We start from the raw sequence: 72,089 nt of genomic DNA on the forward strand, positions 1-72,089 counted from the left end.
CACCCAACAACAACAACGATGAATAACACAAGTTATCATCAACCAAACGGAAGGTACAAACCACACACACGCTAGCATTAAGACAACAAACTAGCATGCTTATCAACGGGGAAACTCAAGATAGTTCCGAGGAACACACAAGACACCTCTTGGTCCAACGAAACACAATGTTGAACACTTAGCACGATTCAAGACTCCAAAGTCCTACATGGATACCTACCAAATAGTTCTAGACATACGAAACATCAAGAAGACACTCAAATAGTTCCACCAAAGAACAACGGGAAGCCAAAAGACCAAATACCGAGTCAAACAAATCAAGGGGAACAAATCCCGATCCAACTCCACTCGTGTACCCGCGGGTGGACCCACGGGTAGTGCCCCACCTGTGGTTCCGCCCGCGGGAACACATTCCCACAGGGCACTGTACCCGCAGGTAGGCCGGCGGGTGGTGCCCCGCCCGCCGTTCCGCCCGAGGGAACACTCCTGCTCCACAATAAATCCTTTCGGGGATTTTCATCTCCAAACACAAATTCAAGTCCAAAACATGGCAAATCTCACCAAACACAACAAAATGACTTGAACCATAGAAAATGCCAAGGAATGGCACAAAGGAACCCTAAACACAAGCTCTAGATATGCAATATCACAAGACAAATGCATAAACCCTCACATTTCATAGCAAAGCACAAGTAGAATCTAAGAAATCACATATAGGTAAGCAAAATAGGTTTTGTAGAGCATGGGTTACCTCTTGAAGACCAAAAGACTTCACTTTACACCACAACAAGCTCTCCACAAGGCTTACTTTCCAAACCCACTTAAAGATTAAACCAAAAGATCATAAAGATCCTACCTTTAAGAAAAAGACAACTAAGATGGAACCAAAAACACAAGATGAACTTAGATCTTACCCTCCTAGATGCCCAAATAGGTGAAAGGTTGAATCTTGGAAGCAAATCTTGGAATCTTGACAAGGGTCTCAACTTGGCTTGGAGAATAAGCTACACTTCTTTTCTAGAGAGAAGGTAGAACTAATTTCTAAGAATTGTAGGGAATGAAATGAAGAAGTCTTCTAGGTTAGGTTACAATACTAACTCTTGGTGAAAAGACAAGGATACCCTTACTAACCCTTAGAAAGTGTAAGGAACAAGGGAACTCCCCTCAAAGCACAATGTACAACACAACTTAAAGGTTGACTAGTCAAATTCTAGTCCTTGAGTATTAAAAATCAGGATTTTAGGAATTAATTCCTCAAATAGAATAGGATTAATTACTCAATTAATCCATGGATTGAATGTGGATTTTTGGGGTGTCACACATTATCTCATTCGCGCAAAGCGCGTAAAAAAAAAACTAGTCATAAATATAAATGCAGAATAATGTCCACATAAAATTTTACAACACTAAGTATAATATTCTATTTTTTAAAAAAATTATTCAATTTTATTATGCCTTTAAAATGCACGATTTTAGTTGGAATTATATTAGTTCCTTATTAAGTTGGACTTATGCATAAACTTTAGTTGCGGTAGCGTGCCTGAATTTAAGCACGTTTAGTTCGTTAATTTCGTTCACCATTTTAAGCTTTATAGATAGGTCATCCATACAGTTTTTTGGTGTATACCTTACAGTTTTTAGGTTTATACCCCAAACAGGTATACATTGAGTGTATATGGATCAAGTAGGCATAATAGTTTTACGATCATGACTTAAGAGCATCTTGTGCCATTAGTCCCCTTAAATTGATACTCTATCTAAAGAGTTGGTTTTCAGTGAGATCGTCTTTAGCCAACTTTCCTAGGAGTATATTTGAAATTTCCCATCACGATTTTGTATAATCTATTTGTTAAAATTTGAAGTATTCTTAGCAAATGTGATTTGATTTCGGTTCATTAAAGAATAATCATAACATCTTTAATTTACTGAAGTCTCTTAAATTTTCAATCTGGTTAATTTAGAAATTACCATAACATATTCAACTAGCTAAGATTATTAAGTTTCATCACATAAATATTATGCAAGGACTTGATAATTGTCTAGTAATCTTATAATTTTAATTTGGTTGTAGACTAGTCACATCATCCTTAATCAGTTAAAATTATATATTAAGCAATTTATCTTGATCATACATAAAGTTTTAGACATATAAGTTGTGATTAATTGTATGTAATATGATGGAATTTAGTCCATAAGCAATTTCGTTATATTTGTACGATTAATTGTGATGAAATACTGAACTATGATCATAATTTAGCCCACAGACAATTATGTATCGAAATGTACTTTAGTAGTTTTATCAGTGATGATAGAAATAAATCAATTTATTTATTTTATGGTTATTTGTAAATAATAATTTCCAACTCTATCATGAAGCTTAATTTTATGACGTAAACAAAAGGAACATAATTTCTTAAGTTTTTATCATAATGGTTGTAATGAATCTTATTGAATAAAACTTTATCCTACATGCCTACATGCAAGTTTTATGGCACTTGATTCTTCAACTCATTTGATAATTGTTTCACCATAAAATTTCAATTGGATCTAATTGAATTAAAACTTTAGCCCACATGGCAAATTTTATGTAAGTTTTATGTTACTAGGTTCTTCTGACTATTTGATAATTGAGATAAAATATTACGCAAATTATGTTGTAGACAGTCTATGATTTAATTAGTGAGATATATAACAATTTAGTATTCTGTGGACCATGATCCACATTATAATGTAGACTACACATATATGTTCTTTCTTAATATGCTGAATATTCATTTTTAGTGTACTGTATGTTTATTTTTAGTATACTAAATATTTATTTTAGTATACTGAATATTTATTTATAGTATATTAAACATTCATTTTAATTTATTTTTTTGAATATGAAAGAGGGCAAAAACCCGAGGAACTCATTGGTGACGACGAGTCGCCGCCCCCAGCTGATCGAGCTTGAGGCTTTCACAGAGAACTAGAGGCGGCTCCGGGAGATTGCGGTAACCAATCTGATGGCCAAGAGCTGACGTGGCGAGCATATCTGCCACTGTGTTTCCTTCCCTGAAGGTATGCTCAAAGGTAATCTCGTGGAAGAAACTGGCCTCCCGCATGCATCGCCAAAGGAGGTTACTGGTGACGTCGCTTATGGCACTCTTCGGTCGTAAGTCGTTGATCAGCTGCGCCGAGTCACTCTCAGCTATTAACTTTGTAATGCCTCTCCGTCTCGCCATGCACAAACCATGTAACATCCCCCAAAGCTCCGCCTCATGGGCACTGCAGCGTCCAATATTGCAAGTAAAACCAGTCAGCCAAGTTCAGTTTTCGTCGCGGAGCAAACCCCCACAGCCGGCCATGTCGTTGGCTTTGCAGCAACCGTCAACATTAAGCTTCACCCAACCCCTTGCCGGTTTCCGCCAACGCACTTGGTCGGGCGTGTGAGAATTCGTTCCCTTCTCCGGGTGAATGCGCTTCGCATAAGCGGCCTTGACCTCCAGTTCGTAATTCGCAATACACTCAAGCTTTTGCCCCAAGGTTCTAGACTGCTGCTGGAAGATCTCATCATTTCACCATCACCACATCCACCAAAGCCGAATGCAGAAGCTCTCCCGCCAATGGTCACTGAAGCCATTTGTTTCATTTCCCCGTAGATTCGTCTCCAGCCAGACGTTCTAAACAAGTGATTCAAATCCTCCGGGTGGCCTGCACATCGAAAACAAAAAGGATTAGTTGTCAACTTACGGCGTGCTCTTTCCGCATTCGTCAAAATCTTTCGATGGAGAACCAGCCATAAGAACATGCAAATTCTAGCGGGCACGCGTATACGCCAAATTCTCTGCCAACTTCCGTCAGTATTGTCCATCGGACCATTCATAAATGCACTGTAAGTTGATCGCACCGTGAACTTTCCTTTAGGATCAAGGTCCCATCCTAGGGCATCCGACACGTGTTCCTCCGTAAGAACGAAACTGGCGAGACGTGCTTTCATCTCTGTTGGGAGGCGTTCTCAATATATTCCCATTTCCAGCCACGCATGTCATCCCAATAATCCCTAACTGGTGCGTAAAGGTCCGGCAAAGCCAATTGCGTTCGCAGCTGAGCATATAAAGGCTCCGGTGATATCCACTTCCCCATCCAGAATTGCGTATCCATTCCATTCCGGACGATGTGAGTAAGATGTTCATTCATAAAATCCCAGGCCGCAGTAATGCCTCTCCAAGCATTTGAAACCCCTTTCCTTCCCTGCGTAACATGTTGCGTTCCTACAGGAAACCTATACTTCGTGGTCATGACCCGTGCCCAGAGGCTCTCACTTTCGATTCTAATACGCCAAGCTAATTTTACCATGCATGCCCTGTTCATTTCGCATTGCCGCAAGAGTCCCAGCCCGCCCGCTTCTTTCGCGGTGGTAACCAATTCCCAGTTTGCCAGGATCATTTTGTTAACCGTGCCATTTCTGCCCCAAATGAATTTCCTCGTTCGTTTCTCGATTTCCAAGCACAAGCTTTGGGGAGAGCCGTGGTTTGCATCGTGTAGATCGGGATGGCATTCAGCACTGATTTGGCCAAAACAACATGCCCTGCCAAAGATAAATTCTTTGCTTTCCATCCTTCTAGACGGGCATTGATTCTAGTGAGTAGGTCGGAGAAGGTATTGCACGTGACCCGACCGTGGATTGTCGGCACCCCTAGATACTTTCCAATGTCCGTCGTTCTTGCAATATTCAATCGCCTTGTGAGGTCTTCTGCCAGCCCCGGCGCCGTGTTTTTTGAAAAGAGCACCTGGGACTTATTGAGGCTAATGCGCTGCCCTGATGCCGCACAAAATCTATCCAAGACGTCCTTTACCACCTTGACCTGCGCTGTTGACGCCTCCGTGAAAAGCACCATGTCATCTGCGAAACGTAAATGAGTCCATACACAACACAAAGATAGCCGGCGACATTGCGTCCCCCTGCCTGATGCCCCGAGTGGGCCGAATTGGCTCCAAATGTTCCCCGCCCCAAAGGATAGACAACCTGGGCATACAGATACATGTCATCATGAGGTCTTTTATCAGTCCGGTGAAGCCAGCTCGTTCCAACGTATCCTGAATGAAGTCCCAGGATAGGCGGTCATACGCTTTTTCCAGGTCTAATTTAATTGCCATATACCCTTTCGCGCCTTGTTTCCCTCGCATAGTGTGCATAACTTCCTGAAAAATAAGGACGTTGTCTGTGATTTGACGTCCTGGTACAAAAGAGCTTTGGTACGGTCCCACAATCTTAGGAAGGATCAACTTAAGTCTATTCGTGATAGTCTTGGTGATTATCTTGTAACTGACATTGCAGAGACTAATGGGTCTGAATTGCTTGATGGTCTCCAGGCCCTTTACCTTAGGAATCAGGGCTATAAGAGTATCATTTAGTCACTCCGGAAGGACCCCTGTTAAGAAAGCCTGTTGAACCAGTCGGAAAACATCATCCCCCGTTTCTGTCCACATGTGTTGGTAAAAACCAACTTGGAAGCCATCTGGTCCCGGTGCCTTGAACGGCTTCATATCTTTTAAAGCATTATGGACCTCTTTTTTTGACACTGCCCTATTGAAACAAGCCCAATCAATCTCCCTAAGTCGAGGAAAATTCGCATGCAAACCTCCTCCTGGGATCCCATTGGACTCCCCCAAGAACAGCTGGGAGTAGAAATTTCGTACATGGGAGCGCATTTTAGAGACATCCGAGATCCAGACGCCATTGTCATCCAAATGTAACACCCCCAAAACAACAAGACCTAAAAACAAGTCTTAACACATGCAGATTAACAACAAAACACTAGCACAGCGGAAGAAAACGGAAACTGGATAAAAGAAATCCAAAACAGGGGTGTTATGCCACGTATACCACACTAGGTAACGCTAAGGCGACAATCTGCAAGTGTAACACACTATCCCAAAACATCAGTCTAAAAACAATCTAAAACCATTGGCACGCAGGCCACCAAAAACACAGTCTAAAGATACAGGTGCTAAGCTACCGGCTCTAGACATCGCGCTCGACTACTCAACACCTAAAAGATACAAAGATAAACATCGGGGTGACGCCCGGTCAGCGAAAGATGCTGGTAACCCACCAATACCGTTAAGTATCATAAATAGGTAGATATAAGATATAAAAACCATTTTCGAAACGGAATACATATATATAAGTCAAAAGCCAATATCAAAAGACAACACAAGACTCACCACTCACAAAGATAACACCGGGATCACTACCCAAACCACAAAGGTTAACCACACACAAGAATAAAGACTCACCCAACAGCAACACATGCCAAACAACACAAGCCTCCGTGACTACACACGTCACGAGAGAAGATCACACAACAACGGCTACACAAGCCCTCGTGACATCACCCATAACGAGTTGATATGCCTTCCTTATGCCCTGTTCCAACCTTATGGCTACCCCCAACCTTGTACCTTCAAAGCCAACCATTACCTACAGAAATCCCCTGTACAGCCAAGTCCAACCTTATTCCGCCGGGACCGTCGTCCCCCACCTATAACCACCAATGAAAACCCACCAATCACGGCAACACATGCCATGATAACACAATGTTATCCCCCAATCACGTGGACTCAGCCACAGCTCCATAATCACGTCACGACCACCACGAGGACCGCTGCAATACCTTGGTGACTAGTGTCCCATACCACTAATCGTGCAATCCAGGTAGAGCCACACACGCACGACCACTCACACGAATCAATCAACGGATTGCAAAGAAGGTATGAAACACACTCAATCAAGGAACGGGTCACAACCCAACAACAACAACGATGAATAACACAAGTTATCATCCACCAAAGGAAGGTACGAACAACACACACGCTAGCATTAAGACAACAAACTAGCATGCTTATCAACGGGGAAACTCAAGATAGTTCCGAGGAACACACAAGACAACTCTCGGTTCAACGAAACATAATGTTGAACACTTAGCACGATTCAAGACACCAAAGATCCTACATGGATACCTACCATTAAGCTCTAGACCTACGAAACATCAAGAAGACGCTCAAATAGTTCCACAAAAGAACAACGGGAAGCCAAAGGATCAAACACCAAGACAACCGAATCACGGGGAACAAATCCCATCACCACACCACTGTGTTCCCCGCGGGTGGACCCACGGGTAGGCCCCTACCCGTCGTTCTGCCCGCGGCTACAACACCCACATTCCCGTGTACCGGCGGGTAGGCGGCGGGTAGGGCTCTCTCCGCCGTTCCGCCCGTGGGTACACGCTCCTGTGTCAAACAATCCCTTCGGGGATTTTCTCTTCCAAACACAACTTCAAGTCCAAAACATGCCAAATCTCACCAAACACAACAAAATGACTTGAACCATGGAAAATGCCAAGCAATGGCACAAATGAATCCTAAACACAAGCTCTAGATATGCAATATCACAAGATAAATGCATAAACTCTCACATTTCATAGCAAAACATAAATAGAAGCCAAGAAATCATATATAGGTAAGCAAAATAGGTTTTGTAGAGTATGGGTTACCTCTTGAAGACCAAAAGACTTCTCTTACACCACAACAAGCTCTCCACTAAGCTCACTAGCCAAACCCACTTCAAGATCAAACCAAAAGATCATAAAGATCCCACCTTTAAGAAAAAGATTACTAAGATGGAACCAAAAAGACTAGACAAGCTTAGATCTTACCCTTCTAGATGCTCAAATAGATGAAAGATTGAATCTTGGAAGAAAAACTTGGAATCTTGACAAAGGTCTCACTTGGCTTGAAGAACAAGCTACTCTACTTTTCTAGAGAGAAGGTAGAGATATTTTCTTGGAATTGTAAGGGATAAAAATGAAGAAGTCTTCTAGGTTTATGTTACAAAACTACCTCTTGGTGAAAAGACAAGGATACCCTTACTAACTCTTAGAAAGTGTAAGGAACAAGGGAACTCCTCACAAAGCACAAGGTACAACACAACTTAAAGATTGACTAGTCAAATTCTAGTCCTTGAGTATTAAAAATCAGGATTTTTAGGAATCAATTCCTCAAGAGAAATAGAATTAATTACACAATTAATTCATGGATTGGAGAGTGGATTTTTGGGGTGTCACATTGTAACACCCCAGATTTTCAAGACTTTTAAAACTTATATAATAAAGATAGAATCTCATTAAATCCCAAAATACGATACAAGAGTACGGGGTGCTATGCCACACCCGAGCTAGAGAACTCAAGTGCACAGGCTAAATTCTAAAACCTCAATCAGTATCAATACTAAATCATGGCACGCAGGCCGAAAGGGAAAACTATCTAAGCTACGCCCCAAGCTTCTAGCGCGCTCCAATGATCTACTCGTCTGTGCCTGAAAGCCAAATATATCTGTTCAGCGAGAGATGTTGGTAACCTACTCCAACGCGTTGAGATACAATACATATAGACATATATATAGATATACGAAAACCATTTTGAAGCATGAAGATATATCCTACGAGACTCTAGCTTTTAAAATGGGGATAGACTCGACAGATAGAGCTAAGCATAGACAACAGTTATACCGAGCATATACAGTTTACAACAGGCAAGACAGGTAGAGATAAGCACAATTAATAATCATAACCCAATATATACGATTCCCAGTATAAATCCCATAGTCACTTCCCAAGACACTCATAACAACAACTCATCCATATCTCATCACATAGCACACTTTGTTGGCGCCACAGGACCAATCGCATGCCCATACATGAGGGTCAGCGCATATAGCTCTGACACGGCCCCGCAGCACCCTGCCCCGTATTGCAACACGGAGGGGTCGATTGCAACCGACCGATGAACCGCAGCTCATCATAGTTTGATCGCAACCAAACAGTGGACCGCAGCCCAAGAGTATGTCATCTGACCGCAGCCAGGAAATATGAACCGCAGCTCATGTAGAAACGTTTGATCACAACCAAACGGTGGACCGCAGCCCAAGAGTGTAAATCTGACCGCAGCCAGCTTCTGAACCGCAGCTCAGGAATAACCAATCCGATCGCAACCGAATTGGGGTATCATGCACACATAACACATAGCAAGCACATGCAACCCACATTAACACATTGGGAAGGGGGAGAAAACGTATAACAAAACCTATGCGTGATCCTTCACATACTAATAATGATCCTAAGGGGTTCATACTTCTTTCACCTAGGTCAACGGGATACCAATTCAACTAGCATGCAATATATAAGACTCATACAACCTACGAACGGTACCCGAAATGTCAAACTAGACATAGGCATGATAGACGGAGTCCGTTGGGACACCACGGGGGTCGGGGGAACATCAAACGGGGAATCCAAAATCCCAAGGTGGGGTACAAACCAGCGGGTAGCCGGTGGGTGAGGGGTCACCCGCCGGCGGCACTGTTTCGGGCAGCGGGTGCTCGGCGGGCAGCTGCCCGCCCGCCGACTGCCCGCTGCCGGCGAGGCCTCTTTTGGCCGTGGGTAGGTGGCGGGTCCCCTACCCCCACCTACCCCCGACTGACTCGTTTTCACCAAAAACGCCCCGGGAACCTTTGTGGAACCCGGAACCAGGCTTAGACACTTTCAAACGCAATTGATAACACACATAGACAATTAACGGATCAAAATCAAGAAACATACGGCACATAACCTATCATGCTTTTCAAAATATAATCAACACCCAATCATGCGAATTCCCACCCAATATACCAAGAATAATACCATACGAATTCCACGATATAACCTAGGGTTCTAATTATTTTTAAATCAACAAGAACACAATTCATCTTCCAAAATCAAGATTGGTAGGAATATCATATAAATATCAAGAACCTCATATAATCATTAAGAACATCAAGAACACCATATGATCATCAAGAACGTCATATAATCATCAAGAACACCATAATTATCAGGAACCTCTCATCATCAAGATCACCCATGGAATCATCCCACCAATAATAATATCACAAATCATCAATACACAATAATATGGGGAAATCCTAAGAGGGGAATCTTAGCTATGAAAATAGGTTTTGTTAAGACATGGGTTACCTCTTAGCCTTAATTAATTCCTTGGCTGTGAAGGGTCTTTCTTTAAGCTTTCTACTTTCTTGATTTCTCCTAGGGGAATTCTTGGAACTTCTTGTGTGGTGAGTGATTATTGTGGTGGGGGGGTTCTAGGTGCCTCTTAAGTCCCCTATTTATATATCTAGGAGTCCTAATTAGGAACTAATATTATAGGCTTGCTAATTCTATTCCTTTTAGGACTAAGGACTTGTTTTAGGGATAAGGGTCCATGGTCCATAGTGGACCATATTAATTAATTTAAAGAGAATCCTAATCATAATCTGAATAGTAAAAGGCCTACTTCCTTTTTTCCTAATAGATAACTAGGTCTAGGATTCCTAATCAGAATCTGAATAGTAAAAGGTTTACTTTCTTTATTCCTAATAGGTTTAAGACTCTAATTTAGGCAAGGGTCCACGGTTCATGGTGGACCTTACTAATTAATTAAAGGGAAACCTAACCGAATTAAATCATATTTAATTATTATTAACGGGATTAATTAAATAATTAATCCGGGATTGAAGGTCGTAACACGGGGTGTTACACTCTCCCCCCCCTTACGAGATGCTTCGTCCCCGAAGCTTAGAAATCATTGCTGGGTAACGAGTCAAAAGCAGTACGGTGGTCCTATAGAGAAAGTATTCTATGGGGAAACTGTATAATTGTATGTCTATGTGTGCTGGGTTTTTGGGAGCGATTAGGTTTAAAGGGCTAAGGGAGTGGGTTTCAAACCTGAGGACAAAGTGAATTTAGGAATTAGAATCAAAGTTTTCAAGGTTGCAACTTAGGGTGTGAGGTTGCCACCTTGTATGGAATCGTTAAAATAGGAAATCAAGAATGTGGTTTGAAGGATAGAAAGGGTTTTGAAATAAGGAGGGGGCCGATTTTCCGAGGGAGGGAAAGGTATTCGGCTAGGATGGGTTAAGGGTTCTCGATCATAAGTGACTATTCTGGTTTGATGCTTTGATCACGTCGTATTGACGAACTGATGATCCTTCTTCCTTGATGTTGGCACTTGCTTGACTTTAAGATCCTTGTTAGACCTTGCTTCCCAGGCTAAAGTTTCATCCTTCTCTCTTATCTTGAGGGCATCTCCCGTGATGATTTAACACTTACTTCTTTAATGCGTCCAAGGTCTTGACCAGGTTTGGTCAACCAAGCCAATCTCTTAGGGCACACTTCCCAAATTCTTCCCAAAGTCTCTTGGGAGTCGATAAACTTTGGGTTGACTTTCTCTTCTTATTGAATTTCATCTCCTCTTTAGTGAATGAAATTCTTAGTAAGACTTCATGTCTTCCCCGAGGTTCGGCTTGTTGTGCCCTTTTGTGTTACTTTTAATGATGAAGGTGCCCTTGCATGCTCTTTTTCTTCTTGAAGCGCAGTTGGTTTCCTAATCTCGTTGCGGAATGACTCGGTGACTTTACGAGTCATCTCATTTCCTTGTGGGTCCTTAATAACCCTTGAGGCCTTGGCACAAATTTGCTCTTTTACTTTTTGCCCAGCACCACGGACTACGTCATTCTTGATTTCATACAACTTGTAAGGAGCCCTCTGATTTGCTTGAATGATATCCATGGTTTGAAGGGGTCCCGATCCATCCTTAGCATTTTGGCTTTTAAGGCCTTTGTGAGTCCCTAGAACGAGTTCCCAACTCGCCTCCTTGGTTTGCACAATCCTTCACGCCAATCATCCCTAGTCGGTTGCATTGTAGAGTCCAACTTCAACTCCACATGTAATGCAATTGGTTGTGCTTTTCTTACGGTGTTTCGCGTGTCAAGGTCTTTTACCGAGGACACCATGTTTGGGCAACCCATGGTTCTTTACCCAAGACTCGCGTTTATCAACCGAGGCACACAAGCGCGCCACGAATCAATAAAACGAGGAGTTAAGAAATCAGCACATTGTACCAGTGGGCGCGAGGTGGGCGGTCGTCCGCCTACCAAGCTCCTTTCAGGGACCCGTCAAGGTCCCGCCAAGGTCCCGTCAAGGACCCGTTAGGGTCTCATCAAGGTCCCGTTGGGGACCCGCGGGAAGGTGACTAGGAAGAGTGAATTCCTTCGGGAAAAATCCCAAGAATGCACAGATTCAAGTCCCGACAAGCCCCATGCCCATGTGCACAACAAAGGGGTTCGAATACATAGGACGACCCATCGTACAATGCTATTGATCTTTAAGCACGAGTTCTAGATGTGTCAAGACTCTCGTATGTTCTTTCCGCTCAGTAGGTTGGGTCTGGTTTCCAATTTAGCAACCTCGTCATCTTCACTGGGTAGTTGGTTATAAGCCGACTTTGTCTTTTCCTTGCTTGATTAATGATAAGCCTTCTTGGTTTTTTTTCTTGGGGTTCGGCTTGTCGCTCGTTCTTTGTTCAATCCTTTGGGGACTAAGTGCTTGGTCATGCATTTCTCTTCCTTGGAATGCATTTGATTGGCTGCCCTTGACGTCGCATGGTGTTTTGGCGATTTTGTGTGTTACATGTACTTCTTACGGTGCCTTAAAACCGTCAAGGTCCTTGTTCCAAGGTAAGACCCTTATTGCCGGGAGGCTCTAGTTGTATGACACTTTCCATGCGCCTGTTGCCTCTTTTTGTCACATCGAGCCCTTTTTGACAATTCGTGCTAACGATTAAGAAAAGGTGTTGTTTACGTACTACGTTACTTTCTTGCATTTAATTGGCGTTCCCAGTCTCCGGGCTGGGATAGTTGCGCCCATTCTCAACCAGTTCCGAAAGGGTTCGCTCATGCTGGAGGGAGCGGTCTCCCATTTCTGTTACTTCTTCTTTCGGGCCTGTTCCTGAATTCCTCGTTTGTAGAAGTTGGCATCACTGGTGTAGGCTTCGTTGGGTGTTCGGGGTTTGCTTACAATTGGGGCCTTCTGGGTTTCGTAGTTTGTGGTCTGTCACAGACTTCTTTATCTTGGTTATCTCTGTAGGATCTAATTCAGGTGCGAAACGAGCCAGCTGGAGGAATTGTTTGTGGTATTCCCTGATGGTGGCCATCCCTTGTTTTGGGTGGAGAATTCCCTTGTACATGGTTGCCCTTACGGATGCGGGGTGGAATCGTCCTCGTAACCGTGCCCCTAGGCACTCCTAGTTGGACCCCCGGTTGTTGCTCATAAGTGGGTTATTCGCGGATTTATCAAAGATCAGCCTCGTGTCTTGAAGTAGAATGAGGCTATCTCTACGCGGCGTTCCTCTGGGCATTCCACTAACCCGAGGATTTTGTTAAAGGTTCGGATTCATTCTTCGAGGAGTGTGGGGTCCTTGATTGTCTTCTTGTTGGCGCTATGCTGCTAGTTTCCAGGGCCAATATTTATTGTAATGATGAGTCAGTGTGCTACACCCATACCTTGGTGTGGTAAGCGTAGGGCGTTCTTTTAAGTTTAGAGAGGGATAAAGTGAGGGGAGGTTATGTGTAGGTTTCACAATCTCACCGCGCGTCCTAAGATTCCTGAGTCCTATGTTCATAAATACCTAGAGTTCAAGCCTAATGTCCTAAAGTCTGGTCTTAAGAGTCTTATCCTAGGGTCAAACTTAGGCTCTGATACCAACTGTAACACCCCAGATTTTCAAGACTTTTAAAACTTATATAATAAAGATAGAATCTCATTAAATCCCAAAATACGATATAAGAGTACGGGGTGCTATGCCACACCCGAGCTAGAGAACTCAGGTGCAAAGGCTAAATTCTAAAACCTCAATCAGTATCAATACTAAATCATGGCACGCAGGCCGAAAAGGAAAACTATCTAAGCTACGCCCCAAGCTTCTAGCGCGCTCCAGTGATCTACTCGTCTGTGCCTGAAAGCCAAATATATCTGTTCAGCGAGAGATGCTGGTAACCCCCTCTAACGCGTTGAGATACAATACATATAGACATATATATAGATATACGAAAACCATTTTGAAGCATGAAGATATATCTTACGAGACTCTAGCTTTTAAAATGGGGATAGACTCGACAGATAGAGCTAAGCACAGACAACAGTTATACCGAGCATATACAGTTTACAACAGGCAAGACAGGTAGAGATAAGCACAATTAATAATCATAACCCAACATATACAATTCCCAGTATAAATCCCATAGTCGCATCCCCAAGACACTCATAACAACAACTCATCCATATCTCATCACATAGCACACTTTGTTGGCGCCACAGGACCAATCGCATGCCCATACATGAGGGTCATCGCATATAGCTCTGACACGGCCCCGCAGCACCCTGCCCCGTATCGCAACACGGAGGGGTCGATTGCAACCGACCGATGAACCGCAGCTCATCATAGTTTGATCGCAACCGAACAGTGGACCGCAGCGCAAGAGTATATCATCTGACCGCAGCTAGGAAATATGAACCGCAGCTCATGTAGAAACGTTTGATCGCAACCAAACGGTGGACCGCAGCCCAAGAGTGTAAATCTGACCGCAGCCAGCTTCTGAACCGCAGCTCAGGAATAACCAATCCGATCGCAACCGAATTGGGGTATCATGCACACATAACACATAGCAAGCACATGCAACCCACATTAACACATTGGGAAGGGGGAGAAAACGTATAACAAAACATATGCGTGATCCTTCACATACTAAGAATGATCCTAAGGGGTTCATACTTCTTTCACCCAGGTCAACGGGATACCAATTCAGCTAGCATGCAATATATAAGACTCATACAACTTACGAACGGTACCCGAAATGTCAAACTAGACATAGGCACGATAGACGGAGTCCGTTGGGACACCACGGGGGTCGGGGGAACATCAAACGGGGAAGCCAAAATCCCAAGGTGTGGTACAAACCAGCGGGTAGCCGGTGGGTGAGGGGTCACCCGCCGGCTGCCCGGCGGCGGCACTGTTCCGTGCAGCGGGTGCCCGGCGGGCAGCTGCCTGCCCGCCGGCTGCCCGCTGCCGGCGAGGCCTCTTTTGGCCGTGGGTAGGTGGCGGGTCCCCTACCCCCCACTGACTCTTTTTCACCAAAAACGCCCCGGGAACCTTTGTGGAACCCGGAACCATGCTTAGACACTTTCAAACGCAATTAATAACACACGTAGACAATTAACGGATCAAAATCAAGAAACATATGGCACATAACCTATCATGCTTTTCTAAATATAATCAACACCCAATCATGCGAATTCCCACCCAATATACCAAGAATAATACCATACGAATTCCACGATATAACCTAGGGTTCTAATTATTTTTAAATCAACAAGAACACAATTCATCTTCGAAAATCAAGATTGGTAGGAATATCATATAAATATCAAGAACCTCATATAATCATTAAGAACATCAAGAACACCATATGATCATCAAGAACGTCATATAATCATCAAGAACACCATAATTATCAAGAACCTCTCATCATCAAGATCACCCATGGAATCATCCCACCAATAATAATATCACAAATCATCAATACACAATAATATGGGGAAATCCTAAGAGGGGAATCATAGCTATAAAAATAGGTTTTGTTGAGACATGGGTTACCTCTTAGCCTTAATTAATTCCTTGGCTGTGAAGGGTCTTTCTTTAAGCTTTCTTCTTTCTTAATTTCTCCTAGGGGAATTCTTGGAACTTCTTGTGTGGTGAGTGATTATTGTGGTGGGGGGGTTCTAGGTGCCTCTTAAGTCCCCTATTTATATATCTAGGAGTCCTAATTAGGAACTAATATTATAGGCTTGCTAATTCTATTCCTTTTAGGACTAAGGACTTGTTTTAGGGATAAGGGTCCATGGTCCAAAGTGGACCATATTAATTAATTTAAAGAGAATCCTAATCATAATCTGAATAGTAAAAGGCCTACTTCCTTTTTTCCTAATAGATAACTGGGTCTTGGATTCCTAATCAGAATCTGAATAGTAAAAGGTTTACTTTCTTTATTCCTAATAGGCTTAAGACTCTAATTTAGGCAAGGGTCCACGGTTCATGGTGGACCTTACTAATTAATTAAAGGTAAACCTAACCGAATTAAATCATATTTAATTATTATTAACGGGATTAATTAAATAATTAATCCGGGATTGAAGGTCGTAACACGGGGTGTTACACACATCCTCTCCCCCTTCAAAGAAGTTTCGTCCCCGAAACTTGGGTACAACGAGTTAAAACGAAAGTAACAAGGAAACAAGATTGTGACAAGAAATTTCAAGAATATCCCTTTTGGACCACATCGTGAATATCGGGTCTAGTGGCCAGGCCGCCTGAAAAGTATACGGCGCCGCAGGACGGCTTCGCCGTTCTCCTTGGACCTGCAGAAAAATAGGAGCATGATCAGATGCTATCCGGGCTAAATGTGTCACTCGTGCTTCTGGAAATCTAGTACGCCAACTAGAGTTGCAAAGAGCTCGGTCCAAACGCCCGCCCTTGCTGTCCCTATTTTGGTCGTCCTTCATCCAAGTCAGCTGTGGGCCCGAAAAACCCAAGTCTATAATTCCTTCATCTTGGATCCAGTTTACAAAATTCGCACATCTGTGTGCTGAATAGATATTGTAGTTCAAAGTTTCCTCCCTGCATGTCGTGGAATTAAAGTCCCCGGCGATGAGCCAGGGTCCGTCTATTCCACAATTCAGCTGAGTCAGGTCCCTCCAAAGCCGTTTGCGAAGGTAGTCAGCCGGGCTGCCATACACTGGCGCTATGTACCACGGTTCCTGCCCAGCCGCCTCTACCTACAAAAGAATAAAATGAGGATGAGTAGATATAACCGTCAACTGCACCGGGTCCTTCCAGAAGACCCAGATGCCTCCACTGAAGCCAACAGCTTCCACCCTGATCCAATCCGAGAAACCCAATTTCATGCAAACTGAGTTAGCGTGGGTCCCCGAGATATTTGGTTCGAAAAGTCCCAGTACTCTAGGCTTATATGTCTGGAGAAGGTATTTTAGGGCATGCAGGAATGGCCTACCACCTGCGCCTTGACAATTCCAAAACATGCAGTCCATAGAAAACAAAATTCAAATGTAAACACATGGGTCCGAAAAAGACCACAAAAAGAAACACAAAAAATACAGAAAACTCATGGAGCGCTTAACGCCGCCCGATCAACGCCAATCTCCGTCGCCCCATTTATCGACATTACGACATCGCCTTCCGCGTCAAACCGTCGAGGAGGATCAGAGTGGTGCTCTTTAGTGCTTTGCCAGACTGGAGATGGGATGTCCGCTGCCAAAACACCTGCACTTACTCTCGTTGAAACTATGGATAAACCGCCTTGCTTGCCTCTCACAATCACATCTTCGTGTTCCTCTGCTGCTCTTTTGGGGTGATCCCCACCTGCCCTCCGTAATCTACTGGTATTTGCGTTCGTGGCCGATGAGGTTCCCTGTACCATCCTGGCTTCATTTTCAATTTGAGCTTCGCTGACCACCACATTAGGCCGCCGTGGCCTATCACCTCCCCCTACCTGCGTTTGTGTCTGCCTTTCTTGACGTCCAGACGCCTCCTCAGCATTAGTTTATGCTCCCTGGTCCTGATCTTCTGCTGCCTGCATGGGAGCCTCATTCGCGACTTCATCCTCCAGAAGTGGCGCAAAGTCTCCTCCCTGTCTCCAGCTGCTGCTCCTTGGCCGGCTATATGTCGTTACGGACGGGCCTGAGACTTCGCCCACCCACGCCCCATTCGCGTTGGTGCAAGCATCCACGTTCCAAAGGGGATCTTAGGATCCAGCATTTCCGCCGTCGCATTGGGGTTCTGGTCCGCAATTGGATGTCGGCCTCCTGCGTTCACGGTTGCTCCCGCGGCTGCCGTGGCGTCTCCCGACTCAAGCATAGGTTTCCGCAGTGCGGGGCACGCCTCCTTCATATGGCCGTACAAACCACATGAGAAACACACCAAATGCACGCCTTCATACGCCATGTGCCTGATCTTTCCTCCGTAGGTAAATTTCGACACCAAAGGCTTCCGCATGTCCAGCTCAACACAGATTCGGGCGAACATGCCGCGAGATATCAAGCTAGTGGCCTGATCAACCCGGATTATCTTGCCTATGCGGTTCCCTAGCTTCCTGAGAAAAATACAATCAAAATATTCAGCAGGTAAATCCGGAACGCATACCCAAACCAATACCTTCTCCGTGGTGTCGTTGTATGGATCGAAATCCGGCTCCCAAGGCTTCACAATCAGATAATGATCCAAGATCATCCAAGGCCCTTCGTACATTGCGAATTCCAAGTCATCGGTCGAACTGAACCGCACCAAAAATTAATCATTTGCGATAGCGATCAAATCCATGTGTCCATGTGGTTTCCACATCAAAGTCAGTTTACGTTTGAGGTATACGTACCCCACCTTGCGTCCCATCACTTTGATTATCAACGTCTTCTTCCACGGGGCACGGATCGCCGCGATCTCCTTTTTAGGCAACTGGATCGACGTCTTCTTCCACGGGGCACGGATCGCCGCGATCTCCTTTTTAGGCAACTGGATCGTGGGGCACAGAGGATCATCGTCCTCCTCCGGTTCCGATTCATCACTGCTAGAGTCTGAGATCACCTGGTCGTTGCATGGCTCTTGGTCCGCCAGATTGCGACCAATCACGCTCTCCGCATACGTCCGCCTTGGCGCCTACGACTGGACGGGCGCAACTGGATTCCTCGATAGCGGCACAGGTTCCTCTCCTCTGCATGGCTCCGGTGTGGGCGCATGGTCCGACGTCACCATCATATCTGCAGGCGTTTCATGCACAACATATACGTCAACCATCCCGTGATCTACCGTATCTCCTTCTTCCACCTGCACCTGTCGCAATGGCTCGCTCCGTTTTGCCTTCTTCGTGCTCCTCACCAAAAGATCTAGATCCTCAGACGATCGCTGAGAGAAAGAAGTTTCCGAGATCTCCATCTCACTCAATTTTCACTCTTTAATGCGTGTAACATTCATTTTAATTTAATGTAATGCAGTTTATTTTTAGTATACTAACTAATATTATTGTAATTTTGGAATACCCTTGTATCAATTTTGTGTAATCGTACAATCATATACTCAAAACAATACAGAGTAAAGGATAGAGGAAGAGAAGGAGAAGAAGAAGAAATGTTGGAACCACGTTTTCTTAATAACTGAATGAGTATATATACATGCAACTCAGTAATTGCATCTACGCTAGAAAATAAGTGGATAATAGCCGTAACATTAAGGGAAAATTGTAATTTATGCCCCTCACAAATATGCCAATTATCAATGTCACTACTGAATTATTAGTGGTGTAAATGTTGCCCCTCAATTTTTAAAACGTGACATATATTGTCCCTTCCCTGAATTATTAGTGGTGTAAATATGGTTACCTTTCGTTTTTCCTGTTCGAAGACCACGTTTTTTTCCTCCATTTTTCTTTCTTTGTTTGTTCTCATTCCACCGACAACAATGTTTCTCCTTTTTCCTATTAGGGGAGGGGCAATATATGTCACATTTTGAAAATTGAAAGACAACATTTACAACACTAATAATTTAGGGGTGACATTAATAATTGACATATTTGTGAGGGCATAAATTATAATTTTCCCTAACATTAAATATAGTTTACAACAAAAATAAACATATAGTTGATTAAAAATGAAGTTGGCTGTTGGCTAATAACCGGATCACGTTGGTGGGCTTCAAGCTATCCACCAATTATTATTGCATGTACCATGGTCCACACAATTGTGTGAACCATAAATAAAAAGTACATTTTTAATATACTAAGGATATATTATTTATGTATACAAGGTACATTTTTTGAAAGTTCATTTTTAATATATTAAAGGTACATTATTTTATATAATGTACCTTCAGTACAAAAATAATGTACTTTTAATATATTAAAAATGTACCTAATATTTATGGTTTACACAATTGTAGGGACCATAGTCCACACAATAATTTACCCGATAGAGAGTCATCTTTTTGAAAATTTTTAAATTTACGTTCATTTTTCTAATTAATTTTTAAATATTGTTTTATCTTTTAAAATTATAATAATTTTTTTTTTAAACGGCATTCATCAAACTTTTGCTCGTGGTTGTCTCCCCCTTAGCATATGACATTGACCATCTTCCATACAAATATGTGGACCATAAATAAAAAGTACATTTTTAATATACTAAAAATATATTATTTGTATATATAAAGTACATTATTGAAAGTACATTATTTGAATACTAAAAATATATTATTTTATATACTATTAAATAATGTACATATAGTACAAAAATAATGTACTTTTAGTATATTAAAAATGTACTTTGTATTCATGATCCTTACAACTATGTGGATCATGGTCCACACAATAATTTGCTCCTTCTCCGCTAGAGATGGAAATAGCCTAAGTCGGGCCAAACTTTGAAAAAGGCTTGGGCATGTTATGAGAGCTTAAGGTATGAGTCTATAAGTATGTTTGTTTTTATGCCCAAGCCTAAGCCTATAATATGTTTGGTCTGGCTTAAAATCTTTTTAAATGCCTATTTAATAGGTAGGTGATTAAAAGACTATATTGTAGGGTTTAAATAGGCTTTGAATCTATTTAAGATCTATACGTTATACATTTTATAAAGCCTATAAATTTGTTAAAAAAATTTTAAATCTAATATAATAATAATAATAATAATAATAATAATAATAATAATAATAATAATAATAGATGAACAGTTGCAATAGCAAGCCATAACAAGTGTGCCGGTTAAAAACTAAGATAAGAACTCAAGATTAATTGTTGATCAATCAAACGTCTCATTCAACCGCCTCCACTATTGTTACTATATAGTATGCAAAGATGGGTCTGCTACCCCGCTAGGAAGGAAACAGGAGGAGACGATAATGTGTGAAAATTAAAAATTTGGAATGATTTAGATTTTAGGATTTGATATATATAGTTACTTATGTCAACATATATATAAGTCAAGCGGTAGACCATAGTCTAGGCAAAGATAGGTCCAAACTAGACCAAGTCATAGGCCCCTTGATTAGGGTCTAACCTATTTTCATCCCTACTTTTAAGTTTTAGCTACAAACAACGTGGTTGTTTGTGATAAGGTACAAAAGAATATGAAGGCAACCTTGGGCACCTTCTTTGCTAAGATTCCATATCTAGATCTTATATCTAACAGAAGTTTGCGGTGGCCTTTTTAAAAAATAAAAATATAAAGATAAAATAAATTTCAAAATTCTAGAAAATAAAATTAGATTAAAAATTTCAAAAAGAGTAGAACTTTATTCTCTTAGAAGACTCACTTACAGTATATGTTTGTCTTAGAAGGCTTATTTGAGATTGCTAATAATTTTTTTAGTAAAAAGAAAAAAGTAGTAGAGGCCGGGAGTATAAAGTGATTATTGTAACATTGTTTAATTCATTTACCAAAAAAAAAAATGATGAGAGAGAGAGAGAGAGAGAGAGAGAGAGAGAGTAGTAGTAGTAAGTATTCTATAATCTCACTACCTTAAGGAGAAAAAAGAAAGAGATAGTGAGAGAGTAGTATGATAATAGATAGAAACTTACAATTAGAAGGAATTATAGTCTCTTAAAAATAGTTTATTTATTGTCACAATGAATACTTTAACGAAGGTTTAAAATGACTATTTTTTCTATAGAAGAAATAAAAGATTTTACGTAATTCAAAAAACATTAAGCAACGAAATTAACTAATTTCATAGAATTATATATTTCATTCACAGCTTATTCTATGTATTGAGCATCTTGTTAATGCCCAATCTATACACATCTTGTGTTTTAGCCCTTAATTTATTGCATAATCATTAAATTAGCACCCCAAATGCTATAGTTTGCATTTTGCAAATGTAGTATGCACTTTTCTGATCAATTGTTTCCAAATCGGCATCTCGATCGAGTGATAAAATCTTATAATAGTAATGTTATTCACTCTCCAAAAAATGTTCCCCTTGATTTACCCTCATGACATGACATTCTTTGATTGAATATTTTAGTCTTTCATTATAATTTGGTAGGATCAATCAATTCATGAGTATATCCAATGATTGTCACATCATGGAATAATTTAGGATGAGAAACTTTAATAGGGCGTTTGATGGGAAGGAATGAATTATAAAAGAAAGAATTGTAATTCGGTGGGAAAAGAATAAGGTGAGAATAAAGTAGGAATCCAAATTATTACATTGTTTGGTAGGGAGAAACAGAATTATTGGAATTGAGAAGGAAAGTAGTATAAAGATTAAAATACCATTGTGTAATAATAATAGTAATAATAACCAAGAGTAATAGTGTAATTTCATCTATTTTTCCTTTCTCACATCCATTGACACCCCCCATGAATTGCAATTTGCCGGAATTGCAATTTCCTCCAACCAAACAATGTAATTCACCATGTTCATTGAATTTCAATTCCTTTACAACCAAATTACAGTGTATCAAATGGGCTAACGAGTGTTAAAAAGTATTTTTCATTTCATTGTTCAATTCCCAAAATGTTGAATCTCCAACCCCAAGGGCCTCCACACCTTAGCTCGACAGAGCATCTGGGAGGATGTAAGTCATGGTAACTTAGCCGAACACAGAGGCTAGACCTTTACTTACTCGCACAAGGAGCTCCTTTTCTTTGAGAGGTTGCTCCCACAATGCCATTGTTGATACTTGATCTCGTGTCATTGTTCACAAACTTCACCCTTATGACCAATTGAGCGACCCATGTGGCCGTATTTTCCATTTCCTATTCACATTTTTGGACTTTTAATATTAGTGGTTTTTGAAATTCTTCCAATTATGCGATTTATAAAAGCTAAGATAAAAATTTACCTTTCAAGACAAATTAAAATACCAATAGAGAAAATACTATAAGCATCATAATCAGATAATTTGAGCAAGATATCATAGCAAAATATTTATGGCCATACTAGGAGTTTGTAAGCCATATTAAAACATTTGTTCACCAATTATAAATTACTTGATTATCTTGTTCCTCTTTTCTTCTAATACATGATTGATATGTTTCTTAACTTCAACGAAATTTTCACTAATAGCATAATCTTTGCATACCTGCCCAATCACATAGTAATTGAAGGCTTCAATGATTTTCTCTTCGGGCAGTGCATTTTCTTCATACTAGATTATGCATTCTTCTAGACTCTTATCTAATTGCAATTTGCATCATTCACCTTGATGTAGTCTAGAAGCACCATCATCATAATGGACCTTGCATAGCTTTTGATGCGTATGAAATTCTCACTTGAGATCCACATATTTTGATCACATGGACCACTCTTTTTCATTCCTTTTGGTAGATCATTTAGATTTACCATTCTTGGTATTTCAACTCTGCCATCTCTTGGTGTGGATTCCAAATAGAGAGCTACTTTGTTGTACCAATTGATTTGTTCTTGATTTCCTCCTGCACAAACAATGTCACGAAAAGATCTATTAACAGTATTTGCACTACTTGATCCTCCTGGACTGTTTGTATGACCACCACCAAAACAATATTCAGGTCATCCTTTCCTTGCAATATTAGTTCTGCCAGATCTGCCTCCTCTACTGCTGCTTCCACCAGCATTTTTGGTAGCAATGGCAGTCATGATGGCTTCCATCATTCCTTCCAAATGACTGAACCTTTCTTCCCCCTTTTTGGCGTAATCAATAAGTTCATGAACAGATGCACGAAGGGAAGAAACTAATTCTGCAATGGTGTTATAGGAACCACGAAGACACCCAACTTTGGTGTTGATGGAATCAATATCTGTATGAACATCTCTGATTTGATTTTCTTGTAGGTGAACTACTTTGAGAATTCCTTTGCTTTGGTTCACGGAGACCACCTCACTGGCTTGTCTATCATTCTTGAGGGCTTGAGAAAGTTGAAGAAAGAATTCATTGAGCACACCTTTGACACTTGAATTCAGACAATTCAGACCACCAATCTGTCTCTCCAAGGATTAGTGTGTGTCAATGAGACTTTGTTGACTTCTTTGATTTTCAACAAATAATTCTTCAATCTTTCCAGTTTGAGCATTGACAATATGATCCACATGAGTGTATATACCTTGGATCGAACTTTCCATCCTGTCCACTAGCCTAAACACAATATGTTCCAGTTTCTTTATGTGATCATTCGAGGTAGTAGCATCAAGGTTTTGCTCTTCTTGGTTTGTGGATTGAGGTCTTGCTCCTTCTTGAGCAGAATTATCTCCAAGCATGTGAGGTTGTGCTTGATTTTCTTGCACATTTCTTGCTCTTTCTGGTGTGTGATCCTCCAACACAAACGTGTCATTTTGACCACTTTCTAGATGTTGTGAATGTGCTTCCTTAGCATGGTGACTGGCTTGCATGGTTTGGTTTTCATTGCTAATTTCAGTTTGATTCAATATACTCACATCATAAAGACCAATGTCCATAAAAGTTGGACTCACCATATTATGACAAAAAAACTGAGAATGTGAACCACTAATAGCTTCCGGATTTGTGACTTGTCTAGATAGTTCAAGAGTTCTATCAAAGTCATCATCATCTAAGAATTCATCTCCGGTTGGCAGGTTTTCTTGGACTGTATTGACTTGAACATTCTCGGCCATTTTTTATTTCAGTTTGGCTAGAAATGCAGCATTAATAATTGACAACTTTGTAGCTTGGGCAACTACTTGACATCCAATCCAGTTCAAAGAAAAGATTTCTTCATTTTCCATACAAGGCCCCCGTGTCATAAACTCTTGATATGTATCAAGTCTCCAATTTCTCCAGTTCAATACTCTTTGGTATTCACTCAACAAAACCGAATCTAATCCATCAAATTGGCATATTATCTCACTTTGAACTTCTTCCAAAGATTCTACCCGAGAGGTTGGATTTGTGAGATTGAGGACAGTGTTTTGGTTGGCATTTTGATTGAGGGTTAAAGTGTGAGTTTCGCTTAGGTTGTGGTCGTGGCTAGATGTATGAGTGTGGCTTGGATTGTGGTTGTGGCTTAAAGTAGGATTGTGGCTTGAAGTGGGATTTTGGCTTGAATTTGGATTGTGGCTTGAAGTAGGATTGTGGCTTGAATTTTCAGTGTTGTGAGGTTGGGGTGGAGTTTGAAGATTTCCACTAATGATGTCTTTTACCAATCTTTTTCTGGCTGGTATCATTCTGGTTTTTCTTTTTCTTTTGGGGTTGGACTCAGTTAAAATTTCTTGATCTTTATAGAGAATCCGATTGTTCCCAAAAGGCTTCCTCACTCTCATAGTCAATCCTTTTTGCTTCACTATTTCTCCTATTAGCAAACCAAAGCCCAGAACTCGACTGAATCTCCCATTCTTAATTTTTGCACCTGTTACAAAGTGAGCAATTCTGCTTAATATCAACTTGTTCCAGTCTGCCCTAACCCCAGATATTAAAGCATGCAAATAACCTATCCTTGTAGGAGATATGTCCTCCATACTATTTAACTTGCACAAAACACATTTGTAGATAATGCTGATCAACATTTGATATTCTGTCTTTAAATCAGATTTATGACCAGAAAGGTCAGGCTCAATAGATGCAATTTCATTTCGAATCTCTGCCCAGACCTCAGCATGGTCATAAGCATTCATGTCTAAATCCAACAATGGTTGTTCTGGACTAGACATGGGCAATTCAAAAGTTGAATGTAACTCATTTTCATCAATGGAGATGAGGCGTTGACATAAAAATCTGCTACATCTTCATCATAGTATCCAGAATAAGAGTAGGAACATAACCTCATTAGACCACTGTTTTGAATTGCACGAATGATTTTCTGAGATAACTCCGAGTTCTTGGCCGTCTTGAGAAATCCATTGGGGTCAAAACTGCCTCCAACCTTGATATCTGTTGCAAGTTTGGTAAGATTGATCGGTATGAGTTGTTCTCCATTCAGTTGTGAGCTTGAATCTCTAATGTTTGCCATAATGTGGTTAAGATTTGATGAAGATTGAGAAAGGTAAGGTTTTAGGATGTCTCGGCTATGGAAGATGAAAAGTTTCGAAAAGGTGTTGAGTATGATTTTGGATTGAAAAAGGTGACGTTTGACCGATTAGGTGGAGAAGGTTTTTACAAAAAATGTCCTCAAGCTTTTCGAGATTTTCAAGAAATTCCAACCTTTGACTTAACTGATAGTCAGTTTAGGTTTTATATTCTCCATCCAATTTGTCGGCTGTGTGGCGCCAAAATTTGAGGTACTAGAACAAATTTTACCTGAAATAAAATTTATAGAGCACTAAATCTGTTCCAAAAATAATAATAATGTTAATAATAATATTAGCCGAAAAAATAACATTTAAATAAGTAAATGAATAAATAAATTTGGAGGAGTAACTAGAGTAAATGCTTACAACTACCATAACTAGTTGCTCTTATTTACTAATAGGCAATCATCACAACTATCTTGTCAAACATAAATGAGATAGATATTGCATGTAAGAGAAATAGACAAATACAAAAAAAAAATATAAATATGTGACCGGAAAAAAAAACTTTAGTATATAAGATAATTTAATTCGTATGAAAAATTGAGCTTATAACTAAATGAGGTTTAGGAACTTAGCTCAATTCGATCATGCCCATTTCGTGTCTCAATTTTGCAAATCTTGATTCGCACAAGGGCTTTGTGAGAATATCAGCTGTTTGATTTTCGGTTGGGATGTATTCTAGTTTTAGATCCTTCTTTTCGATGTGATCCTGAATAAAATGATGTCTCACGTCAATGTGCTTAGTTCTTGAATGTAACACGGGATTTTGAGTAATTGCGATGGCACTTGTATTGTCACAAAATATGCTAACATTATCGCAATTCACGCTGTAGTCTCTCAGTTGTTGTTTCATCCAAAGAATTTGTGCACAACAACTCCCAACAGGTATATATTCAGCTTCAGCTGTGCTTGTAGCTATGGAGTTTTGCTTTTTGCTAAACCATGATACCAATCTTCCCCCCTAAGAACTGGCATGTCCCTGAGGTATTTTTTCGATTGATTTTACACCTTGCAAAATCTGCATCTGAGAAACTAGTTAGTGTAAAATTACCTTCTTTGGGATACCATAATCCCACATTGATTGTTCCTTTTAGGTATCAAATGATTTTCTTGGTGGCAAGAAAATGACTTTCTTTTGGCTTTGATTGGAACCTAGCACATACTCCCACAGAGTAGGATATATCCAAACTTCTTTATGAGATCTTTTGTGTATTTGGCATGATTGATGAATATTCCATCGTTGAGTTGCTTTACTTGTAATATAAGAAAGTAATTCAATTCTCCAATCATGCTCTTCTCAAACCTATTCTGCATGAGCTTGGAAAATTTCTCACATAAAGTTTTATTAGTACTTCCAAAAATAATATCATCAACGTAAATTTGTACCAATAAAATATGATCATTTTCTTGAATTCTAAATAAGGTTTTATCAACAAGGCCTTTTTTTTTTTTTTTTAAATCCACAACTAATTAGAAACGTTGATAGAGTATCATACCAAGCTCTAGGTGCTTGTTTTCACCCATATAATGCTTTCTTTAGCTTGTATACCTTGTTAATATCACCTTTTACCTCGAAACCGGGTGGTTATTCGACGTAGACTTCTTCTTCAAGTAAGCCATTTAAGAATGCATTTTTCACGTCCATTTGGTAGACTGTGAAATTTTTGTATGCGGCATATGCTAGAAATATTCTGATAGCTTCGAGTCTTGCGACTGGTGCAAATGTTTCGTCGAAGTCTATTCCTTCTTCTTGTGAATATCCTTTTGCCACTAATCTTGCTTTATTTTGAACAACAATTCCTTCTTCATTGGCTTTGTTCCGAAAAACCCATTTTGTTCCAATCACATTGTGATTTTCGGGTCTTGGAACTAATTCACATACATTATTTCTTTTGAATTGATCCAGCTCTTCTTCAATTGCATTAATCCAGTCCAGATCATATAAGGCTTCTTTGATACTTGTGGGTTCCACCTGAGAAAGAAAACATGAAAATAAAGCATCTAAAGTTGATGATCTTGTTTTTACTCCTTCTCGTGGATCTCCAATTACTAGCTCAGGAGGGTGATTTTTGAGTCATCTCAAGTCAGGTTGTGGATTGCATGGATTTTCCAAGTTTCCTTGCTCAGTAGTTAAGTTGGAGGTAGACTCAATTTGCTTCTCAGATTGTTCTCCAACTCGTGTTTCTGCTTGAGAATTTAGAGTTCCCATGTGTGGTTCTTCATTTGTTTCCACTTGTCCTTCACTATTGTAATCAATGTCCACTTGCTCTATTCCCTGTACAACATTATCTTTAAAAGATATGTCAGCATCATTAAATGATTTTTCAACTTAACAACTTTCCTGATCATTTTTGTTGCTTTGGGTTCCCTTCTTATGGACTTCATCAAATGTAACATAAATTGATTCTTCTATCACCATTGATCTTTAATTCAATACTCTGAAAGCTTTACTGGTAGATGAATATCCCAAAAATATTTCTTCATCTGCACGCTCATCAAAAGTCTTTAGATATGTTTTACCATTATTCAGAATAAAGCATTTGATACCAAAAGTATGAAAATAGTTGAGTTTAGGTTTTCTCCCTTTCCATAAATCGTACGGAGTTTTGTTGTAAGACTTGTGTATCAAGCTTCGATTTTGCGTATAGCATGCGGTGTTGATTGCTTCAGCCCAATATCTTTTAGGTAGATCGGCTGATGTAATCATCGCACATGCGGCTTCTTTTAACGTTCTATTTCTTCTTTCGGCTACACCATTTTGTTGCAGTGTACGTGCGACAGATAATTGATGTAGAATTCCTTGAGAATTGCAGAAGCCTTGAATTACTTAATTCATGAACTCGGTTCCACGATCAGTTCGAATTTTTGCAATTTTCAAGTCTTTCTCGTTTTGTAGTAGCTTTAGAAGTTCCGGTAGCTTTTGTTCCACTTCATTTTTATTCTTGAGAAATATCGTCCATGTGTACCTGGAAAAATCATCAACAACAACTAGTGTATATTTCTTACCACTTATACTTACTGGGTCTACTGGACAAAATAGATCCATATGCAGTAGACTTAGCGGTCTTGTTGTAGATTCTTGTGTCTTGGATTTGAATGATGACTTGATTTGTTTTCCTCTTTGGCAAGCATCACATATTTGATCTTTCTTGTAGAAAATGTCGGGTAGACCGTCAACGAGTTTATTTCTTGCGAACTTGTTGATGGTCTTGAAATTTAGACGATTTAATCTATTGTTCTATTCCCAACTTGTTGCAGTTGAATTTGTTGCCATCAAGTATATTGATCCCTTGGTTGTACTCCAGTTAACTATGTACATATTCTTCTTCCTTGTTTGTTGGTCCCAAAAGAGGTTAGGTGAAAGTCTAGAGGGGGGGGGGGGGGGGTGAATAGACTTTCACACTTTTTCGCACAGCACAACAATTGCTAAGACAGAGATAAACCAAAACTCTTAACTAGATTGTTAGAGTATGGTGCACAGCGGAAATAAATAAACATAAAGTGTGTGTGAGATTGTGTGAGTAGTATATCTTCGTGAGAGCAAATATGTAAAGAGTGGTATGTAAAGAAAGCAGTAAAGAACACAAGACAATTATAGTGGTTCGCGAGGTGGTGTAATCCTCCTACTCCACTTGCTCTTTTCTCCAAGAGCCAATTCACTATATCTACCACTCCTTGGTTCCAAGATACAATGAATTTCCGTGATCTAGTGCTTTGATCACAAAGCCCGCACTAATCACGCCCAGTGACACCACACTGCTGCTTCGGGTTTCACGTCGCCGCACTACTATCCCAGGATTTCACGACTCCGCGTTACTTTCCCCCCCGTCTTCCACACTCCGGTAGAAACGTATCCCGTGATCTGGTGCTTTGATCACCAAGCCCACACCAATCACGCCCAGTGCCTCCGACACTGCTGCTTCGGATCTCACAGCTCCGTGTGACAATCCAGGATTTCACAGCTCCGTGCTACTTTCCTCCCTTCTCTTGTTTTGCTCCAAAACAAGTGTTGTCTTGCTTTCAACTTCTGAGACTCTGTAGATGATCTTCAATGATGCGCAGGTCTCTTTGATGAAGATAAACACTCTGGAAAGATTTCTCTTGACAGCTCTGAGTGTTTTCTCTCTTTGAATATATCAAGTAAAGCACTTGATATTTTTGCTCTGCTTTGCTCTGTTTAAGAACTCTCAGAATATTTTTCTCTTGAAGCTCTCTGAGTTCTTTTTCTCACACTTGAAGATTTTAGCTCTTAGAATTTTAGCTCTCTGCTTTTTTAAGCTTAATTGCTCTATTCGATCCCTTGATGGATTCGAATTTTCTGCTCTCTTGTTCGTAAGTTCCCCTTTTTCCCTAATCTTCAAGTCTTCACATCTTCATCATTTTATAGCTGGTAATGAGAATCTGTCCGTTGGAAAGAGACGCTCTCATTTTTGAAATCTTGTATCTTTTGTCAGAGATCTTATCTTATCCTCTGCAAAAATGTCAGAAGGAGATAAGCTAGCCGTTTGAAAGATCTTCATCTCCATGTAAATGAGCTCCCAAACTTCATCTGATATTCCTCTGGTTTAACGTTGGATGGAAATATCTGGGTCTCAGTGTTGGTGTAGAATGGCTTCTCTGATAAGCTCTGAAGTGGTCCTTGTATCTTTGGGATTCAAAAATAATCTTTATTTTAATCCCATACTAGTTAGACTAGTATTTTCCTTGTGAGAATATTTTTCACTGTAAGTTTTGCTTCATCTTCTTCATTCTCACGTCTAGGTGTTCTCTGACTTCAAACTGGCTTTGAACTTCCACCCAATTTGAATTTCTCCTTTGTAATTGACACCCAATTTCAATTGGCTTGTAATTGGCAATTGGCTCCCAATTGACTTTGACTTGCAATTGGCTCCCAACATCTCCTGGTGCTCCAATTACTTCTCAATGTTGACCTCGAAATTAGACTTCTCTTTGAATTTCATCTCAATTCAATTGCTCCTTAATGTCTTCTTTTAATTGGTCCCCAATCTGAATTGCATCCCATACTACAACTTGAATTGGCTCCCAATTTCAATTCTACATTGGCTCCCAACTTGAATTGATTTCATTTGAAACTTGCTCCCAATTTCAATTTCTCTGAACTAGCTCCCAATTTCAATTTATCTCAATTTCTCTGAAACTGGCTCCCAATTTCAATTGCTTCGAAACTAGCTCCCAATTTGATTTGCTTTCCGCATTGGCATGCATCACACACTTGGTCCTTCTTGAAGATAATATCTGGCAAGCCTTCTACTAGATTCTTCTTTGCAAGCTGATTGATGGTCTTGAAGTTTAAGTGGTTGAGCTTTCTGTGCCATTCCCAATTAGCTTCATTTGAATTTCTGGCCATTAAGCACACTGAATCTTTGCTAGTGCTCCAATCCACAATATACATATTCTTTCGTCGTTTTCCAGATAAAATAATCTCATTTGTGAGCTCATTTTTTATTAGGCAATTATCTTTAGAAAATTCTACAAGATAGCCTTTATCACAAAATTGACTAGTGCTCAACAAATTAAATTTTAATCCTTCAACGAAAGAAACATCTTCAATCTTCAAACCATTTTTCTTGATCATGCCAACTCCTTTTGTAATTCCATAATTTTGATTTCCTCCGAATATAACTTTTGGTCCATCGATTTCTTTGAAATTCACTAGATATGATTTATTTCTAGTCATGTGGCGTGAGCAACCACTATCGATGTACCAAACATCCTGCAAAAAAGATTAATTAATTTTAGGTACCCATACTTGCTTGGGTCCTTTACTGTTAGTGATTTTTGGTAACCAAACCCACCTTGATCTTATTGAATTAAGATGAGGCGATTTGTAACCATTAGAGACACGATAATCATAACTCACATTAGAAAATATTTTTGGCGCCGGGTTTTGAAAATTATTTTTATATTTTGGCACCTGGGAAGAGAATGGTTGTTTTGATCTATAAAAAGTATTACATCTATTGCACAACCAATCTTTTTGAGTGGGATAAAATCTCCCAACTTTATTTCTAGAAAAGCTTCCCTCTTTTCTATGAAATCTTTTTGCACTTGACTCTTTGGCATATCTTTGCTTGTAGAATTTTTGTGGCTTTGCCGTAGTATAGACTTGTTTCGGCCTTTCAACATTCAACTTTGCGTTTGATTGATAGCCAAGTCCTTGTCTCATCGTGCTATTCTGACTTTTAACAAATTTTACCACTTGAACTTTATTATTTAAAGTAGTAGTAGAATTAGTCAGATTTTGTGGGGTTTGAGAACATGTGGAGTCATAACCAATTCCGGTTCTATCTCCTGATGGCTTTTGCATGCTCACCATTTTATCTATAATTTTAGACGAATTAGTGAACGTAGCAATAGTAGCTCTAAGATTATGTTCTCTAACCTCTCTTGCTTTACACTCTTCTTGAAGATGAATATTTTCATTCTTCAATTTACTCACTTCAAGTAAAGCATCTTGCAATTTTTTATTCATTTCTTCTTTTTCAAGAATTAGAATATTATTGCGCTCCTTGAGTTGAGGATGAGTGAGCATAATCTCTTGACATTCTCGCATTAGATTATCAATAGATTCACGAGAAAAATAGGAATTAACAGAATTGAAAGAATTAGAACTTACCTCTTCTTCCTCTGCGTCAAGAGCCATAAGACAATCTTCACTTGTACTCAACTCAGTTGACTTGCATATTAGCGCCGTATCATCATCCGAATATGAGCTTTCATCGCTTGATGATGAATCCTCCGAATCATCATTTTCGTTTGGTTCGTTGCCAACGAGAGCTTTTCTTTTGTCGCGCTTGAACCTTTTGCTTTCGGATTTGTTCGGCGTAGATTCAACATTTTTGCCTTGATACTTGCTAACGATCGGATACGGACAATTTATTTTAAAATGTCCGGGTTTGCGGCAATTGTAGCACAAATCCTTATTTTCTTCGACTTTTTCTTCTTGTGTTATGCGAGAGAAGAATTTTCCACGAGCAGAATTTTTGTTGTCTCCTTTTCGCATAAACCTTCTAAACTTTTTGACAAAAAGAGCAAATTGTTCGTCAGTTATAAAATCAACATTATTTTCTACTGACCTAGAGGTTGACGGTTGTTCGGCCATTAGAGCAGCATTTCGAGCTTCATGAACATCATCATCTTTGGCCTTCATTTCGAACTCATATGCTTTTAGATCACTAAATAATTTGTCTGTTGACAACATTCTTAGATCTCGGTGATCGCGCATAGCCGTAACCTTCATATCCCATGCAGATGGTAAGCCTCGTAGGATTTTGAGATTAATTTCTTTTTGGCTAATATTTTTGCCAAGATCACTAATCTCTCCAAGAACTTTGATCATTCGAGCTTCCATGTCTGCAACACTTTCATTTGAGAGCATTTTGAAATCTTCGAACTTCTTCATGGCGATTGTGAGCTTATTGTCTTTTTCTTGTTCATCTCCTTCGCCAATCTTGATGAGAGTTTCCCATATTTCTTTGGCAGTGGCACACTTTCGGATCTTCGGAAATATTGTATCATCAACGGCTTTGAATAGAATATCCTTGGCAATATTGTCAAGATTATTCCGCGTTCTATCGTCCGATGTCCATTCCGGTTTTGGCTTTTGTACGTACTGTGGAGCATCCGGGGATATAACAAACGCCGTATTGACTTTTAATATTTCTATAGGGCCAGTGGAAATAACTTCCCACATTTCATCGTGTAAGGCCTATAAGTGTACCTGCATACGAACTTTCCAATCATCAAATTTATCAAGAGAGAATAATAGATTTTGAGCTAAATATTTCTTCATCATCATCACGAGAGATATGAAATATTAATCCAATTCACACACTTTGTAGAATGGATCAACCTAGCAGTCAAAAACAGTTAACCCAGTTGGGCAACGTGTTTAAATACCAAAGGTTGGTATAAACTGACTCAAATAGGCTACAGGCTCTGATACCAATTGTTGGTCCCAAAAGAGGTTAGGTGAAAGTCTAGAGGGGGGGGGGGGTGAATAGACTTTCACACTTTTTCGCACAGCACAACAATTGCTAAGACAGAGATAAACCAAAACTCTTAACTAGATTGTTAGAGTATGGTGCACAGCGGAAATAAATAAACATAACGTGTGTGTGAGATTGTGTGAGCAGTATATCTTCGTGAGAGCAAATATGTAAAGAGCGGTATGTAAAGAAAGCAGTAAAGAACACAAGACAATTATAGTGGTTCGCGAGGTGGTGTAATCCTCCTACTCCACTTGCTCTTTTCTCCAAGAGCCAATTCACTATATCTACCACTCCTTGGTTCCAAGATACAATGAATTTCCGTGATCTAGTGCTTTGATCACAAAGCCCGCACTAATCACGCCCAGTGACACCACACTGCTGCTTCGGGTTTCACGTCGCCGCGCTACTATCCCAGGATTTCACGACTCCGCGTTACTTTCCCCCCGTCTTCCACACTCCGGTAGAAACGTATCCCGTGATCTGGTGTTTTGATCACCAAGCCCACACCAATCACGCCCAGTGCCTCCGACACTGCTGCTTCGGATCTCACAGCTCCGTGTGACAATCCAGGATTTCACAGCTCCGTGCTACTTTCCTCCCTTCTCTTGTTTTGCTCCAAAACAAGTGTTGTCTTGCTTTCAACTTCTGAGACTCTGTAGATGATCTTCAATGATGCGCAGGTCTCTTTCATGAAGATAAACACTCTGGAAAGATTTCTCTTGATAGCTCTGAGTGTTTTCTCTCTTTGAATATATCAAGTAAAGCACTTGATATTTTTGCTCTGCTTTGCTCTGTTTAAGAACTCTCAGAATATTTTTCTCTTGAAGCTCTCTGAGTTCTTTTTCTCACACTTGAAGATTTTAGCTCTTAAAATTTTAGCTCTCTGCTTTTTTAAGCTTAATTGCTCTATTCGATCCCTTGATGGATTCGAATTTTCTGCTCTCTTGTTCGTAAGTTCCCCTTTTTCCCTAATCTTCAAGTCTTCACATCTTCATCATTTTATAGCTGGCAATGAGAATCTGTCCGTTGGAAAGAGACGCTCTCATTTTTGAAATCTTGTATCTTTTGTCAGAGATCTTATCTTATCCTCTGCAAAAATGTCAGAAGGAGATAAGCTAGCCGTTTGAAAGATCTTCATCTCCATGTAAATGAGCTCCCAAACTTCATCTGATATTCCTCTGGTTTAACGTTGGATGGAAATATCTGGTTCTCAGTTTTGGTGTAGAATGGCTTCTCTGATAAGCTCTGAAGTGGTCCTTGTATCTTTGGGATTCAAAAATAATCTTTATTTTAATCCCATACTAGTTAGACTAGTATTTTCCTTGTGAGAATATTTTTCACTGTAAGTTCTGCTTCATCTTCTTCATTCTCACGTCTGGGTGTTCTCTGACTTCAAACTGGCTTTGAACTTCCATCCAATTTGAATTTCTCCTTTGTAATTGACACCCAATTTCAATTGGCTTGTAATTGGCACCCAATTTGAATTTCTCCTTTGTAATTGGCTCCCAATTGACTTTGACTTGCAATTGGCTCCCAACATCTCCTGGTGCTCTAATTACTTCTCAATGTTGACCTCGAAATTGGACTTCTCTTTGAATTTCATCTCAATTCAATTGCTCCTCAATGTCTTCTTTTAATTGGTCCCTAATCTGAATTGCATCCCATACTACAACTTGAATTGACTCCCAATTTCAATTCTACATTGGCTCCCAACTTGAATTGATTTCATTTGAAACTTGCTCCCAATTTCAATTTCTCTGAACTAGCTCCCAATTTCAATTAATCTCAATTTCTCTGAAACTGGCTCCCAATTTCAATTGCTTCGAAACTAGCTCCCAATTTCAATTTCTATGAAATCGGCTCCCAATTCCTTTGAATTGGCTCCCAAGTGCAATTGCATCTCAATTGCCACCCAAGTGAAATTGCTTCCCAATGAAATCGGCTCCCAATTCCAATTGCATCTCAATTGCCACCCAAGTGAAATTGCTTCCCAATTTCCACTTGTAATCGGCGCCCAAAGCTTAAACTAGCGCCCAACTCCATCAGATTAATTTAATTTGACTTCTCAAATTTTGCCTTGTAAAATTGTTGATGGTGAGTTTTAAACTTGAGCCATTTCGGATAATATATCAAGCATCATCCACTTCTTCCGTATAGCTTTTGATTAAATCTCCAATCATATTTGATGTACTTCTTTCTTTCCATAGATGCTTGATCTCCAAGTCAACTTCATGCATTCTTCCAATATTAATTTTCTTCACGAAAATTCTTCTGGGATATCTTCTTTGAGTAGTAGCGACGTGAATTCATATCATTCATCTTCTTCTTCAATTTGTCATTTTCTCCAGACAAATTCTTGATTTTCGGCTTTATATCTTCTTCTTCTATTTTCATCCATTTTCCTTTGTTTCTCTCTTTTCATAATTAAATAATTTCCCGATCACGGTCTAAGACTCTACTAGACCTATAAATAAAATTTGGGGGATCTACAAATACAAATTTGGCATATCAAAACCATTACACTTTATTCCTAACATTGTTCCTTCGAGTACAATTTCTCCCGTGGAATCATTCTTCACTTGACATTTTTCTTTGAAGAACTCTACTAGATATCCTTTGTCACAAAATTGGCTTGTACTTAACAAGTTGAATTTTAGACCTTCAACAAAGGATACATCTTCGATTTTTAGACCGTTGCGAGATATTGTACCAATTCCTTTGGTTATGCCGTATCGTTCATTTTCACCGAATATGACTTTTGGTCCTTCGATATTTTTGAAATTCACAAGACTAGATTTATTTTCAGTCATGTGTCTAGAACATCCACTATCGAAGTACCGAATTTCCTGCAAATAAGTTACACGTTTTTAGGTACCCAACATGATTTGGGTCCTTGGGTGTCAGTCATTTTTGGTACCCAAATCCTCCTAGTACTCACTGATCTAAGCTTAGGTGATTGGTAACCATTAAACACATTATAATCATAGCTAATTTTTGAAAATATTTTTGGTGCCGGTTTTTGAAAATTGACTGAATTTTTTGGCACTTGGGAAGAAGATTGTTTGAGCCTATGAAAAACATTAAATATGGACTTAGTCCATGGTTTAATATCATCAAACCAATCTTGTTTAGAGGGATAAAATCTCCCTGCCCCAATTCTTGGATTTCTTCCCATTTTCCTATGAAGACTTCGTGCACTTGACTCATTGGTATGTTTCCATTTAGGAACAAACTTTTGCCTTTGTACTAACTGCTTTGACGAAATATTATTTCTTTGAGGCTTCGGCCTGGCAGCAACATTTTTGGCATTAGTTTGGTAACCAATTCCTTGTCTCATTGTGCTATCTTGACCTTTTACAAATTTTACTACTTGGACTTTATTATTATTTAAGTAGTAGTAGAATTGGTCAATTTCTCAGAGGCTTGAGAACACGAAGGATCATAGCCAATTCCGGCTTTATCACTTGACGGTTTTTGCATGTTTACCATTTTGTCCATTATTTTGGATGAATGTGTAAACGTTGCTATAACCTCTCTAAGGTTGTGTTCTCTCACTTCTCTTGATTTAGACTCTTCTTGAAGATAAATAATTTTAGCCTTCAAGTCTTCCACTTCAAATAGAGAATTTTTTAATTTTTCATTTAATTCATCTTTTTCAAGAATTAAGAAATCAATGCGCTCTTTGAGTTGAGAGTGAGTGTCCATTACAGTTTGACAATCTTTCATTAAGTGAAAGATGGACTCTATAGAGAATGAAGAATTTACAGAGTCATAAGATTTAGATGTTATCTCATCTTCTTCATTTTCATTTTCCATAAGACACATGTCTTCATAGGATGACTTGTTGGAGATACTCATGCACAACATTGCATTGTCATCTTTTGAGGTGTCACTTTCATCACTTGAGGATTCCTCTGACTCACTTGTTTCTAGTGGGTCACTAATAAGTGCTTTTCTTCTTTCCTTGTTGAATCTTTTGTCTTTGGTCTTGAATTCTTCCTGTTGAAGGTTAGAAATATTTGTGTATTGACTTTTACTTATCTTAGGGTGTGGACAATTTGCTGCAAAATGTCCAGGCTTTATACAATTGTAACACAAATTTGAATCTTCTTTAACTATTTCTTTCCTCGGACTTTTCGTTGCATTCCATTGTTTTCCTTGTGGATTTTTCTTGTAGTTACTCCTCTTCATGAATTTCCTAAATTTCTTGACAAAGAGAGCAAATTGATCATTAGTTAATAATTCATTATTTTATACTGACCTTGAAGTTGACGGTTGCTCGACTATGAGTGCATTGTTCTTTTCTTCATGATCTTCCTCTATCATTGACTTCATCTCGAACTCATAAGCTTTTAGATCACTAAAATGCTTATCGATTGATAGGGTTTTTAGATCTCTATGATCACGCATGGTGGTGACCTTCATATCCCAAGTAGATGGTAGTCCACGTAGGATTTTGAGTGAAATTTCCTTTTGATTAATTTCTTTTCCAGGATCATTAATTTCTGAGTTAATTCCAGCAATGGTCCCCTGACTATGATGATTTTCCACAATTGATCCTTGACTTTTAATTTGGACAATTTAACCATCCGACTATCAAAATATTTCCAATTGTGGTCCTTCCGTTAGATCCTAGTTAAGTTGACATCAATTTTAAGGGTAAAAGTGTCATTTCGGTCTTCCCTCCCTCTTCTGTCTTCTCTTCGTTGATGGTGTCGCAAATCACGTGAACTGTGTGGTTGGGCGCTTGGGCGGTAATGATGGCAGATGGTGGTGGTCGTCGGTTCATTCTTTCTCCGCAGCTAAGCAGACAGCTTCCAAGCTTGACAATGGCCGTAGCTTCCAAGCTCGACAATGGCCGTAACTTCCAAGTTAACATCAAATGTGGTTGGACCAAAGTTCTAATCCATATTAGTGAGGATCATAACATCTTTCAAGGGAGTATTGTAGACAAAATTTCATTTTTTTTCCCATATGCATGTGTTGTTACCATCCTTGTGAAGGCATTGTTAGTGATTGTCAAAAGATTCAAATAAATATTTCATGCCAAGAAAGATATTGCAGAGACAAAATGGTAAGACACAACACTGATGTTCATAACAACATTCAAGACTACATAAGAAGCTTAACCAGTACGACAATACACAAACTGTTTCATTGTCCAACTAATTGGACGGCACACAACAACACTATTCAGCAGAAACACAAGAACATTAATGCAATAGAGATGAACAAACAGGTTAAGACTTTTTAACGAAACTTTAAAAAAAAAAAAAAAAAAAAAAAAAAAAACCCTCAAAACTATTGCTTGTCTTCTTTATCTTCCTGTTTCCAACTTTGGTAGGCAAAAGCATCCCTAACAAACTACTGGTAGATAACAGAACCACAGGCAAAAGCATCCCTAACAAACTTCTGGTAGATAACAAATTAAACCATAGCCAATTCCAAACTCCTCATTGCTTTAACGTCGAGAGAGCTAGCAATTCTGGTCGAGTAGCTTACCAGCAACATCAGCATGAACAACAACATAAATGAACTCAATTTCCCTGCCAATGGACTCCGGCAGTAGAGCAGATGGCGAGGCAGTGTGGTGCATGGTGTCCGACGGATAGTGGTGGCTGGATCCAGGAATGAACTCAATTATATTTCCCTGCCAATGGACTCAGGAATGAACTTCAGAACCAAATCCTTGAGATCACATGATTGTGCTTGGTTCACCATAATCTCTCGCATCTTGTGGCGAATCTGGCTTGACTGTGCATAGCATGTTCTCTTTTGCTGATTAACACGCTAGCTTCTTAGTAAATCCAATGCAAAACAACCTCAGTGTATAGTTGTCAGTGGTTTTAATATCCATGTGAGCCTCAATCAATGATTGCCACTTCTTCACCGTACCAATGACCTCGTTCAACTTATCAGTTGTGAAGTCAGAAGTTTGTTAGGACATTCCTTCCTTGAACATCTTCAGCTCTAAGACGAATCTTCCTAAAGGCATTATCCTCATCATTCTGGAGATCTGCCAATGATACCTCAAACACACGATGCTTCAGACCTTCAGAAGCAACGAGTTCTGAGTACGGGTAACGAGCGTCTTGCCGATGTTCTTGGTGCTGAACACTGACGGACGAATGGATCAGCTGCCTTCTTCTTTCCTCCCTTCTTCCCGTTGGAGATCCTCTTGTTCTTACATACCACCATTGTCGAGCTTGGAAGCTGTCTGCTTAGCTGCGGAGAAAGAATGAACCAACGACCACCACCAACTGCCTTCATTACGGCCCAGCCACGCACTCCACGTCGTCTGCTCTGCTCTGCTGCACCATCGACGAAGAGAAGGCGGAAGAGGGAGGGAAGACCGAAATGACACTTTTACCCTTCAGGCTAACGTCCATTTAACTAGGATCTGACAGAAGGACCACAATTGGAAAGATTTTGATAGTCGGGTGGTTAAATTGTCCAAATTAAAAGTCAAGGACTAATTGTGGAAAATCACCATACTCGAGGGACCATTGTTGGAATTAACTCTTAATTTCTCCTAAGATTTTGGCAAATCTTGTCTCCATGTCGGTAATATTCTCGCCGCTTAGCATTTTGAAATCCTCGAATTTATTTAATGCTATGGTGAGCTTATTATCCTTTTTCTTGTTCGTCTCCTTCACCGATTTGAATGAGCATTTTCCAAACTTCTTTTTGTGGATTGGCATTTTTGAACTTTTGGAAATATCGTATCGTCGATAGATTTGAACAAAATATCCTTAGCAATATTGTCGAAGTTATTTCGTATTCTATCTTCACGAGACCATTCCAGCTTCGGTTTTGGAATGTATTGTGGAGTGTCGCTTATTTGAACGGATGCGGTGTTTAATTGCAAGATTTCAATAGGACCATTTGTAATTACTTCCCACATTTCATCAAGTAATGCGGATAGATGTACCTGCATACGAATTTTCCAATTATAAAATTTTTCTAGAGAAAATAATAGATTTTGGGCAAGAGCCATATCACTTTTCATCATTTTGATTTTTGAGATCTGTCTAGCAGTCAAAATTGACTCAAATAGGCAACCGCTCTGATAGCAATTGTTGGTCCCGATAGGGTGGTAAAAAGTCTAGAGGGGGGGGGGGTGAATAGACTTTTTAAACTTTTTCACAATAAATAACTCTTTGGTAATTTCAACTCTAAATAAAAAGTAAATAGAGAAGTATTTAATTTGGAGTGCACAGCGGAATAAATATGTGTAAAGAGTTATGCCCAAGTTAGAAATTGAATCACATGCACAACGTTAGATATGCTCAGATGATGTGTAAGAATGACAAGAATATCTTGAATATTTAAAGGAGATGATTCACTCAATATTTAACAATATTATTCAAGATTGTATATAAGACTTCGTGCGAAATCAACCGTGTGATAAATGTCACATGCAACACATCAAACTTGCTTAGAATAATTTAAAGGTTAAGCATGGAAAGTTTGAGTTACATGTACACGTGAAAACACACTAAACCCGAATGATTATGATCAAGCAGTGAATAATAAACGGGTTAGTCAAATACTAGATAAGTAAATAATGCGAATTAAGTAAGTGCAGTATGTAAATGAGAGAGACAATTTATAGTGGTTCGGAAGTGGCGTAATCTTCCTAGTCCACTTTACTCCTTTTGTGTCGAGGAGTATTCACTATTTTCCACACACAGTTACAATAGTGAATGAGTGCTACACATGCACTTCTTCGGATGTCTTGCACATAGCTACACCCAACTCTGAGTACTTCGCACACAGCTATACTCAACTCCGAGTGTCTCGCACACAGCTACACTCAACTCCGAGTACTTCGCACACAGCTATACTCAAACGCCGACTAAGTGTTTTGCACACAGCTACACTTAGCAACTACGAGTGTTTTGCACACAACTACACTCACTAGAGTATTTTATACATAGCTATACTCTTTTTACAATTACAAATACAAAAGTAATTGTATCTCTCTCCAACTATTTTTGAGACTATTCAGACTAAGTCTCTCTTCTAGATATTTCAATGAATATTTAGCACTTGAATATTTTGAATTCGCACTTGTTCATCCGTCTCTTGTTGTGTTTTTTTTTCTTCGAGTCTTCATGGTCTTTTTATAGATAATCAAATACATCCGTTGGAGGGGGATAATTTGATATTTGAAATTTGAATTTTGTAGCCTGATATTGTTGGTAACAGTAGGTCTTCAATTTGATTTGATTGTCAATTTGCCTGACAAGATAATATTTTTATTTCAAAAATATATTCAAGTTGTTTTTAAAATATTTGTTAATGTTTTAATTACTCAAAAATCCCAAGATATGGACCGAATCTCTAAGATTACATTCTTCAAATATTGTCCTACCATCTACAATCAAAGATATCTATGGAGAGTGTTCTTCTATGGAACTATAAGTACTCTTATTCGACAAGAATTAGGGTTACGCTTTCAAGAAGGCAGAAACACTCCAAAACAGTTTTATGAGATCAGATCTTTGATTATCATGCCTCGTCTTAATACAACATGTTCATGGTGATTATGATGAAGAACTTGAGAAGAATTATTGTTGCTTAAACGAAAGGACGCTACGATCACACTGTTGTGGGAACAACCGAGAAGAGCGTTATTGAAGTGGACTGCATCAGAGTTGGCTCTCTAAGTGAAGGGATTTCATTGGACTTCTATATGCATGGCTCTCCATCTTCAACCATCCACTAAACCTGTGTAGCCTGGGTACGTACCTTGTGTGGGACACATGGGTGAGATTATTGTTTCTCTACCTTTGTACATTGGATTATGATTTAGTGGATTGGACGCTTATGTGATCATCTCCCGGACGTAGATACACACTGTATCGAACTGGGTAAACATCTTGTGTGTTGCTTTTTGTCGTTATCTCTTTCTATAAACATCTCAATAATCTGCCTTACTGACTGACTTCATCGTTGAATCAGTCAGTCCATTTCATCAGTTGGATAATCAAGTTAATTTGATTAAAAATGAGAAAATGCAAAATTACATGTGGTATCAGAGCTTTTAAGTCTACATAGTGACTTGATCCGTACGAGAATTTTTTTTGGATTGCTCTCTTTCTATTGGAAGTGCCTCTGTGTGTTCGTTGGCTGGTTGTTTTTGTTCAGGATGGATGCAAGTATGAAACCACCAGAACTAGATGGTCACAACTACTCTTTCTGGAAGGCTTGTATGGAGATCTATCTCCAAGCAAAGGTACCAGGGTTTATCGTACTGTCCTATCCGGGTGGAGTCGCCTGACTATTCAGAATGCTGATGGAACCACTGGGGAAAAGCCCATGGAGACTTGGACAGACGATGAAATGAATGCCTCTGATCTGAACAACAAAGCGTTGAACTCTATTGTAGGATCCCTGCATGAATCTGTCTTTACCCTAGTTACGGGGGTAAAAGAAGCAAAAAGGGTATGGAAAATTCTTGAAACCAGATTTGAGGGCACCAGTGATGTCAAGCAGTCAAAGCTACAAATGGTGCTGTCAGAATTTGAAGCTCTTAGAATGAACGAAGAGGAAACTATCTCAGTCTTTCACAGCCGGGTTCAGAATCTGATGAATAGAGCCTCAATTCTTGGTGAACCATTCACTGATGAGAGAGTAGTCAAAAAGATCCTTCGATCTTTGCCTAAACACTTCCGGATGAAAGTAACTGCTATCCAGGAACGCACAGGCTGGGAAAAGAAGACTGTAGGAGAACTTATGGGAAGTTTACACACATATGAACTTGAAGTGCTGGCTGATGATGACCCTGCTGTCAACAGAAAAGGCAAGTCAGTGGCTTTTGTGGCTGAAGCAGATCGAGAATCTGACACAGACGACATAGATGATGAAACCTTGGCCCTTCTAACCAGAATTTTAAGAAAATATTGAAAAGATTTAACAAAAAGAGTCAAGGACAGTCTACCAAGACTCAATACAAAGGCAGCAACTCCTCATATCAGAAAGCAGAAACCTCACCTTTCCCACAGAACAATCAATCCCAAACTAGTCGAACAAGACAAAACAGAAACAGTTCCACAGATATAGGGAGATCCCTCAACCGGTTAGTGCAGTGCAGAGAGTGTGAAGGTTTTGGACACATACAGGCTGAATGTGCAACTTATCTCAAGAGGAAGAAGGTTATGTCTGTGGCTATGCTAAGTGATGATGAGGAGGAAGCATCTAATGATCAGTTAGATGACAATGTGGGAAACTTTGTAGCCTTCTTTACAGCTACAGAGAATCAGTCGGACGAAAACGACTCCGATGGAGAATCCTATATATCAACAGATGATTTTGAAGAGAGGCATACTCAACTTGAAATGGAATTTGCCAAACTTGTTGCAAGCTGGGAACAACTAGTGAAAGTCAATAAAAATCTAAATGACGAACTGAAGCAAAGGGATGATCTTCTGAAGAAACTAAATACAGATCTTGTCACAAAAGAAGATCTTATCACACATATAAGATCTCGAGAAGGAAAACTGATAAAGGAATTGGAAGATCTAAAGAAGAATATCAAGATGATGGATACCACATCAACGTTAGACAAAATTCTGGACTCTGGTAGAAATCCAAATAATAAAAAGGGGCTTGGATTCGAACGAGGAGAATCTTCAAATAGTGTCCCTATGTTCATCAAAGAGGGTATGTCAACTGCTACATCAATTCACAATTTTGAACGAGGACAGTCATCCCGGTCAGTTCAGAAAAATGAAAAAATGAAGGGTATATGATCGAACTGCAGATACTGACTTCGGCAGAGTAACACCTCAATCTCAGTACTCAAAGTTCAAAAATAAGTTTGTCAGAGTCAGACAATACACTCCCATTTTCCACTACTGCCAAACAAAAAGTCACACTCGACCTGAATGTTACTCCTTCTATAGAGATCAAAGAAAGGAAATATCAGAACAAGACTATTACACCGTTCACGAGACAGGTTTGGTTCAGAAAGTCAGAAGTTATATGCTATCCCACTATAGTTCTGAGTGTTTCTACGACTGAAGCTAGATGGTATTTCGACAGTGGCTGTTCCAGGCATATGACTGGAAATATAAAGTGCCTTATGGCTGTTCAATCTAGCAGTGGATCTGTTACATATGGCGACGGGCAAAAAGGCAAAATAGTTGGAAAATGTACCCTGAATGTACCAGGTTTACCTCACTTAGAAGAAGTTTTGTTAGTAAGTGGTCTGAAAGCAAATCTGATTAGCATCAGTCAGCTGTGTGATCCAAACTGGAATGTGTGCTTCGATCGTAACTGTTGCAGAGTCAGTGACAAAGCAGATCAATTAGTCATGGAAGGAACACGATCCTCAGATAACTGTTATGTTTTGAAAAACGAAAATGCTTGTCACCTATCAAAATCTGATGAATCAAAACTCTGGCATAGACGACTAGGTCACATAAACTTCAGAGATATGGATAAACTGATCAAATAAGAAGCTATGAAAAGAGTACCTAAGATCAGAATTGAACAGGAGAGAGTTTGTGGTGCATGTGTCATTGGGAAACAGATAAGGACTCCTCACAAAGCCGTAAGAGTTATTACTACTGAGAAATGTCTAGAGCTTGTTCACATAGACCTCATGGGGCCAACTCAGACTGAAAGCATTAGCGGAAATAAATACATATTTGTGTGTGTAGATGATTTCTCTCGGTACAGCTGGGTATACTTCCTAAGAGAAAAATCTGAAGCCTTCAATGCCTTTAGAACCTTGTGCATAAGGGTTCAAAAGGAAAAGAACGAGCCTATAATAAAAATTCAGAGACTGAGAAGTGATCATGGAAAAGAATTTGAAAACTCCCTATATTCAGATTTCTGCTCCGAGAATGGAATATCACATGAATTCTCAGCTCCTAGAACAGCCTAACAGAATGGTGTGTTGGAAAGAAAGAATCGGACCTTGCAGGAAATGGCTAGAGTTATGTTACATGCTTCTCACCTGCCATAGCGCTTCTGGGCTGAAGCAGTTCACACAGCTTGTCTTACAGTGAATAGAGTCTATCTTAGACCAGGAACGACCACAACACCATATGAGATCTGGAAGGGAAAGAAGCCAAATTTGAAGAACTTTCATGTGTTTGGGACAAAGTGCTATGTGCTGATTGATAGGGAACAAAGAGGGAAGTTTGAACCTAAAAGCGATGAGAGCATCTTTCTTGGATATTCTCCAAACAGTCGAGCCTATAGAGTTTATAACAAGAGAACTCAATCTGTAATGGAATCAGTAAATGTTGTTATAGACGACAATCCAGACGAATTAGCTGAAACAACGGTGACTGATCCAGAGACAGATCTTCCTGTCAGTGAACTGAATACTGCCGATGACAACAGTCAGCCCAAAACACAAGAATCCTCAGATGAAGATCAAGAAAGTTCTGAACAGGAGACTATTCTTATTGATGATACGGGCAAAGACAAATCCACCAGAACTCAGAAAAATCACCCATCAGATAACATCATTGGTGATCCAACAGATGGGATGAAGACCAGGAGCAGAGTAAGAAATAATCTGATAGAAATATCCGGATTTGCGTAATATACCTCAAAGATAGAACCAAGAAATGTAAAAGAAGCTTTACGGGATAATCTGTGGATCAAGGCAATGCAAGAGGAGCTACACCAATTTGACCGAAATCATGTTTGGAATCTAGTACCAAGACTTGATCGTGTCAACATAATTGGGACAAAGTGGATCTTCAAAAATAAAATTGATGAAGCTGGGAATATTGCAAGGAACAAAGCTCGGTTAGTGGCACAGGGATACACTCAGATAGAAGGAATTGACTATGATGAAACGTTTGCACCTGTGGCGAGATTAGAGTCAATCAGAATTCTGTTGGCAGTCGCATGCATTCTGGGATTCACACTGTTTCAGATGGATGTTAAGACAGCGTTTTTGAATGGATATCTGCATGAAGATATCTATGTGGCACAACCTAAAGGCTTTGAAGGTCCAGATTATCCATCCCATGTCTACAAGCTCAGAAAAGCTCTCTATGGCCTTAAACAAGCCCCACGAGCATGGTACAAACGTATGACACAGTATCTGCTGCAGCACGGTTATAAACGAAGAAGTGTCGCCAAAACATTGTTCGTAAAAGCCACTGGAGGTCATGTCACCATTGCTCAGATCTATGTGGATGACATTGTGTTTGGATCTACTTTACAAAAATACACTGATGAGTTAGTAAAGGTCATGAAGGAAGAATTTGAGATGTCCATGGTTGGTCAACTGACATATTTCTTAGGGCTGCAAGTTAAGCAAAGTCCTGAAGGGTACTTTATCTCACAAGAAAAGTATGCTAAGAATTTAGTTAAGAAGTTTGACCTGGAATCGTGCAAACCATCCAGGACACCGATCTCTACCTCCACAAAAGTATCTAAAGATGACACAGGTGTATCAGTGGATAACACAGTCTGCCGAAGTCTGATCGGTAGTCGACCAGACAGCTAGTCGACCAGACATAATGTTCAGTGTTGGAATATGTGCAAGGTATCAATCTGATCCAAAAGAATCACACCTGATAACTGCTAAGCGTATTCTGAAATATATAAAAGGAACAATTCAATATGGGCTGTGGTACTCCAAGGACAGTGAACTGACTGGACAGATGCTTTTAGATTATGGTCTTACTCAAGGAATTATGACACTCTACTGTGATAATGTCAGTGCTATCAATATCTCAAAGAATCCAGTTCAACACTCCAGAACGAAGCATATTGATATAAGACATCACTACATCAGAGACTTGGTAGAATCAAAGGAGATTGAGTTGGAGTATATTCAAACAGATAAGCAATATATTGGCTGATATTCTGACTAAGCCACTAGATGCAAATCAGTTTGAGATTCTCAGATCTGCTCTGGGAATCTGCAGGATTGATTAATAAGGCAGTAAGCTATACAGAAGGAGAGTATATGGTATTAAGTTTCCCGGTCAATAACCAGCTTTGACTTCCTTTTAAAACTCTCTTCTGTTTTGTTAAGAGAATATCTTACCCTATATTACCATAAAGTAATTCTCCTTTTTCAAATTTCAAATCCTCTCCACATCCGTTTCCTGCCTAAAAAGAAGGCATACCGTTACGTCAATCACATCGGCCATGTAATCTGACGATCTGCATTTATTAGGGTACTTCGCCCTTGGGTCTATATTTGAGTATCGGGTCAGGCTTGGAAGAACGAAGAAGTTCAAAATATCTCTGCCCACCATTTCTCTCTGCTCTTCTACCTAGGGTTTCTTTCTCCGCTTTCCAAAATTTCATACCAATAGCGGATGCAGTTCGTAACATTATCATCAAGCTTGGGAGAAAAGTCCATTCACAAGAGACAGCCACCAAGCATGTCAAAACACTGCTCCAGTTAGCTATGAAGAAGAAGTTGAAGCTTGATCCCCTTCTTCGTGATGAAATCATGGTCACAGTGATGTCGGATTATCCAGAGTTTTACGCCGACTGGTCCGGAGATGATACAGTGAGCTCCTGTTGTTGGCCTCCAAAGCTAGTGATGAGATTTCCCCAGAATCTATCCCAGAGCCTTCAGATCGAAATCGGGTCGGGGCGTTTCTCCAATATTTTGCACAAAGGGCTCTTGAGTCAGAAGAGATCTCCCGTCGTAGAGCAATTGCACAACCCTTATACCTACAGGCTGCCGAGAATGAAGCCAGACACCGAATGGAGATTCTCCGTAACAGGTCAAATTCTTCCGATTCTCCTATTGAAATTTCTCCTGATAAGCCTGATGATTTTGTATCTGCTGATATTCCGTCTGTTGTGCCTACTGTGTCTGATAATGTGAATGCGTTATTATCTGTGAAATCCTCTATGTCTGATGATCCCACATGCATCCCCTCTACGAAGCCTGAGCCTTTGAAGGAAGTTTTTGATGTTGTGTCTGATGAGAAAGATAAACCCTCTGAGGAGACCAACAATCTAAGATTGGTTGTTTACTCGGTTGATAATGTTGCTCTGCCTCCTTCTGCGATTACTGATGTCCCACATGAAATCTGTCCCTCTGATAATCTCTCTGGTTTGCCTGCTAAAGTTGAGACTGTTAAACACTCAAGCACCCAGGCTGTAACACCCCCCAAACAAGACCTATATAAAAGCATTAACACATGCAGATTAAACAACAAAACTAGCACAGCGGAAGATAAAGAGAAAACTGGATAAAAGAAATCCGAACGGGGTGTCACGCCACGTCTACCAAACACGGTAAACACTGCGGCAAACAATCTGCAAGTGTACATCTATCCCAAAACATCAGTCTAAAACTACATTAGCGCACAGGCCACAAAACAAGGATGTGGGGACTAAGCTACAAGGCACTAGACATCGCGCTCGTCTAAACATCACCTGAAAGATACAAAGATAAACATTGGGACGACGCCCGGTCAGCGATAAATGCTGGTAACCCACCAATACATGTGAAATATCATACATAGATAGATATAAGCTGTAAAACCATTTTCGAAACAGAATACATATATATAAGTTAAAAGCCAAGATTAACAGTCAACACAGGACTCATCACTCTCAAAGATAACACGGGAACACATCCCAAACCACAAAGGTTAACCACACGCAAAGGATAGAGACTCAACCAACGGCAACACATGCCAAAGCAACACATGCCTCCGTGACTACACATGTCACGAGAGAAGAACACACAACGCCGGCTTTACAAGCCCTCGCAACATCACCCATCACGAGTTGGTATGCCTTCCTTATGCCCTGTTCCAACCTTATGGCTACCCCCAACCTTATATCTTCTTCCAACCATTACCTCCAGGACCCCTGTACTTCTTAGTCCAACCTTATTCCCCCGGGACCATCGTCCCCCACCAACGACCACCAACGAGACCACCAATTCATAGTACACAAGGTACCGTACACGGGGAAACACATGCCCGGATAACACATGTTATCCCCCAATCACGTGAACCTTACACAAAGGCCACAACTCCATAATCACGTCACGGCCACCACGAGGACCGCTGCAATACCTTGGTGACTAGTGTCCCATACCGCTAATCGTGCAATCCAGGTAAAGCCACACACGCACCACAACTCAACAAGAGTCAAACAACGGATCACAACGATGGTATGAAACATACTCAATCAAGGAACGGGTCACAGCCCAACAACATCAACGATGAATAACACAAGTTATCATCAACCAAACGGAAGGTACAAACAACACACACGCTAGCATTTAGACAACAAACTAGCATGCTTATCAACGGGGAAACTCAAGATAGTTCCGAGAAACACACAAGACACCTCTTGGTCCAACGAAACACAATGTTGAACACTTAGCACGATTAAGACACCAAAGTCCTACATGGATACCTACCATATAGTTCTAGACATACGAAACATCAAGAAGACACTCAAATAGTTCCACAAAAGAACAACGGGAAGTCAAAAGACCAAATACCGAGTCAAACAAATCACGGGGAACAAATCCCGATCCAACTCCACTCGTGTCAACGTGGGTGGACCCACGGGTAGTGCCCCACCCGTGGTTCCGCCCGCGGGAACACATTCCCACAGGGCCTTGTACCCGCGGGTAGGCCGGCGGGTGGTGCCCCGCCCGCTGTTCCGCCCGCGGGAACATTCCTGTTCCACAACAAATCCCTTCGGGGATTTTCTTCTCCAAACACAAATTCAAGTCCAAAACATGCCAAATCTCACCAAATACAACAAAATGACTTGAATCATGGAAAATGCCAAGCAATGGCACAAAGGAACCCTAAACACAAGCTCTAGATATGCAATATCACAAGACAAATGCATAAACCCTCACATTTCATAGCAAAACACATGTAGAATCCAAGAAATCACATATAGGTAAGCAAAATAGGTTTTGTAGAGCATGAGTTATCTCTTGTAGACCAAAAGACTTCACTTTACCCCACAACAAGCTCTCCAAAAGGCTTGCTTTCCAAACCCACTTCAAGGTCAAACCAAAAGATCATAAAGATCCTACATTAATCCAACTTCTTTGCTTTACAACACAACTTTAAGGTTGACTAGTCAAATACGAGTCCTTGAGTATTAAAAATCAGGATTTTAGTAATTAACTCTTCAAATAAAATATGATTAATTACTCAATTAATCCATGGATTGAATGTGGATTTTTGGGGTGTCACATCCACTCCCCCTTCAAAGAAGCTTCGTCCCCGAAGCTTGGGTACGACGAATTAAAAGCAAACGGTGAAAGGAAACGACATTGTGACAAGAAGTTCAAGAACAACTCTTTTGGTCAAAGACTCCAAAAGAACTCACAAGGATTCCAAAGCAAAGAAGTATTACAAAGCAAGAAAGAAGGTATTTCAAATTAAAGGATTGGCAAGAAGTTAACAAACGGATAGATTGAGCATCAAGAACTCTAACCTCAACACAACCACCAACTTCTAGACAATAGCCAAGAACTAAACTACTAACTCCAAACACCAACTATCAAGCTAGCTAAACAACAAAGCAACAAACAAAAGCAAGCAAGGACACAAAGCAAACAACAACCTATCACCAAGCTAACAACGGCTAAGAAGGAAACAACAAGGAAAAAGGCGAACGGGATTACCGCAACACAAGCTAAAACTCCTCACTCTCCGACTCCTCGGCCTCTTCAGACTCCTCTTCGTCTTCGTCTCTGCGGCTAGAACTGGCTTCAATCTGGTCCAGCCTCTGATGCACTGCGACGAACTGCGCCTTCATAAACGCAAAGCCTTCGGCGATCATGCTGTTCTGCTGACGAAGCAAGGTGGCAACGCGCTCCTCATTCGCCATGACGTCATGCTCCCTCTTCGTGCGAGCTTCCTTCCTTCTCCGGCTTTCCTCACTGTCCGAATCACTTTCTTCAGCTTCGGTGGCCTCCGGTGCTCCTACTTCTTCCTCTTGGTCTGCTTCCTCCTCAGCTTCTTCGTCTCCGCCCAAACTCTGGACTGCGAGGCTCAACTTCCCGGCAGAGATTCCAAGCTCAGCAGCTAACTCCGCCCTCTCACCAGGTGCTTTCCTTGCAACCTCTTCAAGCGTGATGTACTCACCATCATCCAACCGAAACAGATTACAACTCCGGAGATTAGTGGTATCCAACACAATCTTTCCCACGGCCTTCGGGAGGCAACCGTCCACACTAACACCTTTCTTAACCAAGATCAAACTCAGCACCATCCCATATGGCAAGCTCTTCTGATTGTGATCCCGGCAAAACACCATGTGTTGCATCATCAAAGCAGGCAGGTTGAACTTAACCATGTTCTTGAGGCAAAAGGCAAAGGTGCACTCCAACTTACCCAACAAACTGCTCTTGTTGTTATTAGGCAACAAACAATCCGACACCAACATCACCAAAATCCTTTGCTCCGCAGACAACCACTTCTTTTCTGGCCCAGAGGCTTGAGTGAAACCACTCGTACGGCCCAACAGATAGCTCAAATAGTCACGGTACCCCATGGTATCCGTACTAATCCAAGAATGACCACTGTACTGAGCCACTCCGGTAGCAGACAAACTCAACAACTGAGCCAACCTCTTTTCAGATAACACAACCTTCACACCTCTCACCTTAGAGGTGATCTCCAACTTATCACCCTCCTTTGTCACAACCATGCGACGATAAAACTCTTTCACCAAACTCGGGTAAGTCTCGGCCCTTATGGCGAGAAACCCATCCAACAAACCTTGATACCTAAGCATATCCAACAAAGAACTAGGAAAAGATTCCGGATCAAAAGCTTTACCTTCAAGAACGAGGTAATGGGTATCCACCCATTCCGCTTTCCTTGCCAAACTTGACCTTCTAGGCATGATTGAAGATGACCCAAAGCTCAACAAAAGAAGCCCACAACTCCTCCTCTTTCTCTTCTCTCTCACATTGATCTTTCTCGCTGCTTCTCTCGGCGATAGCAGATCGGCGGCGACGGCGGCGAGGCGGTGGCTCGGCGACGGCCAGGTGGTGGTGGTGGTGAAGCTACGGGTGGGGGTGGGGTGCTCGGTGGTTCACGGGTAGGGAAGAAGAAGAGGGAAGAAGGTTTGGGAAATTTAGGGATTTGGGTGAAATTGGGGAAAAAGATGATTTAATTTGGGGATTTTGGGTGAAGTAGGAATTTATGGTTTAAATGGAATTAAAATTGGTTAGGTTTCAAGAAAGATAATTGGTTTAAGTGGTTTAGAAGTTGGGTTGATAAAGATTAGGCTCGGGTTTAAAACTTAAAGGTTACAATTAAATATTAGGCTTGGCTTTTAAGCTACACAAGGAAAGGTTTTTGGTATGAATTTTGCTATTTCTCAATTCAAAGAATACTTGGAAAATTTAGGAAGTTCTTAAGGAATTGTTGTAAGAACAACCAAATACAAAGATTGTAGAATTGGCCCAAATCACAAAACATGACAAGAATGGATTGCTAAATTCTCAACGAAGCTTATATACCAAACTAAAGAAATCACTTAGCAAGAAGAGTCTACACTAAGCCTCAAAAGAATAGCTATCAAAGAAAGCGTACCAAAGATTGCCAAGCAAAAGACAACTACGAAACACAAGGTAATACCCAAGACACAACGAACACGATGATTCTTCGAAAAAGACACAAGGGTAGGCTAGAAGAAAGGGGTACCTGCCACTTCATCCTCCATCAAGCCCTTCGACTCAGCCTGAGAACGCGCCATCACAAAAACTCTTCCAGGTGGCCTAGCTCCGACAGCTCCGCGACCCAAACTCCCTCCCAGTGCTCCTCCGGCTCTCGAGGGTGGCGGCAATGCTCTCTGACCGGCAAGCTGGGGACACTCTGCGACTTTGTGACCATGATCCCCGCATCGGAAACATCTAAACGCCTGGCCATAACAATCTTGGCCCGCGTGCACCTTCCCACATCTTCGACAAACAACTGACTTAGCTTGATCCCGGTGCTCCACCCTGATAGGTCCTTGAGAAGAAGATGACACGGCCTTGACTTGAAAACTCGGTCGGGGCTTCTTGAAGGTGGAAGAACCTCCGCTCTCAACCCTCTTCCTAGCTAACTCAAACGATCCTTTCTGAAGCTGCTGAACACGATACAGATCCGCGGCACTCAGGTACGCATCCTTAAGGGAGCTTGGCCTACTCACCGTCAACGCTTTTCGTGCCTAATAATTCAGACCGGCAACGAAACGCTCAACCTTAGCAAGCTCCATAGGCACAAGCATCCTTGCGAAACGCGCCAACTCTAAGAACTTCTTGTGGTATTTGACCACAGATAAGGATCCTTGCTGCAGATGAAGGAACTCATCAAACATGGCGGCTCGCACATGCGCTGGGTAGAACCTTTCGCGCATTCTGTCCTTGAGCGCGGTCCAATCAAACCCAGGCTCTTCAAGGAAGGTCGGACCTTCGTGGACCCACCACAGATCAGCTTCTTGGCAGAAGTAGAACGTTGCCAGTTCTACTCTTCTCTCTTCAGGGCAACCCACAATGACGAAGATCTTATCAAAAACCCGTAGCCACTCTTCCAAGACTACCGGGTCTTCTTCTCCGGCGAAAGTTGGCGTCCGATGCCCCGACACCAAACGACCTACATCGCGATGCCCAGCAGGGGAAGGAGGCGGCACAGCTTGATTGTTGTTCAGCAAGGCTTCACTGAGCTTCTGCATCGTCTGCGTCAACTGATGGAGATTCTGAGCGAGCTGCTCGTTGGTCGGGGTCTCCGGGGTGCGAGCGCAGGGACGAGGAGGCATCGCAAACTTCTACAACAACAACGAGATTACCAAAAAGAGCAAGCAAGCAAGACAGAAAGCAACACACAGCTCACCGCGCAACCTAGATTCCTAAGCCTAACACTTAGCTTCTTAAGGTCGCATAGAGGTCTCAAAACACACTTAACCACTTAGAAAGTTTAGAATTAACCCTTCCTAGGCTCAAACCTAGGCTCTGATACCAACTGCAACACCCCCCCAAAAAGACCTATATAAAAGCCTTAACACATGCAGATTAAACAACAAAACTAGCACAGCGGAAGATAAAGCGAAAACTGGATAAAAGAAATCCGAACGGGGTGTCACGCCACGTCTACCAAACACGGTAAACGCTACTGCAAACAATCTGCAAGTGTATACATCTATCCAAAAACATCAGTCTAAAACTACATTGCACAGGCCACAAAACAAGGATGAGGGTACTAAGCTACCAGGCACTAGACATCGCGCTCGTCTAAACATCACCTGAAAGATAAAAAGATAAACAATGGGACGACGCCCGGTCAGCAATAAATGCTGGTAACCCACCAATACATGTGAAATATCATACATAGATAGATATAAGCTGTAAAACCATTTTCGAAACGGAATACACATATATAAGTCAAAAGCCGAGATTAACAGTCAACACAGGACTCATCACTCTCAAAGATAACACGGGAACACATCCCAAACCACAAAGGTTAACCACACGCAAAGGATAGAGACTCACCCAACGGCAACACATGCCAAAGCAACACATGCCTCCGTGACTACACACGTCACGAGAGAAGAACACACAACGCCAGCTTTACAAGTCCTCGCAACATCACCCATCACGAGTTGGTATGCCTTCCTTATGCCCTGTTCCAACCTTATGGCTACCCCCAACCTTATATCTTCTTCCAACAATTACCTCCAGGACCCCTGTACTTCTTAGTCGAACCTTATTCCCCTGGGACCGTCGTCCCCCACCAACGACCACCAACGAGACCACCAATTCATAGTACACAAGGTACCGTACACGGCGAAACACATGCCTGGATAACACATGTTATCCCCCAATCACGTGAACCTTACACAAAGGCCTCAACTCCAAAATCACGTCACGGCCACCACGAGGACCGCTGCAATACCTTGGTGACTAGTGTCCCATACCACTAATCGTGCAATCCAGTAAAGCCACACACGCACCACAACTCAACAAGAGTCAAACAACGGATCACAACGAAGGTATGAAACATTCTCAATCAAGGAACGGGTCACAGCCCAACAACATCAATGATGAATAACAAAAGTTATCATCAACCAAACGGAAGGTACAAACAACACACACGCTAGCATTTAGACAACAAACTAGCATGCTTATCAACGGGGAAACTCAAGATAGTTCCGAGTAACACACAAGACACCTCTTGGTCCAACGAAACACAATGTTGAACACTTAGCACGATTCAAGACACCAAAGTCCCACATGGATACCTACCATATAGTTCTAGACATACGAAACATCAAGAAGACACTCAAATAGTTCCATAAAAGAACAACGGGAAGTCAAAAGACCAAATACCGAGTCAAACAAATCACGGGGAACAAATCCCGATCCAACTCCACTTGTGTACCCGCGGGAGGACCCACAGGTAGTGCCCCACCTGTGGTTCCGCCCGCGGGAACACATTCCCACAGGGCCTTGTACCCGTGGGTAGGCCGGCGAGTGGTGCCCTGCTCGCCGTTCCGCCCGCAAGAACATTCCTGTTCCACAACAAATCCCTTCGGGGATTTTCTTCTCCAAACACAAATTCAAGTCCAAAACATGCCAAATCTCACCAAATATAACAAAATGGCTTGAATCATACAAAATGCCAAGCAATGGCACAAAGGAACCCTAAACACAAGGTATAGATATGCAATATCACAAGACAAATGCATAAACCCTCACATTTCATAGCAAAACACATGTAGAATCCAAGAAATCACATATAGGTAAGCAAAATAGGTTTTGTAGAGCATGGGTTACCTCTTGTAGACCAAAAGACTTCACTTTACTCCACAACAAGCTCTCCACAAGGCTTGCTTTCCAAACCCACTTCAAGGTCAAACCAAAAGATCATAAGGATCCTACATTTAAGAAAAAGATAACTAAGATGGAACCAAAAACACAAGATGAACTTAGATCTTACTCTCCTAGATGCCCAAATAGGTGAAAGGTTGAATCTTGGAAGCTAATCTTGGAATCTTGACAAGGGTCTCAACTTGGCTTGGAGAATAAGCTACACTTCTTTTCTAGAGATAAGGTAGAACTAATTTATAGGAAATGTATGGAATGAAATGAAGAAGTCTTCTAGGTTAGGTTACAATACTAACTCTTAGTGAAAAGTCAAGAATACCCTTACTAACCCTTAGGAAGTGTAAGGAATAAGGGAACTCTCCTCAAAGCTCAAGGTACAACACAACTTTAACGTTGACTAGTCAAATACTAGTCCTTGAGTATTAAAAATCAGGATTTTAGGAATTAACTCTTCAAATAAAATAGGATTAATTACTCAATTAATCCATGGATTAAATGTGGATTTTGGGGGTGTCACACATGCATCTGAAAGAATAGATGGAGTCCCAATCTACACCTCCACATCTTTGGCTGAAAGTCTTGAACATGTCCGGCATTTTGCTGGGTTACCTGCTGCCTCCATTCCAGAACCATACCGTGTGATTCATCCTTCTGAGTCCTCGAGTGAAGATGAAAAGATCCTTGCTGAAGTCTATGGCACACAAGCTCATGCATCTAAGCCCCTGACTGTTGAGGCTACTGCACATCCTGGTTCCACCACCTTCAAAATTAGAGAAGTAACAAATCTACTTGGAAGTTCTTCTGCCTATGTTCCTGATTCCAGTCACTCTGTGTCTCCTGTTCATTCCCCATCCAATGAGACGAGAAGATCAAAACGAAAGAATGTTCCTGTGAAGGTTGTTGTTGAGATGGGTGATGACAATGCTGATGTAGATCAGCCTGAGAAGAGAAGAAAGTCCAGTGAGTCTATCGAACCTGAAGCTAATCCTCCAATTCAACAAGTGTTCAAGACACTACGGTCGTCTGTTAAGCAAAAAGGTCCTGCTGCTGCTCAACCTGCTGTTGTTCCCACATCCTCTACCAGAAGGGGGAAACCATTTACTCATTCCAGAGGTCGGAGTATCACTCCTGAAGTTCAACCTATTGAAAGTACTGACACATCTATTTACAAGCCTCAGTTTGTTACCTCCACTTCTCAAGGTAAATGGTCCACCATGGTCAGGAGAGATCATATTGTTCAACGGTCTGTTGATGAAAACCAGATGAATTCAGTTTGCGACATTCTGCCACTGCTGAGTGAAGTGGGCTTGCTGAAGACTGTCACCTCTATTTATCCGTATTCGAAGCTCCTCACGTATGAATTCTACTGTAATCTCAATGAAGAGATAGACAATCTGAATGGGCCACGACCAATGCAAATCTTCATTCGAGGTAAATGGTACGTCTTTGGCCCAGACAGGATCAATGAATACTATGGCTTGACAGCGGTGCACGAAGAAGCAATCACTGACTGGGATTCAGCGACTAAGACCCTAACCGGTGGACAGACTGATACATGGCCTTATGGTGACAAGGATCATCTACCCAGCTCTCAGCTCACCTCCAAATACGTCATATTGCATCGTCTAGCTGTAACACCCCGTGTTACGATCCCTAAAATCAATTAAATCATTTAATCAATTACCCAAAAGAAAGAATTAAATCACAATAATTAATTAGGAAAGGCCCACCATAGTCCAAGGGCCCTTATCCCTAAACCCAATCCTTAGTCCCAAAAGGAATAGAATAAGCAAGCCTATAATATTACTTCCTAACTAGGACTCCTAAATATATAAATAGGGGACTTAAGAGGCACCTAGAAACCCCCCACCACAATAACGTCTCACCACCCAAAGAGCTCCAAGAATTCCCTTAGAAGAAATCAAGAAAGCAAGAAAGCTTAAAGAAAGACCCTTCATAGCCAAGGAATTAATTAAGGCTAAGAGGTAACCCATGTCTCAACAAAACCTATTTTCATAGCTATGATTCCCCTCTTAGGATTTCCCCATATTATTGTGTATTGATGATTTGTGATATTATTATTGATGATTGGTGGGATGATTTCCATGGGTGATCTTGATGATGAAAGGTTCTTGATAATTATGGTGTTCTTGATGATTATATGACGTTCTTGATAATTATATGGTGTTCTTGATGTTCTTAATGATTATATGAGGTTCTTGATAGTAATATGATATTCCTACCGAATCTTGATTTTGGAAGATGAATTGTGTTCTTGTTGATTTAAAAATAATTAGAACCCTAGGTTATATCGTGAAATTCGTATGGTATTATTCTTGGTATATTGGGTGGGATTTCGCATGATTGGGTGTTTATTATGTTTAGAAAAGCATGATAGGTTATGTGTCGTTTGTTTCTTGATTTTGATCCGTTAATTGTCTACGTGTGTTATCAATTGCGTTTGAAAGTGTGTAAGCATGGTTTCGGGTTCCACAAAGGTTCCCGGGGCGTTTTTGATGAAAAAGAGTCAGTGGGGGGTAGGGGACCCGCCACCTACCCGCGGCCTTCTTGGGCAACGCCGGCAGCGGGCAGCCGGCGGGCGGGCAGCTGCCCGGAATGGCTGCCGCCGGCAGGCAGCCGGCGGGTGATCCCTCACCCACCGGCTACCCGCTGGTTTGCACCCCAATTGGGGATTTTGGCTTCCCCGTTTGATGTTCCCTCGACCCCCGTTGTGTCCCAGCGGACTCCGTCTATCGTGCCTATGTCTAGTTTGATTTTCGGGTGCCGTTCGTAGGTCGTATGAGTCTTATATATTGCATGCTAGTTGAATTGGTATCCCGTTGGCCTAGGTGAAAGAAGTATGAACCCCTTAGGACTATTCTTAGAATGTGAAGGATCACGCATAGGTTTTGTTATACGTTTTCTCCCCCTTCCCAATGTGTTAATGTGGGTTGCATGTGCTTGCTATGTGTTATGTGTGCATGTTACCCCGATTTGGTTGAGATCAATCGGGCTATACGGGCAGTCGGGTGGGCTGAGAACCATACCGGCTGTTAACCAGGCTGGTAGAGACCGGTCAGGTATATAAATATTATTTAGGACTAAGGTCCACTATACCGGCAGTTGAATGGGTTGAGAACCATCCCAATTGTTAACCAGGCTGGTAGAGACCGGTCAAGTATATAAATATTATATAGGACAAAGGTCCACTATACGGGCAGTTGAATGGGTTGAGAACCATCCCAGCTGTTAACCAGGCTGGTAAAGACCGGTCAGGTATATAAAGATTATATAGAGCTGCGGCTCATCGGTCGGTTGCGATCGACCCCTCCGTAGTGTGAGATGGGGCAGGGTGCTGCGGGGCCGTGTCAGAGCTATATGCGCTGACCCTCATGTATGGGCATGCGATTGGTCCTGTGGCGCCAACAAAGTGTGCTATGTGATGAAGTATGGATGAGTTGTTGTTATGAGTATCTTGTGAATGAGACTATGGGATTTGTACCGGGGATCGTATGTGTTGGGTTATGATTATTAACTATGCTTATCTTATCTGTCTTGCCTGTTGTAAACTGTATATGCTTGGTATAACTGCAGTCTGTGCTTAGCCCTATCTGTTGAGTCTATCCCTGTTTTAAAAGCTAGAGTTCGTAGGATATATCTTCATGTTCAAAATGGTTTTCGTATATCTATATTTATGGTACTTCAACGCGTTGGAGTGGGTTACCAGCATCTCTCGCTGAACAGATATATTTGGCTTTTAGGCACAGAAGAGTAAGTCACTGGAGCGCGCTAGAACTTAGAGCGTAGAAGTAGATTGTTTCCCTTTCGGCCTGCGTGCCATGTTTATGCGTTTACATTATTGAGGATATTAGTTAGTTAGCCTGTGCACCTGAGTTCTCTAGCTTAGGTGTGGCATAGCACCCCGTACTCTTGTATTATGCTTTGGGATTTAATGAGATTTCACCTTTACTTTACAAGTTTTAAATATCTTGAAAATCTGGGGTGTTACAGTTGGTATAAGAGCCTAAGATTGACCCTAGGGTAAGACTCTTAAGACCAGACTTTAGGACATTAAGCTCAAACTCTAGGTACTTAGGAACATAAGATTTAGGAATCCTAGGACGCGCGGTGAGATTGTGAAACCTACACATAACCCACTCACTTACTCCCTCTATAAAAAGAAACTCCCCCCTTCACTTATTGCATCCAGGTAAGAATACAGAATAACATCGACTTATGAACACCAGGATGACACCGAAAAGGGGATAGACAGGAACACCGAAACTCCCCACTCAGGAATTCTTGACACAGAATCTGCAACGCCTGGCCCAAATTGCCCAGGCACTGAGGACTACCATTCCCCAACCCTTACCAACAAACGAGAACTTGGAAATCCACCACCAAGTCTCGGCACATCAACCACCCACCTTCTCAGGAAACGAAGACCCCACAACCCTCGAGGAATAGATCGAGACTTTCGACAAGATATTCAGGACAACCAAATGCCCCGAGGACCACCAAGTAAGAATAGCATCCTTCTACTTCAAGCACGAGGCCGATACCTGGTGGGACCACGAGGGACCCACATGTAAACATAACCATGGATTCAACTGGGAATCCCTAAAAACAGGACTACGAGAATGATTCTATCCCAATCATCTAAGAGCCACCATATACGAAGAATTCCTCCACCTAAGACAAGGTGAAACCTCGATCACGGAATACTACCAACAATTCCACCGACTGGCTCGCCTCATCCCCGAGCTAGTACCCACCGAGAGGATCAGGATCGAAAAGTTCATAACAGGCCTTGACCCCGAATATCAAAAAGCCCTGGCCACACAAGAGCTAGGAACCCTCGGGGAGGCCTATGCCAAGGCATCCCAACTACAACAAGTGCCAAACCAACCCCGGGAGACACACCTGGGGTACAAAAGGAAATTTGAAGGAAATCACATGTCACAGCACCAACCACCCAAGGGAGAATCCTTACTCTAAGCAAAGCCAGGATTGGAGATAGCAACATAGTCTCCGGAACCTTCCTGGTACACGCCACCCCCGCCACTATACTATTGGACTGGGGGCTACCAACTCGTTTATAGCAACTGAGTTTGCCACTCAGCTCGACCTCAACGTCAGCACCAAGGTCCTCAGGTCAAGGTGGCCTCCGGCGAGATCCTAAAATGCGACCGCATGTACGAAAATGTAATGATTACCATACAAGGGGTGGATTTTCCTAGCAACCTTATCCGATTCAAACTGGATGGAGTACAGGTGATTTTGGGCATGGATTGGCTAGGGAAATACCAAGCACAGATCCTATGCGGAGAACAAAAAGTGGTCCTACGGGGACCAAACGGTAAGAGAGTGTCATACCGTGGGACCCACCGGGAAGCCGGGATCAAATTGGTAAACATGGTGAAAATGAAGAAATACCTAAACAAGGGAAGCGAGGCCTTCCTACGTACGGTCGAGGACCTCAACACCAAAATCCCCGAACCACAAACCATTCCAGTAGTAAACGAGTTCACCGAAGTCTTCCCGGACGAAATCCCCAGGGCACCCCCAGCCAAAGAAGTCGAGTTCACCATAGATCTCGTACCGGGCGCTGCCCCGATTTCTAAACCACCCTACCGATTGGCACCAAAAGAAATGAAGGAACTGAAAACGCAACTACAGGAATTTCTAGACAAGGGCTACATCCGCCCTAGCACCTCCCCATGGGGAGCGCCAGTGTTGTTTATTAAAAAGAAGGATGGAAGTATGCGCCTGTGCATCGACTACAGGGAACTTAACCAAGTCACAATAAAGAATAAGTACCCCCTTCCCCGAATCGACGACTTATTCGACCAACTTAAAGGGGTAGGGGTATTTTCAAAAATCGATTTGAGATCCGGGTATCACCAAATACAAGTGGCCAAACCGGACATTCAGAAAATAGCTTTCCGGACACGTTACGACCACTACGAATTCATAGTAATGCCCTTCGGACTCACCAACGCACCTGCCATATTCATGGACCTCATGAACCGAGTATTCCGACGCCCACTTGCTTAACGCACAAGTCATACCTACACTCTTCGAAGAAATCAAAATAGGACAACAGCAGGACCCGGAACTAGATAAGATCCGCCGCGACCTGACCCAGGGGAAGGAAGGGCCCTTCAAAATACACGAAGACGACAGTCTCCGTTACCAAGGAAGATGGTGCGTGCCCTCAACGCGCCCCCACTTGAAACAACAAATCTTGGAAGAAGGACACAACTCCCCATACTCAGTTCACCCAAGAGGTGACAAACTATACCAAGACATAAAAAGGTCGTTTTGGTGGCCCAACATGAAAAAGGAGATCGCGGATTTCGTGGCCAAGTGCCTGAATTGCCAAAGGGTGAAGGCCGAACGATGCAAACCCAAGGGAATCGTACAACCCCTTGAGATACCACAAGGAAAGTGGGATTCCATATCCATGGACTTCGTCGGAGGATTACCCCCAACGAAGACCGGCAAGGATAAGATTTGGGCCATAGTGGACCGACTGCGCGATTCATCGCTATGAAGGAAACGTGGACAATGACGCAACTAGCCCAAGCCTACTTGAGTCGAGTAGTGAAGTACCACGGAGTCCCCCGAAACATCGTATCCAACAGAGACTCCAGGTTCCTTTCACAATTCTGGAAATCCCTGCAACTAGCCTTGGGAACACAACTAAAACTAAGCACCGCCTTCCACCCCACCACGGACGGCCAGACCAAGAGAACCATTCAGACTCTCGAAGACATGCTAAGAGCCTGTGTGTTAGACTTTCAAGGGACGTGGGAGGAACACCTAGACCTTATCGAATTTTCATACAACAACAGCTACCACGCAAGCATTCGTATGGCGCCCTACGAAGCTCTATACGGACAAAAGTGTAGAACCCCCTTATGTTGGGAAGACATGGTCGACCCAATAGCACTAAGGTCCCAACACCTACAAGATACCGTCACCAAGATCAAGCACATCCGGGAAAGGATGAAGACTGCCCAGGACCGCCAGAAGTCCTATGCCGACCTAAAGAGGAAACAAGCCGAGTTCAACACCGGGGACAAGGTTTGGTTGAGAATTTCGCCCACACGAGGGGTGATGAGATTCGGAAGAAAAGGGAAACTCAGCCCACGATTCATCGGCCCCTACGAGATCATAGAAAGAATTGGGAACCTAGCCTATCGCCTCACGCTACCCGTTGAACTAGAACAAGTACACAACGTATTCCACATATCCCAGCTAAAGAAATACGTGCACGACCTGAGCCACGTGCTTCAACCTGAGGTCGTGTACCTCGACGAGTCACTAGTTGTAACACCCCGTGTTACGGCCCCTAAAACCATTTAATTAATTAATCAATAGCCCAAGAGAAAGAATAAATCATAATGATTAATTAGGGAAAAAGGCCCACCATAGTCCATGGGCCCTCATATATAAACCCAACCCCTAAACCCAATCCTTAGTTCCAAAAGGAATAGAATTAGCGAGCCTATAATATTAGTTCCTAATTAGGACTCCTAAATATATAAATAGGGGACTTAGGAGGCACCTAGAACTTCCCACAAAAATAACGCCCCACCACCCCAAAAGAGCTCCAAGAATCCCCTTAGGAGAAATCAAGAAATCAAGGAAGCTTAAAAAAAGATCCTTCATAGCCAAGGAATTAATTAAGGCTAAGAGGTAACCCATGTCTCAACAAAACCTACTTTCATAGTTATAATTCCCCCTTAGGGTTTCCCCATATTATTGTATATTGGCGAGTTATGATGATTATTATTGGTAATTGATGTGATGATCCCATGGGGGATCTCGATGATCTTGATATTGGGAGATTCTTGATAACTATGGTGTTCTTGATAATTATATGGAGTTCTTGATGATTATGTGTTGTTCTTGATAATTGTGTGATGCTCTTGATGTTTATGTGTTATTCTTACCGAATCTTGTAATTAGAAGACGAATCGTATTCCTGTTGATATAAAAGCGATTAGAACCCTAGGTTGTATCGTATGATCTTATTCTTGGGTTGTTGGGTGAGGAAATCGCATGTTTGGGTGTTGATTGTGTTTAGAAAGGCATGATAGGTTATGTGTCGTTCGTTTCTCGTAATTGATCCGTTAATTGTCTACGTGTTGTCGTTAATTGCGTTGTAAAGTGTCTAAGCATGGTTTCGGGTTCCACAACGGTTCCCGGGGCGCAATTGATGAAAAAGACTCAGTGGGGGGTAGGTGGGGGGTAGGGGACCCGCCACGTACCCGGTGCCGAGAATCACCGCCTGGCAGCAGGTGGCCGGCGGGCGGGCAGCTGCCCGCCGGCGACCCGCTGCCCGGAACAGTAAAACCGGCGGGCAGTCGGCGGGTGGCCCCCCCACCCACCGGCTACCCGCTGGAAATTCATCCCACCCGGGATCCCGGCTTCTCCGTTTGATGTTCCCAGTTCCCCGTGGTGTCCTAACGGATTCCGTTTATCGTGCCTATGTCTAGTTTGATGTTTCGGGTACCGTTCGTAGGTTTATGAGTCTATTATATTGCATGCTAGTTGAATTGGTATCCCGTTGACCTAGGTGGAAGAAGTATGAACCCCTTAGGACTATTCTTAGTAAGTGATGGATCACGCATAGGTTTTGTTATACGTTTTCTCCCCCTTCCTAATGTGTAATGTGGGTTGCATGTGCTTGCTATGTGTTATGTGTGTGTTACCCCAATTCGGTTACGATCGGATTGGTTATCCTGAGCTGCGGTCAGATTGATACTCTTGGGCTGCGGTCCACCGTTTGGTTGCGATCAAACGTTTCTATACGAGCTGCGGTTCGTCCTTTTTCCTGGCTGCGGTCAGATGACATTCTCTTGGGCTGCGGTCCACTGTTTGGTTGCGATCAAACACTATGATGAGTTGCGGTTCATCGGTCGATTGCGATCGACCCCTCCGTGTTGCGATACGGGGCAGGGTGCTGCGGGGCCGTGTCAGAGCTATATGCGCTGACCCTCATGTATGGGCATGCGATTGGTCCTGTGGCGCCAACAAAGTGTGTTATGTGTTGTGACCTGGACGAGTTGTGATTACGAGTGTCTTGGGGGATGTGACTATGGGATTTATATTGGGGATTGTTCATGTTGGGTTATGATCATTGTTTATGCTTTGCCTTATCTGCCTTATCTGTTGTGAACTGCATATGCTCGTTATAACTGTGCTTGTGTCTGACCTTATCTGTCGAGTCATTCCCGGTTTTAAAACTAGTGTTCGTAGGGTATATCTTCATGCTCAAAATGGTTTTTGTATATCTATATATATCTCTATATGTATTGTATTTCAACGCGTTGGAGTGGGTTACCAGCATCTCTCGCTGAACAGATATATTTGGCTTTCAGGCACAGAGGACTAGAGCACTGGAGCGCGCTAGAACTGGAGCGTAGAAGTAGAGTAGTTTCCCTTTCGGCCTGCGTGCCATATTATGCATTGTGTTTCAATGGATATTAGTTAGACAGCCTGTGCACCTGGGTTCTCTAGCCCAGGTGTGGCATAGCACCCCGTACACTTATGATATACTTTGGGATGTAATGAGATATTACCTTTATTATATAAGCTTAAAATGTCTTGAAAATCTGGGGTGTTACACTAGTATACGAAGAAAAACCCGTGAGAATCCTGGACACCAAGACGAGAACCGCACAACGTCGAGCCATAGAAATGGTGAAAGTTCTCTGGACCAATCATGGGACCGAGGAAGCAAAATGGGAACTCAAGGACATGATGAGGGAACGCTACCCCGAACTATTCGCACCAGGTAACTAGGAAGAAGTCACTCGACAAGGACCAAGCTTCGGGGACGAAGCTTCCTGTTAAGGGGGGGAGAGTGTAACACCCCGTGTTACGATCCCTAAAATCAATTAAATCATTTAATCAATTACCCAAAAGAAAGAATTAAATCACAATAACTAATTAGGAAAGGCCCACCATAGTCCACGGGCCCTTATCCCTAAACCCAATCCTTAGTCCCAAAAGGAATAGAATTACCAAGCCTATAATATTAGTTCCTAACTAGGACTCCTAAATATATAAATAGGGGACTTAAGAGGCACCTAGAAACCCCCCACCACAATAACGTCTCACCACCCAAAGAGCTCCAAGAATTCCCTTAGAAGAAATCAAGAAAGTAAGAAAGCTTAAAGAAAGACCCTTCATAGCCAAGGAATTAATTAAGGCTAAGAGGTAACCCATGTCTCAACAAAACCTATTTTCATAGCTATGATTCCCCTCTTAGGATTTCCCCATATTATTGTGTATTTATGATTTGTGATATTATTATTGATGATTGGTGGGATGATTTCCATGGGTGATCTTGATGATGAAAGGTTCTTGATAATTATGGTGTTCTTGATGATTATATGACGTTCTTGATAATTATATGGTGTTCTTGATGTTCTTAATGATTATATGAGGTTCTTGATAGTTATATGATATTCCTACCGAATCTTGATTTTGGAAGATGAATTGTGTTCTTGTTGATTTAAAAATAATTAGAACCCTAGGTTATATCGTGGAATTCGTATGGTATTATTCTTGGTATATTGGGTGGGATTTCGCATGATTGGGTGTTTATTATGTTTAGAAAAGCATGATAGGTTATGTGCCGTTTGTTTCTTGATTTTGATCCGTTAATTGTCTACGTGTGTTATCAATTGCGTTTGAAAGTGTGTAAGCATGGTTTCGGGTTCCACAAAGGTTCCCGGGGAGTTTTTAATGAAAAAGAGTCAGTGAGGGGTAGGGGACCCGCCACCTACCCGCGGCCTTCTTGGGCAACGCCGGCAGCGGGCAGCTGCCCGCCGGGCACCCGCTGCCCGGAATGGCTGCCGCCGGCGGGCAGCCGGCGGGTGAACCCTCACCCACCGGCTACCCGCTGGTTTGCACCCCAATTGGGGATTTTGGCTTCCCCGTTTGATGTTCCCCCGACCCCCGTGGTGTCCCAGCGGACTCCGTCTATCGTGCCTATGTCTAGTTTTTTTTTCGGGAACCGTTCGTAGGTCGTATGAGTCTGATATATTGCATGCTAGTTGAATTGGTATCCCGTTGACCTAGGTGAAAGAACTATGAACCCCTTAGGACTATTCTTAGAATGTGAAGGATCATGCATAGGTTTTGTTATACGTTTTCTCCCCCTTCCCAATGTGTTAATGTGGGTTGCATGTGCTTGCTATGTGTTATGTGTGCATGTTACCCCGATTTGGTTGAGATCAATCGGGCTATACGGGCAGTCGGGTGGGCTGAGAACCATACCGGCTGTTAACCAGGCTGGTAGAGACCGGTCAGGTATATAAATATTATTTAGGACTAAGGTCCACTATACCGGCAGTTGAATGGGTGGAGAACCATCCCAACTGTTAACCAGGCTGGTAGAGACCGGTCAGGTATATAAATATTATATAGGACAAAGGTCCACTATACGGGCAGTTGAATGGGTTGAGAACTATCCCAACTGTTAACCAGGCTGGTAAAGACTGGTCAGGTATATAAAGGTTATATAGAGCTACGGCTCATCGGTCGGTTGCGATCGACCCCTCCGTAGTGTGAAACGGGGCAGGGTGCTGCGGGGCCGTGTCAGAGCTATATGCGCTGACCCTCATGTATGGGCATGCGATTGGTCCTGTGGCGCCAACAAAGTGTGCTATGTGATGAAGTATGGATGAGTTGTTGTTATGAGTATCTTGTGAATGAGACTATGGGATTTGTACCGGGGATCGTATGTGTTGGGTTATGATTATTAACTGTGCTTATCTTATCTGTCTTGCCTGTTGTAAACTGTATATGCTTGGTATAACTGCTGTCTGTGCTTAGCCTTATTTGTTGAATCTATCCCTGTTTTAAAAGCTAGAGTTCGTAGGATATATCTTCATGTTCAAAATGGTTTTCGTATATCTATATATATATATATATATATATATATATATATATATATATATATATATATATATATATGTATGTATGGTACTTCAACGCGTTGGAGTGGGTTACCAGCATCTCTCGCTGAACAGAAATATTTGGCTTTCAGGCACAGAAGAGTAAGTCACTGGAGCGCGCTAGAACTTGGAGCGTAGAAGTAGATAGTTTCCCTTTCGGCCTGCGTGCCATGTTTATGCGTTTACATTATTGAGGATATTAGTTATTTAGCCTGTGCACCTGAGTTCTCTAGCTTAGGTGTGGCATAGCACCCCGTACTCTTGTATTATGCTTTGGGATTTAATGAGATTTCACCTTTACTTTACATGTTTTAAATATCTTGAAAATCTGGGGTGTTACACTAGCGCTTCAGAACTGGCTTCATCGGCCCATTTCCATACGGTGGGCAAGCAATTGGCAGGTCTCTTGTTTCGAATTGGAACAAAAATGGCGTTTGATTTGGGGGCCTGGATTTATAATCATATCCTCACCTTGATCCATCCACGTGAACAGAAGGTAAGGCTACACTTCCCTAATCTGATTTTTGGAGTACTAACAGCTCAGGGCCTTGAGCCAATGCCTACTGAGGTGATAACTCCGACTCTTCTCTATACTGTTGACCGTCGTCTTTTGACTGGAGACCATATTTGTGATGTTACACCGGTGATTGCTCCCTCCAATTCTGAAGCTGATACAGTGGCTGATGATTCGCCGCATGCAAGGGATCTCCAACTTTCTATTCGGTTGAAGGCAAGGGTCTCTGAGCTTGAGACAGTTCACGGCATAATTGCGAAGCAGCTGACAGGGGCTCGTACTGATTTGGCCACCGTTCTTCTTCGTTTAAGCTTGTCTGAATCTGCTGCTGCTGAACTTGCAAAGTCTGACAGTGAGACTCCCTCCAATGCTTGACCATGCTTTGGCTATTTTTGACAAAAAGGGGGAGTATGAACTCAAGGGGAGTTTTATGTGATTTTGTGTAGTACCTTCTGGCCCTGGCTAGGCGATGATTGTGATGGCACCACCTATTTTGTTTGAAGAATGTTTATGACTGATGTTTTGATCCAGCATGACTTGTAAGCTGTGTTTTATTTCCGCTATGCTTTGTAATAAGATATTTGGTTTGTTTTTATGCTAGCCTATCTTAGTTCTTTCAGTTTATGTCTTTATACATAGTCGAGTTGTTTTGCCAAATAATAGCCAAATGGGGAGTTTGTTAGTGCTTTAATTGCTCAAAAACACCAACTTATAATTGGTAATATTATTATGGCAAACTAAGATATGATTAGCTTAGTGTCGGTTTTGTTCTACAGAGGACTTATCAATCAGATACAACAACAAAGGGACTGACACTGAAGATCTGTTTTAAGAAGCAGTTTCCTTAAAGGCTGTACGAGGTTTAAAGAAGACAGAATTGGAAAGAAGATTAGCGTATCTGTCTTGGAAAGGTATGGACCGAATCTCTAAGATTACATTCTTCAAATATTGTCCTACCATCTACAATCAAAGATATCTATGGAGAGTGTTCTTCTATGGAACTATAAGTACTCTTATTCGACAAGAATTAGGGTTACGATTTCAAGAAGGCAGAAACACTCCAAAACAGTTTTATGAGATCAGATTTTTGATTATCATGCCTCTTCTCAATACAACATGTTCATGGTGATTATGATGAAGAACTTGAGAAGAATTATTGTTGCTTAAACGAAAGGACGCTACGATCACACTGTTGTGGGAACAACCTAGAAGAGCGTTATTGAAGTGGACTGCATCAGAGTTGGCTCTCCAAGTGAAGGGATTTCATTGGACCTCGGTATGCATGGCTCTCCATTTTCAACCATCCACTAAACCTGTGTAGACTGGGTACGTACCTTGTGTGGGACACATGGGTGAGATTATTGTTTCTCTACCTTTGTACATTGGATTATGATTTAGTGGATTGGACGCTTATGTGATCGTCCCCCAGACGTAGATACACACTGTATCGAACTGGGTAAACATCTTCGGTGTTGCTTTGTGTCGTTATCTCTTTCTATAGACATCTCAATAATCTGCCTTACTGATTGACTTCATCGTTGAATCAGTTAGTCCATTTCATCAGTTGGATAATCCAGTTAATTTGATTAAAAATGAGGAAATGCAAAATTACAATGTTATTATCCTTGTCAATTTTTGAATTTCTAACGTCTCTTTGGCAATAAATCCTTCTGACATGATTTATTTTTAGGATAAGGTTTTTATTCATATCTTCATAAATTTTCCACCGTTCTGATCATGTCTTCATGGAATTTGGATTCTTGTGACATGTGAGATGAACCAAGATGAATTCATTCGAATTTATTTAGATTATGATCATCTTGCTTGTTTGTCACATTTTTCTCCTTAGAGACACATTGTTCTTATTTTGCACTTCTTGTTTGTCAAAATCAGGTATTGCTTATAGTTGCGTCGTGCTCTTTTGATCTGGTCACATTGTGCTCCTTTGACACATAGTGTTTTTTTGTGCTCCTTTGGATACATCACATTGTGCTCCTTCAGATACATCACATTGTGCTCCTTCAGATACATCACATTGTGCTTCGGATACATCACATTGTGCTCCTTCGGATACATCACATTGTGCTCCTTCGGATACATCACATTGTGCTCATTCGGATACATCACATTGTGCTCCTTCGGATACATCACATTGTGCTCCCTCGGTTACATCACATTGTGCTTGTTTGACTTTGACACATTGTGTTTGTTTGACTTGATAGATCAGATCGTGCTTCTTTTTGAGACATTGTGCTTCTTTTGGATTCTGGCTTATAAAGTGGTTGTTTGACTTTGACAAATTGTGCTTGTTGACTTGATAGGTTCGTGCTCCTTCGGATACATCACATTGTGCTCCTTCGGATACATCACATTGTGCTCCTTCGGATACATCACATTGTGCTTGTTTGAGTTTAACACATTGTGCTTGTTTGAGTTTAACACATTGTGCTTGTTTGACTTGATAGATCAGATCGTGCTTCTTTTTGAGATATTGTGCTTCTTTTGGATTTCGGCTTATAAAGTGCTTCTTTGACTTTGACACATTGTGCTTGTTTGATTTGATAGATTCGTGCTCCTTCGGATACATCACATTGTGCTCCTTCGGATACATCACATTGTGCTTGTTTGACTTGATAGATCAGATCGTGCTTCTTTTTGCGGCTTATAAAGTGCTTGTTTGACTTTGACACATTGTGCTTGTTTGACTTGATAGATTCGTGCTTCTTTTTGAGACATTGTGCTTTTTTGGATTCCGGCTTATAAAAATAAATCCTTAAGGGGGATTTGACCTCGAG

The 72,089-nt window shown here is 41.3% G+C and overlaps 1 long non-coding RNA gene and 1 pseudogene across 1 annotated transcript; both read right to left on the minus strand.

Annotated features, from left to right (window-relative positions):
• Positions 1 to 15,604: 15,604 nt before the first annotated feature.
• On the minus strand, positions 15,605 to 39,274 carry LOC109162283. The gene is made up of 3 exons (XR_002051057.1): positions 39,081 to 39,274; positions 29,159 to 29,168; positions 15,605 to 15,614 (listed from the first exon to the last, which is right to left on the minus strand). It is a non-coding gene; the product is annotated as an uncharacterized LOC109162283 (long non-coding RNA).
• Positions 39,275 to 39,632: 358 nt separating this feature from the next.
• Positions 39,633 to 42,623, minus strand: LOC109162282 (annotated as a pseudogene).
• Positions 42,624 to 72,089: the final 29,466 nt, after the last annotated feature.

This window comes from Ipomoea nil, unplaced genomic scaffold (genome assembly GCF_001879475.1).
Source record: "Ipomoea nil cultivar Tokyo-kokei standard unplaced genomic scaffold, Asagao_1.1 scaffold2928, whole genome shotgun sequence".
In the NCBI taxonomy this organism is placed as follows: Eukaryota; Viridiplantae; Streptophyta; class Magnoliopsida; order Solanales; family Convolvulaceae; genus Ipomoea; species Ipomoea nil.